The following is a 59,366-nucleotide window of genomic DNA, read 5'->3' as shown; positions in this document are numbered from 1 at the left end:
GCAGAAAGCTATGAAAGATCATTTCAAATCTAACGATTCATTAAACTTTGTATATAGATACTTTGTTACTTAACAATAAGATCAGTAATATCAGATAGGTACTAATATTCTGATTCGCTGTTACTTTCACAAAAATATATTTCTTTGTATCCCATACTTCTTTATAATATAAAAATATACTACGTCACTGTACTAAATTTTAAATAAAGTAAGCCAAGTCCATCTAGTATGCTCTGATTTTGACATTTAATACAGTCTCGGTCTATGAGTTAGTTGTTTGTATTGTGGTGTAACCTTAAAAAATGGAGCTACGAAAACTCGATGCAGATGTAATTACGAAAGTAAGGAGCTCTTCTTCGATAAACACGGTTTGCCAAAGTGTACTAGAGTTGGTAAGTACTAAAAAATATCAATAAAAATAGTTATACAATATTATATTAATGTTGTTCTGAAGCTATTTCCTTGTCGCATTTTTATAATTAACTATTTAGCTAGGAAATAAGCCACTAATAAATTGAAAAAATAATTTTATTAACGTTTCGACGCCCAAATCGGGTGTCGTCAAAATACAAAATACTATTAGATATTAAATTAAACAAAAATTTTGTTACTTAGTAAAAATTCTTCTAACAATTTATTTAATCTGACTCATTTATATTGGCAATTCAGAGATATACATTTTAAAGCAGAAGACTTTAAAATGATATTGCCAGTATTTATGAGTTGCGTTCCTGGGACGACTTTACTGAAAGATAGTTCATTCGATTACATAAAATCAAACCCAACTCAAGAATATCCGCCACAAAAAAATCATAGCATGTGATATGTCTTTAAAAAGACAACCAAATGCAACGGTGAGAGTAAAATTTTCCCTCGTGATTTACTATGGAATCTCTTACGCGAGATTTTTACCGTCACCGTTGCATTTGGTTGTCTTTTTAAAGACAGATCACATGCTATGATTTTTTTGTGGCGGATATTGTTAAGCTAGGGTTGATTTCATGTAATCGAATTAACTATCTTGCAGTAAAGTCGTCCCAGGAACGCAACTCATAAATATTGGCAATATCATTTTAAAATCTTCTACTTTAAAATGTATAATATTTATGTCTGAATTGCCGATATAAATGAGTCAGATGAAATAAATTATTAGAAGAATTTTTACTAAGCAACAACATTTTTGTGTAATTTAGTAGTATTTTGTATTTTGACAACGACACCCGATTTGGGCGTCGAAAAGTTAATATAATTATTTTTTAAGTTATAGGTACTTCTTTAGACACGAGGGTGAAAATTTTGATTTTACTGGGCGCATGCGCACACCGACAGTATGGAATAAACGTTATACGGGATCTGATTGGGTGTTAAAATCATCTGTCAAATTGTTCAATAGGTCATCGATTGTCATTTGTTTCGAGCTTCTGTCATGTGTCACATAATATTAATATATCTACGTCATATGTCTTTGGTTTTTATCATTGTTTATATCAATAACGTATGACGTAGATATATTAATATTATGTGGCACATGACAGAAGCTCGAAACAAATGACTGTGAATGAAAAGCCCTATATGGAGATTTTGGATAAACAAATTAATGTTGTGTATATTCATATTAGTTTTTATTGTTGTGATGGCAGAGAAAAAAGTTTATAATTGTAGTGACTTTTTAAATAGTTTTTAAAAGCGACAGGTACGTAATAATTGTAAATGTGTCAGTATCCTAATAAAAAATTTCATAGGTACCTACCTATTTGGTAGAACCTACCAAAATAGTATGTAATGCTTTGATTTACATAATTTGATTACCATCAAAATTTCTATCAATATTCACCTAATATATTGTTTTCTTACTCTATGTTTTTCAATTCAAAATCAAAATAATTTGATTTAATTCAGAACTGTCAAAAGTTTAATCCGTTTAGTTAGTTGATCTTCGCACATGATGACGCATGGTCTCCGTAGGTAAACATTTAAGGTGAATGAATTGCAATACTAACTGCGCTGATAAGCGGGTTCGAACCCCAATAGAAACTTTTATGTTTTATTTTTTTTATACATTTTATAATGTATATTTATATATTTATATTTTATAAATGTAAGTATATTTATTATATAATTTTTTTTTTCAGAAAATACGTATTTAGTTAAAAAAATTTCCGACAATTATTGTTCAGAAATCATTTGTGGCATTTTTCAATGTGTTTGTGTGTGTTTTATTCTTTTATTATATTAATTTTTGGCACTGTTTTAATAAAAAATTTTGAGAAATAGTAAGTATAAGTTTAATATTTAAATATACTGTTTAAAGTTTATTAATTTCGTTGAAATTATATAATAGAAACTTCTTACGTGCGTACAAAGTACACACACATTCATTTTTTTTTCAATTTAATTGTGGCTTATTTCCCATCTGAATAGTTAATAATTATATTAAGAGGATGGGTACGTATTTTCGGCTGCAATGCTATTCAGAAGTCAAAAACTAAGAGAAAATTTAGTGTGATTTTTAATTTCAAATATCTCATTCGAAATAAACGTTTTATTTATTCTAAGGGACTTTCGGCCCTCGGTAATAATTTAGCCTTTCATTCTGCGTTTAAGTTTTTTAAATCATTCTGTTCAGAACCTTCGAGCTGAACACCTGTAATTAAGAAGCAATTTGTCTAATTATTATCTTATCATATTGTAATTAGTATAAATCCATCGTTATCAAGAAACCGAAAAACAATAGCCAAAAAAATTGTTAGTGTTTAATGCTAAAATAATTATCCAGTAAGTAATTTCTACATATCTAATTACTAAGTTTATCAACATAAATATACCTAAATATAAAGAAAATAGGCCAGTATATTATCAAAATATGTCGGAATGTTTTAAAAATTCCTAGCTATAACTAGGGGAAAACTATGAGTTACCAACACGATAACCAGGAACAATCTACTAGTTATCAATTTAGTGAGGACATAAATCCAGCAATTAGAAGAAACAGCTTAGTACGAACTCCTCCTATAAGCACTCAAAAAGATAGTTCCAATCCGCTAGATGAACAGCAGAAAATAGTCAAAACATACAACAACGATCTACAATCACATTTATCAAATTTTCAAATACTTAGATAAACCGCAAGAACCTCTCCCAGATGCAGATGTAGCAAAAAGTGATGATGAATGGGTAGCAGTCCACCACAATAAACGTCAACGCAGTGACGACAGTCCTGATTTGAAAAAAACCAAACAAGCTACACTCAATGATTATTGGCTGAGTAAAACTGTTCATACATCTAACAGATACGAGTTACTTGAAGATGATACATTTCGTGAAGAAGTTGTAACGTTGGAAGACCGAAGAGAGGATCAGCCACCACCCATATTTATACAAAATGTTGAACGCATCAAACCACTACAGGAATTACTACAGAAGATAACTCCAGGTAAATATACTTTAAAATGTCTTGCTAACAATCAAATTAAAGTTCAAGCTGATTCATCAAAAACCTACTCAATAATCGTAAAATCTCTATCAGAAAAAAATAGTCAGTACCATACATACCAACTAAAACAAAACCGAGGATTCCAAGTTGTTATACGTCATATCCACCCTTCAACAGATCCAGACGACATTAAAAAAGCATTGCTGGATCTCGGGCATACTGCACTGAACATCTCTAATATTAAGCAAAGAGCCACAAAGAAAGATCTGCCGCTATTTAATATAGAACTGGCTATTCACAGCAATAATAAAGATATATATGAGATCACGAAATTACTCAACACTATTGTCACAGTTGACGCACCGCATCCGAAGAGGGAACTACCTCAATGTCAAAGATGTCAACATTTTGGCCACACACACAATTATTGCCACAGGAGTCCGCGCTGCGTAAAATGCGTAGGAGATCACCTATCGTCTAAATGTCCAAAAGAAAAGAATATAAAAGATGTCCAATGTGTAAATTGTCGAGAAAATCATCCTGCAAGCTACAAGGGATTTTCTGTATACAAACAACTGCAAAAGAAAAAAATTTCCATTGCTTCGAGAAAAAAACGCAAGTCAACCACCTCGTGTTGCACATTCGTCAATCACTCAACCAAATATCAGTTATGCGAACATTGCTGCAGGAAAAGATAATAAAAATACAACTAACACAAATGAGACTGCTCATGAAATAGAAACAGCAACTCCCCAACATATACAAAACAATTTAGAACTTGTGGTACATAAACTAATGGAAAGAATGGATAAGATGTTTGATCTAATAATGTCTCTGATATCTAAGCTTCACCTTCAACACTAAACTTAAGATGTGCTGTTGGAATGCCAATGGCTTAACTAATCATTTCCATGAAGTAAAAGCTTTTTTATTCTCGTAATCTAGATGTTATGTTTATTTCCGAAGCACACATGACTATTAAGAGTTATTTTAATATTCCCAAATATTCAACCTATGTAACTCAACATCCATTAGGAAAGGCCCATGGAGGTACGGCAATTATTATAAAAAATCATATTAAGCATCATGAAATAAACAAAATTAGCAGAGTTAACATTCAAGCCACATCAGTGTCGGTAGAAGATTCACAAGGCTCGATTATTTTATCTGCTGTTTACTGTCCACCGAATAAAATAATTAAAGCTGATCATTTTACTGAATACTTTGAGATGCTCGGACACCGTTTCATTGCTGCTGGAGATTACAATGCCAAACATCACAAATGGAGCTCCAGAATCATAACCTCACGAGGGCGAGAATTATTAAAAAGTATTAATGAGAATCATTTAACTTCTCTCTCTACTGGACAGCCTACTTAGTGGCCCACTGATAGACAAAAAATTCCTGATCTTATTGTTTTCGCTATATTAAAAGGAATAACACACACCCATATCCAAATTTCTCCTTCTTTTGACCTCTCATCGGATCATTCCCCTTTCTTCATAGACCTACTAAACCAAATTCACAATTGTCCTAAACTTCTAACACTGTGTAATAAGAGAACAAACTGGGATAGGTATAGAGACGAAATAAAATCATCCATTAACCTAAACTTGCCTCTTAAAAGTGACAGGGACATAGAAAATGCAGTCACTCACTTAACTACAGTTATTCAGCAAGCTGCTTGGTCGTCCACTCCAGAAATTACCTACACACACAACTCCGAGTCGTATCCTGCTCACATAAATACACGTATACTGGAAAAAAGAAAACTAAGAAAGAGGTGGCAGCTCACTAGGCACCCAGAAGGTAAAACAAATTTTAATAGAGCTTGCAGATTACTCAAAAGAAACTTGATCCAACATAAAGACAATGGAATCAACAATTATTTAAAGAACCTCTCACCTTCAGATGATACAAATTCTCTGTGGAAACTAACAAAAAAACTTAAAGACAACGAACAAATGAATATGCCAATCAGGAAACCAAATGGCACATGGGCTAAAACTGACAAAGATAAAGCTTATACTTTCGCAAATCATTTATGCGAGGTATTTCAACCGCATCAGAGGGAAGTCTCGGCTGAAGAAGAAGAAGATATTCATGAAGTCATAAACGCACCATATCAAATGGCTCCGCCTATTAAAATTTTCAAGAAATCTGAAGTAGAAGAAGTGATTGATAATCTGGAGAATAAGAAGTCACCTGGGTATGATATAATATCTAGTTTGGTACTAAAAGATCTACCCAACGAAGGTGTAAGCTTAATTACTTATATATTTAATTCAATATTAAAAACAGGTTACTTTCCACTCCAATGGAAAGTAGCTCAAATTGTTCTAATCCCAAAACCTAATAAGGATCACGCGGAAGTATCTTCATATCGTCTAATAAGCTTGTTGCCTATTATATCCAAAGTGTTCGAGCGGCTTTTCCTGAGAAGACTAGAGCCTAAATTAGACAGCAACAATATTTTACCTAATTATCAGTTTGGCTTTACGAAACAACATGGTACCATCGAGCAAATTCATAGGCTAGTAAAAATTATCAGAAATTCGCTCGAACACAAAAATTACTGTACAGCTGTATTCCTAGATGTCTCACAGGCATTCGACAAAGTTTGGCATGTAGGTCTTATCTCCAAGATTAAATCCATATTTCCTTATCCCGTAAGTTCACTATTAAGATCCTATCTGACAGATAGATTTTTTCAAGTCAAAAGAGGAGGGGAAATTACTAACCTGTTTCTAATATGTTCTGGAGTTCCACAAGGAAGCATATTAGGACCAACACTTTACTTAATATACACATCGGATCTTCCAACCACCATTAATACAACAATTGCTACATATGCGGATGACATAGTTATAATGGCTTCAAATCCGAGAAGTATAATGCAACAGAATTCAAATATAATGCAACAGAAGCATCCGAGGTATTGCAAAATCATCTGACTGAACTAGAGAGCTAGCTTAAATTGTGGCGAGTACAAGTCAACAGTTTAAAATCCACACAAATAACATTTACTTTAAAAAAAGGTGTCGCGCCTCCGGTTTCTTTAAATAACACTCCACTACCAGTCAATACCGCCGTAAAATACCTGGGAATTCATTTAGATAGTAAACTTAATTTGGGGCACCCACATCTGGAAGAAACGTCTTCAACTCGGCCTAATCCACAGGAAAATGTATTGGTACATGAGTAGGAAATAAAATCTTAGCCTGGAGAACAAAATTATGATTTATAAATGTATTTTAAAACCTGTGTGGCTATATGCAGCACAAATATGGGGAACAGCAAGTAATACCCACATTCAAAAACTTCAACGGTTCCAATCAAAAGTGTTGCGCCAGATCTGCAATGCCCCATGATATGTTACGAACCAGAGATTGCACCACGACCTACAGCTACCAACCGTTAGCGAAGCAATATCTGCTGTAAATTCTAGATACAAGACCAGACTATCCTGCCATCCAAATCCACTCGCCACGGACCTGCTCAACATTTCTCATGAAAGACGATTAAAAAGACCTGACCCTTTGGACCTCTAGTACATCTGGACATCAGAGCAACAACAGAGTGCAGTGAAATAATCATGTTTTAGTTTTAGTGATTTTTTAAACTTCTTTCGTATTTTTATTCATGTTCCTTAGACTTTTAATAATCATATTTTTATTGTCTGAACTGTCCACTATACTAAATTTTATCTATGTATTATGTTCCAAGTAATTGTTATGTCTTATTTTAAAATTATAATGTTATATGTCTTACTGGGTGCTCGCCACTGGGCGGCTTCCATCTGTGTTATTTTTCAATAATTATATGTATTGCTTATTGTTTGTGATCAGACAGATTGCAATAAACGTGGGATGTTAAAAAAAAGTTTTTTTAAAAGTATTTATTAGTTTTTTCAGGATTAGAAAAAAATGGACACCATGTTCGTGGTAATATTTTCCAAATCTATCTTTGTCTTACAACGCACTCAATCGAATAGAATATTGTCAGCATATTGTCAGTCATACACTGGCAATCAGTGACAATTTTAAATATTTGACATAGCATCGGGAATATTTTGAGTTGTTGATTAAATAATATTGCTAGTGTATTTGATAAGTAATTGATTTAAGACGTGAACTTAATAAAAAGTTATTTATTGTGTATTATTTGTCGAAGATCCAAGCAGAGAATACAGCAGGATAATATATTCTGTGATCCAAGTATTTTTTTGTTAAAGATGTTCAAAATTGTAAGCGTTCCATAGTAACAATATATTATTAAAAAATCACTTTAACACTTTTCCTCTTTTCTCGATTGAGTATTAGTTTTTGTTGTACATTTAAATTAATACAATCACTAAATACATAGTTAGTGAAAAAATTATCACATTTATTAACTGAATTAATAATTTGCATTTATACAAATAGCAGTTATCCAAGAACATTCAAAAGCCATCTCTTTAAGTTAATGATGACATCAAGTAGAATGACATTCTAGTAATGTTTACATATCCATACCAGTGTGAATTTTACTACACATAATTTGCCGTGTAAAGACAGAAAAAGTAGGGATAGCCGTAAAATATTTGCGAATTATGTACCCATGGCCTTAATAAATTTAATTTTTATACAATTACGACAGATATTACATATCTTCAACACATTAATGTATGTATTTACCATTTTAATGACTTGAACAGGTCAATTTTTGTATTCATTTTAGTTTGTGTTTTTTTTTGTTCTTTACGAACGTTTGTCGTCATTAACATTCAAAGCAAATTATTACATAAACACAGACCACCTACAAGCCAAAGTGCTTTTTCCATGAAATTTTTCCAACACAGTAGTTTTTAATGTTTTATTTATAAAATTAATATAGGGCTTTTCATTGACTCTGATTTGTTTCGAGCTTCTGTCATATATGTTGTATAAAATCTGTATAAGTATATGAATATTATACACAGATTATACAACATATATAACAGAAGCTCGAAACAAACGAGAGTCGATGAAAAAGCGCTATTGTAAATAGGTGTTGGATATACAGCGAGGTTCAAAACTATGGAATAAATTCATTTTTCGGGAATAGGCCACTTTGGAGAAAAATCCCGAGACAGGTCGATTTTTATTTTTCAATTATGATTTTTTGACATCTACCAGTCCAAGAACTCTACCGACAAACGAAGACTGGAGATTCTTCAGATAATTTTAAGTCAATTTAGCTCAATTCACCTAGTCCAAGAATGCTTCCTAAGGGAGCTAGAGCTCTTTTAAGATGGCGTCTTGTAATTAGTTTTTCTTAAAACCTCCAGAACGCTTCTATTGAGAAAAACAAAAATTGGTACACGTATTTATCCTCCAGAGATAAATCGATCCCATTTATTGCGAATTTCTAGTACCGGTCATAGGCGTCCGGTGTGGATAGGGCAACAGTTATTTTATCGCATAACTTTTTATCTTTATAATCAAGTATATTCAAATGGGAAATAAGCCACAATTTTACCTAAAAATGATTTTATTAACGTTTCGACGCCCAAGTCGGGTGTCGTTGTCAAAATACAAAATAATACTAAATAAATAAAAATGTTGTGGTTACCCATATTAAAGGAGGAAGTCAATAGAAAGAAAATACCGCAATTAGTAAATCAGTAATATATCGAGTTAGTACATATTTAAAATTTAAAATATCAAGTCAGAATTTTGTATTAGTTTTGAGAGTAAACTAAATGTAAACCCAAATACTTACGATGTCGGGATAGTATCACGAGGTTTTTCCTGGTTTTCCCTCGTGATTTACTATGGAATCTCTAACGCGAGAATTTCAGTACCACCGTTGCATTTGGTTTTCTTTTTAAAGACAGATCACATGCTATGATTTTTTGTGGCGGATATTCTTGAGTTGGGATTGATTTCATGTAATCGAATGAACTATCTTTTAGTAAAGTCGTCCCAGGAACGCAACTCATCAATATTGGCAATATCATTTTAAAGTCGTCTACTTTAAAATGTATAATACGTGTCTGACTTGCCGATATAAATGAGTCAGATTAAATAAATTATTAGAAGAATTTTTTACTAAGCAACAACATTTTTATTTATTTAGTATTATTTTGTATTTTGACAACGACACCCGACTTGGGCGTCGAAACGTTAATAAAATCATTTTTAGGTAAAATTGTGGCTTATTTCCCATTTGAATATACTTGATTATAAAAATGCCACAAGAAAATAGCTTCAGAACAACATTTTTATCTTTAGTTTTTTAAGCATTTTTGATTCTGCATTATTAAATTGTGAGGTATTTTACAACTAAAACGTACTCTTGTTTTAAGTCGATAGAATACACCGTTTTCTAGAAAAATCGACTTGAAAATTTTTCTTTTTTTAAATTTCCAAAAAAAAATAAAAAAAAAAACTATTTAGAAATCCAAAAACTGGTACCTACGTTTATTTATATTTCAGAGATGATCGATTTCTTTAATTGAGAATTTCTAGTACGGGTCATATGCGTCCGTTTTGGGTAGGTCAACGGTTATTTTATCGCATAACATTTTTGTCTTTAATTTTTAAGCATTTTGATTCTAGATTATTAAAAGTTATTCTAGTACTAAAAGTTACTCTTGCTTTAAATAGGTAAAATACACCGTTTATTTTTGAAAAAAAATTTCAATTTTTTTTCAAATTCAAAAATTGAAAAAATTTTAAATTGATTTTTCTAGAAAACCGTGTGTCTCACCGACTTGAAGCAAGAGTACCTTTTAGTACTAGAATACCTCACAATTTAGTAATTCAGTGTCAAAAATGCTTAAAAGTTAAAGACAAAAAAGTTATGTGATAAAATAACCCTTGCCCTACCCAAAACGGACGCCTATGATCGATACTAGATATTCGGAAGGGTGAAATCGGTGTATCTCTGGAAGATAAATATTCACACCGATTTTCGTTTTTCTAAATCAAAGCGTTCTGGAGGTATTTAAGAAAAACTAATTACAAGACGCCATTTTCAAATAGCTCTAGCTCCCCTAGGAAGCACTTTTTTGGACTAGGCGAATTAAGCTAAATTGTCGTAAAATTATGTGAAGAATCTTATGTCTTCGTTTGTCAGTAGAGTTTCTGGACACCCTGTATAATATACACTCACCGGCACAAAATTCCGCCACCCAAAATTTTTGATTAAGTTTGATAATCTATAACTTTATTATTTGTACTCCGATTTTCACGATTCTTGCATCAGTTTGTAGGTACATGTATTGGTGTCGTTTGTTATTATTCCGACAACAAAAATTTTTTGCTTAGATGGCATTATACGGGGGTGAATGGAATGAAACAAAATCAGATATTCTATTTTCCCACAGAATTTTTTAAAGTTAGGAGAAAATACAACGCTTTCATTCACCCCTGTATAATACCAAACGATATAAATACATGTATCTACAAACTGGTGCAAGAATCTTGAAAATCGAAGCACAAATAATAAAGTTATAAACTGTCAAAGTTATCAAAAATTTTGGGTGGCGGAATTTTGTGCCGGTGAGTGTATACCATACTAGTGACGTTATCCATCTGGGAGTGATGACGTAATCGATGATTTTTTAAATGCAAATAGGGGTCGTGTGTTTAAAATACATTTTACTGTTGTCAGAAAACAGAAAAAAAAAATTTGATAAATAAATCTTGCTTCTCGCTTAACTTAAATGTTTAAACTGTCGTCAATAGGCAGATGGGTGGCAGTTTGAATATTGAATTTAAGCGAAAAGCAATGTTTTTTTGTGAAATAAACATTTTTTCCGTTTTCTGACAGCAGTAAAATGTATTTTGAATTAAATTAATTACATATATGTAGTACATTCTTCTTTTTGTGTAAAATAATTTAATTCAAAATAAATTATTTTAGACACATCCTGTATAAATAATTAGGTTAATGCTTATATTACTTAATAAAGAATTGGATAACCTTTCAAATGAGCTAGCACACGACCCCTATTCTCATTTGAAAAAATCATCGACTACGTCATCACGCCCAGATGGATGACGTCACTAGTATGATATATATCCCAAAAAATCATAATTTCAAAATAAAAATCGACCTGTCTCGGGATTTTCCTCCAAAATGGCCTGTTCTCGAAAAAATGAATTTATTCCATAATTTTGAACCTCTCTTTATAATATTACACTCAAATTCATTCCCAACTGTCTAGTAAATTTAGTACTTAATCAGTGTATTGAAGCCGCAGTAATATTTTAATGAAGTTTTATAAAAATGACAATTATTACAATATTGATGAGTTTTTATGTTTAAGTTTTGGCGAGAGCGCTAGGTTTGTTTTTGAAAATTTCAGATATTCACCCGTGTTGAGCTGCCCCCCACTTGCAAAAATTAAAAAACAAATAGCCCTGATTTATGAGCTATTTATGAGCTTTTATATTCCGCAAATTAAAAATTTTGAGCTCGTTCCACTGAGCAGGAATTTCATATTTTAGTGGTGGGCTAACTTAGCCCCCCCACTATTGAAAAATAGGGATATTGAATCGATTTTTGCGGCAGAATTAGGAGCTATTTATGAGCTCTTGAAATGATATAGTTTCGATATTTGAACTCATCCCCTTCACCCCCAAACAACCCTTTAATTGATTTTACTTAAGAGAAACATGCTGAAAAAAATTAAAATATATCGTATCACGGATATTATTCCAATAGCTTATATATTCTAAGAATAAACTCTTAAATCATGCGCATTTCGATTATTAAGCTACAACCCCTTCGCAAGAAAACCACCCCATTTTCCAGGCTTAAGAAAGAGTTGTACTTAAAATGCATTAAATTGATTATTTGGCGACTAAATATCGTTTAATAATTTATGAGCTCCCAAAATACGCGTAAATAGGTCATTAAATTGCAATTTCTTTTGTATAGTACAGTCACTGAAGGTAAAAATCAACTATTACCTTCAATTTCGGTGAACCTTCATCGATTTTCACGAAAATTGGTGAGTGGTTAGAGGATATCCCAACAAACAAAGGTGACATGGTGCCACCTTGCGCCTTTACCCTGAGGGTGGTTAGCACCCCTTCTCGGGGGTGAAAATTATTTTATTAAAAATAACTCCACAAAACGATAGAAGGGCGCAAATTATAAGCAGAATTTGTTATATAAAGTTATTAAAATAAATCAATACTTTTTGAGTTATTAAAGATAAAATTTTTTTAATTTTTCGTGAAAAAATGCATGCTTTAAAGCGGTTTTTCGCAAATCACTTAAAAATTGTAAGTTTTTATAAAAAAGTTATCATTACCAAAATTAAAGCTTTGAAAAACCATTTATTATTAATTCATAGTGACTTATAGGTATCTTATTAAATGTATTTTTTGTTTCGGCGAGTACTCAAATCTAATTATTCAAGCCTAAGTAACAGGAAAACTATGCATTTTATAAAATATACTGAAATATTTGTCAAAGTACTCAGAAATACCTATTAAATGAGCACCGAAAGAAGTTGATATCATCAAAATTAAGCAAGTGGACATGAAAATAATAGGACAATTTCAAATTTCTAGTAAACAGTGAAAAATAAAACGAACGCCATTTCCACAAAAATTAAAATCTTTAATAATCTCTATAAGAATTTCTTTACTTTAGCATAAGTAATGGCCTTAAACATTTTTACCGATTTAGAATGCATATTTAAAAAAAATATATATGTATGATTTTAAAAAATCAAAATTTTTTAACTTTTCTTAAATTATTGGCTTTTGATAATAACTCCAACAATACTCGCTACACGTAAAAAATTCTAGATAGGTAACGAAAAATGAGTTTTTTTATAAGCAAAGATTTTACTTGTCTTTTGATTTCTGTATGAATCAAAATAACCAAGATAGAAACGTTTAAGCCTAATAGTCGAGGCATTGAAGGATTGAGGTGTCGATTTTTTTGCAGTAAGACGGATTTTAATGCGGATTGGTGCGTTGGATTCGTGAAAATGCCAGGAAACTTTGTGAACTAATTTAATGAATAAGAAATCTCAAATTGCATTTGTACATGAAAAAAATGCATTTCAGAAGTGCATTTTGAAATAGGTAATTATTATAAATTTGTAACTCGGTAAATAGTAGGAAAAATTGACTCAATTTTCTTACTCGGGGCTTTTTGGGGTCGCTGAAAACGAATATGAGGTCGACGAGAGTGTGCAAACTACCTGGTGCCTACAGCGGGTGTAATAAACGTCTTCCTCTGGAGTATTATGGCAATTGATCATATAATTAGTTTAAACCCGTTACTCGGGGGGTTTTTGGGGTCGCTGAAAATGAATATGAGGTCGGCGAGAGTGTGCAAACTACCTGGTGGCTGCAGCGGGTGTAATAAACGTCTTCCTCTGGAGTATTGTGGTAATTTATCATATAATTGGCTTAAACTCGTTACTCGGGGGTTTTTGGGGTCGCTGAAAATGAATATGAGGTCGATGAGAGTGTGCAAACTACCTGGTGCCTGCTGCGGGTGTAATAAACGTCTTCCTCTGGAGTAATGTGGTAATTCATCATATAATTGGCTTAAACTCATTACTCGGGGGTTTTGGGGTCGCTGAAAATGAATATGAGGTCGGCGAGAGTGTGCAAAGTACCTGGTGCTTGCAGCGGGTGTAATAAACGTCTTCCTCTGGAGTATTATGGCAATTTATCATATAATTACTTTTAACCCGTTACTCGGGGGGCTTATGGGGTCGCTGAAAATGAATATGAGGTCGGCGAGAGTGTGCAAACTACCTGGTGCCTGCAGCGGGTGTAATAAACGTCTTCCTCTGGAGTATTGTGGTAATTTATCATATAATTGGCTTAAACTCGTTACTCGGGGGGTTTTTGGGGTCGCTGAAAATGAATATGAGGTCGGTGAGAGTGTGCAAACTACCTGGTGCCTGCAGCGGGTGTAATAAACGTCTTCCTCTGGAGTATTGTGGTAATTTATCATATTATTAGTTTAAACCCGTTACTCGGGGTTTTTGGTTTATTCTATTTTCTTCGATGTAACTATAGTGATCGAAAAGGGTGGTATTTTTATTATAAATAAACATAAATTTTTATTATTATAATATATTTATGGCTAAAAAGTTCATTATACAAAATTTATCGTAATTTATCTTTAAAATTCATTTTCTTCATCATTATCATCTTCTTCTTCATTATTGCCTTCCACTCTCGAGTCCAGTGCAATATTTGTGCAATCAGAGCCTGCACAATTGTTGCAGGCTAAATTGCCGCAGTCTGACTTACAACAAAATAAAGAAGACATCGAGCAGAATCCAAAAATGTAAAAATATACAGGGTGTCCCATTTAAAAAAAACGAAGTTTCAATCAACTTCTGGTATAACCGGAAGTAGCAAAGAGACCAAAATATTTTCATTAAATAGTTCATACCTCAAAACCCCTGTATTCCAATTTTCATGATTCACTTACCTTTAGTTCTCGAGATATTTCTAATAGGCATTTTATCTGCCTCACCCTATCTATCAATCACTTTTACTTGATACGAGCAGTAATGAGATAACTGAAAAAAAATCGTAAGTTTGAATTTCAGATGAAATACGAGTTAGATCATCTATATATAAGCACCATTATTTACCTGAATTATTGATGAAAGACACACTTGAATTTTTTAAACACTATCATAGAAATATATTACTAAAATGATTTGTTCAAAAATATATTAACCAATATTTTTTACGAAAAAATTCGACACGAGTACCTGAGCGAGTAACACCGTTTTTGCTGTTCTCGTAAATTACCGTGTTTATAAATAGTTTTTAAACTTGTTTTACGTGTAGCCGTTTATATTAGTGTATAAAAACGTGTGAGAGAGAAAGGCAATAAATCCTAAATGAAATTAGTCAAGAATGTATCAATACTGCCAACATACTTTTAAGCGCCAAATTAAAAAAAATGAAGATCCTGAACAAAATAATCATGTTTTTTATAATATCCTATGAAATTAGAACTTAGTCGTCGCGATATTTATTTTCAGTGACCCCAAAGACTTCCGAGTAACAAGTGTGGGCCAATTATTTAACAGATTACCATAATAGTCCAGAGGAAGACGTTTATTACACCCGCTGCAGGCACCAGGTAGTTTGCACACTCTCATCGACCTCATATTCATTTTCAGCGACCCCAAAAACCCCCCGAGTAACGAGATTAAGCCAATTATATGATAAATTACCACAATACTCCAGAGGAAGACGTTTATTACACACGCTGCAGGCACCAGGTAGTTTGCACACTCTCGCCGACCTCATATTCATTTTCAGCGACCCCAAAAACCCCCCGAGTAACGAGTTTAAACCAATTATATGATAAATTGCCATAATACTCCAGAGGAAGACGTTTATTACACCCGCTGCAGGCACCAGGTAGTTTGCATACTCTCGCCGATCTCATATTCATTTTCAGCGACCCCAAAAACCCCCGAGTAAGAAAAATAGGTCAATTTTTTCTACTATTTACCGAGTTACAAATTTATAATAATTGCCTATTTCAAAATGCACTTTTGAAATGCATTTTTCTCATGTACAAATAATGCAATTTGAGATTTCTTATTCATTAAATTAGTTCACCAAGTTTCCTGACATTCTCACGAATCCAACGCACCAAACTGCATTAAAATCCGTCTTACTGCGGCAAAAATCGACAGTAAGGCCTTGTTTTGTGCTTCAATGCCTCGACTATAAATTTTACTGCAAGAACAATGTAACTGGAGCCTTTAAACCTATTATCTTAAAAAAAGTATTGATTTATTTTAATAACTTTATATAACAAATTCTGCTTATAATTTGTCCTTCTATCGATTTGTGGAGTTATTTTTAATAAAATAATTTTCACCCCCGAGAAGGAGTGGTATCCACCCCCAGGAGGCGCAAGGTGGCACCATGTCACCTTTGTTTCTTGGGTTATCCTCTAACCACTTACCAATTTTCGTGAAAATCGATGAAGGTTCACCGAAATTGAAGGTAATAGTTGATTTTTATCTTCAGTGACTGTACTATACAAAAGAAATTGTAATTTAATGATCTAATGTATTAAGGCCTACTCATTTAGGTACCCATTTTAAGTACAACTCTTTCTTAAGCCTGGAAAATGGGGTGGTTTTCTTGCGAAGGGGTTGTAGCTCAATAATCGAAATGCGCATGATTTAAGAGTTTATTCTTAGAATATATAAGCTATTGGAATAATATCCGTGATACGATATATTTTAATTTTTTTCAGCCTGTTTCTCTTAAGTAAAATCAATTAAAGGGTTGTTTGGGGGTGAAGCGGATGAGCTCAAAAATCTAAACTAAATCATTTCAAGAGCTCATAAATAGCTCGTAATTCTGCCGCAAAAATCGATTCAATATCCCTATTTTTCAGTAGTGGGGGGGACTGAGTCAGCCCCCCACTAAAATATTAAATTCCTTCTCAGTGGAACGAGCTCAAAATTTTTAATTTGCGGAATATGAAAGTTCATAAATCAGGGCTATTGGTTTTTTAATTTTGGCAAGTGGGGGGGGGGCAGCTCAACACGGCATGCTCAACAGGGCATGCTCAACACTGTCTAGATGCCACCACTACGCTTAGGGCCGGTTGTTCGAACGCTAATCAACAATGATCACTATCAAATATTTAATTACTGTCACCAAAACTGTCAATGTCAACTTTTATTGGGTTGCTGAAAACATAATTGATTATAATTATGAGATTAGTTAATCAATTAACATAACAATTATTAACATAATTGATTAAGTAATTTCATAATTGTAATCAATTACGTTTTTAGCAACCCAAACAAAGTAGACATTGACAGTTGTGACAGTAATTAAATATTTGATAGTGATCATTGTTGATTAGCGTTCGAACAACCGGCCCTTAGTGTATTAGTAATTGATTAACTACTATGTCCGTTCCACCTTAACTTTACAGTATATGGAACATAGGCAATGCAGTCCTTATGAGAGTTTTTAGCGCGGTGATGCTGATTTTATCAAAAAGAATTTGTAATTGAACATTAGAGAGATTAAATTAAAACTTTTTTAGAAAGACAATCTACAATTTTAGGATTCGTATGCGTTTAAGTTTATTTTATATACAATAGTTATTACGCTTAGGAATCCTAAAATCGTAGATTGCCTTTCTAAAACAGTTTTAATTTAATCTCTAATGTTCGATTACAAATTCTTTTTGATAAAATCGGCATCACCGCGCTAAAAATTCTCATAAGAACTGCATTGCCTATGTTCCCTATACTGTAAAATCAAGGTGGGACGGACATTGGAGCTGGGATACTGAGGACTCTTATAATAATATTGGAACACTTTCTATATGTGGAAAAAGTTTCAAAAAGCAATGTTTTTTATTATCAACGACTACTTATGTTTTATAGTTGGTACGTTCGTGCAGTATAAATCCCAATGCACGTCATCCTCGTCATAGCAAGTGACGTCACATGATACCTACTAACACAATAACACAAAATATTTAAGTCATAGGTCTGCTCCTTTGGTTGGTTTCTTAACGAATGTGGTCCGAATTTATTGAATTCAGATAGAGAATTCGCCAAAATTTAGACTGTCGACAGCGCCCTCGCCAAAATTGTAACTGTCTTTTTTTATAAAATGAATTTTTTTTTATTATCTCCCTTTATTGACAATCAGATATAAAACAAACATCTATAAGTCAATTTGTTGGTCTTACATTAAATTAATTATTGTAAATGTGGTGACGTGGAGAGGTAAACATCCAGCGATGTTTCCTCAGTTACCTCTTAGGTCGGATGGCCAGCTTCTTCTGAGTCTTCTATTGTGGACAGGTTGCGGTAGTGGATGAAGTAATGGATTAGGATAGTCTTCTAGTTTGTTGTGGTGTTTTCTGTTGTTTTCTCGGATAACTTCGGTTACATATGGAATTTTTAGATCAGTGTGTAGAGTTTGGTTTGATACATACCATGGTGCATTAACTATTGCTCGAAGTATCTTGGATTGCGCTATCTGGATAATCACGGTATTGGATTTGCTAGCACATCCCCACAGTTCAATGCCATAAGTCCAGATTGGCTTTATCACTGCTTTATATATTAGCAATTTGTTTTCTATTGAAAGGTGGGATTTTCTTCCGATGAGCCAGTAAAGTTCTTTGGTTTTTAGGTCAAGTTGCATTCTTTTCTTTGTTATATGGTTTTTCCAGTTGAGTTTACTGTCAAAGTGTAGCCCTAGATATTTGACTTGATAACTTTGTGGTATTTTTATTTGATTGATGGTTACCGGTGGGCAGGTTCCAGTCCGGAGAGTGAATGTTATATGGGATTATTTTGTTTCGTTTACCTTAAACTTCCACTTCTTCAGTCATATTTCAAGTGAGTTTAGATGCTCTTGGAGATTTTGTGTTGCTGCAATAGGATCGTCATGCTTGACAAAAATAGCAGTGTCATCTGCAAATGTCCCGATGGTTGTTTTATCATTTGTAGGCAAGTCATATGTATATAGTATGTACAATAATGGCCCTAGTATGCTCCCTTGTTGTACGTCAGAGTGAATAGGCTTGTATTTCGAGACTTCATTAACTTTTACTTTAAACTGCCGTTCGTGTAGGTAGGCTTTCAGTAGGTTGTATTAACTTGCTGGGAGAATACTTTTTATTTTGCATAACAAGCCTGGATGCCAGACTTTGTCAAAAGCCTGACTGATGTTTATAAAGGCTGCTGTGCAGTACTGCTGGTTTTCAAGTGACTAGTTGATGGCGGTGACTATGCGATGGCATTGTTGTATTGTTGAATGGCTTTGTCGAAATCCGAACTGATGATCTGGGGATCCAATTTTGTGGATTTATTTCTGCATTTATTCTGTTTGGGATAAGTCTTTCAAGCAACTTGGAGATTGTTGGTAATAAGCTGATAGGCCTATATGATGAGACATCTAGAGGGTTTTTGCCAGGCTTTGGTATCATAATTATTTGTCCAATTTTGAGTGCTTTGGGCCAGTAGTCACATCTGAGTATTGCATTGAACATGTGCAGTAGTTTAACTATGCCCTTTTTGGGTATATCTTTTAACATTTTTGCGGTTATCAGATCTTCACCTGGTGCCTTCTTTGGGTTTAGGGTGGCAATTACGTCTCTAATTTCTTTTGGAGTAAATGGTTTTATTCGGTCCTGTATCTGTAGTGGTTCTTCTAATATTTGGTTCGCTTCTGGTACTTGGTCGTCATTTAGTGGAGTAAAAACTTCTGCTAAATACTCGGCAAATAGGTCAGCCTTTTCTTTATCACTTTTTGCCCATGGTCCTGGTGGTGTTGAATTTTTACGTATTGGAGGTAATGCTGTTATTGGCTTTCTCTTACTTTTTACGGGCTTCCATATAGAGTTGTCTTATAAAATGAATAAAATTTACTTTGTACCATAATTTGAAAGTTGTAATTATTCGCATAGAGACTGTTATAATTATTCAGAGAGTATATTGTAGGAGTGTAATAAAAGAGAGTAATAAGAGATCGATCATCGTTGTGTCTTTATACTTTAAATTATCATGTAAAACTCGACACCTCACGGTAGAAGAGAACCGGATTATATATAAAGGAATAAATTCGTTATTTCGCAAACCTGCGACTTCAAGGAAAAATCCCGAAACCGGTCAATTTTTATTTTTAAATTATGACGTTTTGGCATATTATATGTCATACTAGTGACGTCATCTATCTGGGCGTGATGATGTAATCGATGATTTTTTTAAATGAGAATAGGGGTCGTGTGCTATTCAATTCTCTATTCAGTAATGTAAATATTTAGATAATTATTCGTATAGAATGTCCAAAAAGATATTTAAAATTAAATTATTTGACAAAAAAAGAAGAATTTATGTAATTTGTTAACTTAAAATACATTTTATTGCTGTCAGAAATCAGAAAAAAATGTATATATCACAAATAAACATTGCTTTTCGCTTAAATTAAATGTTCAAACTTCCAAGATGCAGGTGGTTGGTGGGAGCTGGCTTGCACATTGAATTTAATCGAAAAGCAATGTTTATTTGTGAAATAAACATTTTTTTTGTTTTTGGGCAACAGTAAAATGTATTTTGAATTAAATAAATTACGTACATTCTTATTTTTTTTTGTCAAATACTTTAATTAAAATTTTTTTTGGACACCCTGTACAAATAATCATATAAATGTTTATATTACTAAGTAGAGAATTGAATGACCTTTCAAATGAGTTAGCACACGACCCCTATTCCTATTTAAAAAAATTATCGATTACGTCATCACACCCAGATGGATGACGTCACTAATATGACATAAATGCCAAAATATCATAATTTAAAAATAAAAATCAACTTGTTTCGAGATTTTTCTCTAAAATCGCCGGTTTACGAAATATCGAATTTATTCCTTTCATTTGCACCATACTGTATATTATATATCATGTAAAAATTAATTAAATCATGATTTTTAGCTTTTTTATAGTAGATAACACATTTTTGGTTTCCAAGTTTCATCACCTTGTCTATTACGCTTTCCTGAAATTGTAAAATGCTTATTACAAATAAAATATATGCTGCATGACCAGTGGTAGTTAATGTTACATCATACTATTAGAATTATTGGATATATTCTTGTCCGATAACCTATCCCTTTTCAACTTTTGACACATTTGTTTTGGTATTCCTTTCCTATTGATCTTCAAAAAAGTTCCATAATAAATAGTTTTTTTCTTACTTATATAATCTTTAACCAGGGTGTGCTTGAATAAAATTATCTCCATAACTAGTGCTCCCTTCTTTTGGTTCAACTAAGCTAATAATTTTTTCGCTCAACCTTCCATGGCAAAGAGTAAAGCACTTTCACAACTGTGAAATGTATTTCAAATATATTTATTGTTCATTTTAATAATTATAAACAACTAAAAAAATGCTTACTTTCGGGTTTAATTTGCAATAACTTTTTTGTTTATACACATTTTTCAATTTAGAAAATCTCATGTTAAAGAGCAAGTATTTTTAGGAAAGTCGTCTGTTTATCGTTTTCCTCTATAATGCGTAGTTTTTTCACAACATTGAAATGAATGAAAAAAATCGTTCTTTGCTTAAATGTTAACAAAAAACCATGACTTAGTATAGATTTCGATACGAAATGGTACTCGTTTTCTATTGATTTAACCCATGTTGAAAAATAGCACTCAGTACTAATTGTTAAATGCTTCGTTTCATAGGGTAATTGTTTATTATGCGTCTTAACATAAACATATTCAATTTTTTCTTGTTATACTTTGTATTTAATATTTTGATACGCACTGGTGTTGACTTTCGGCTTTTCCGAATTTTTGAAGTTATACTTCTTTGGGCGCGATTGAGAGTGAATTTTTATTATTCTGCGCGCATGCGCACACAAACAGTATGGAGTTCGTTGCTAAACCTTTTAAGCTATGTAGCGCAAATAAGTTGTCCGTGAAAAGAATATATTAGTGTTTTTAGTAAATATATTTATTATAATTTTTGTGTCTTTGGATTTGTCTTCCTCGGGAGTAAGATAATACGTATTATTGAAAATGTTTATTCACTTGATCTATTTATCACCGTGATTGTATTGTGTATTGTGTATTGTGTTTCAATTTATCAAAGATAGAATAAAAATTTAATTTTTTTAAAATAACGCGGGCACATAAATTTGATACGCCCTATATATTGATTTGTAAATATTTATTAGAAGTTAGCTTTCACGCAAAGTGGGTTTCTCTTTTAATGAGTTTTCCATGAAGAATTAAAAACATTTTTGTAAATAAAAGTGAAGGGAAAGTTATTTAGGATTATAATTTTAAACCGATTGTTTATTACGGAAAAGGGAAATCCACAGGTAGATGTAATTATTAGTTTTTAGAAAAATAGAGGTAAAGAGAATTGGAATTTTAAATATGTTTGTTTAATGACAGGAATATTTAGATAATTTCCGAAAAGTCATTAGTTTTGAGTAGAAATATTGTTTGAAAGAATGACTGGGTTTTTCGATTGAAACAGAGGGAGGTGGAGAGAGAAATGTTTCTGATTGGCTTGGCAATTTGGAAGGGAGAAAGTTTTGTTTGAATGTTGAGACATTTTGGAAAAGAAGATATCATTGTGTTACCGGCATCCGAAAGGGGCAGTCAAAAGTTTTCGTGAGTAGTTCAGCAGCAAGTACTAGTGTTTTGTTTTGATAGTGGGAGTAGCCGAAAAGTGGTACGAGAGACAAATCAAATCGAGAAGAAATACCTCTTTGATTCTGTAAAGTCCAAGAGAGTAAGTTACAAGAATTATCATTATTAAAATTATTTGTGACACCAAGTAAAAAAGATACTTGGGTCTCAGGAGATTATTGTTGAGAGAAAGAGAGGAGAGAGATTTGGAGTTTATTGAACGAGTACTGGTCAAAAGGAGCCTGGCTTGTGTTTTGGGAGAAATAGTTGCTGGTTTGCTGCTGGATGTTTGCTGAGAACGGAGAGGGCTTTGATTGGTAGCCTAACATAATCAACAAGGAGGAGCTGTTTGGGTCAAGAGGAGACATCATTGTGTGTGAATCAAAAAGGTCAGTCAATAACCTATGTGATAGATTTTCTTTATAATCAGAAGTTAATTTTTTTTACGTAAAAGCATATGCATTTAAGATTCCAACATTTCAATAATTTAATAGGAAGTATAAGTAATTTTGCGAATACCAAATTTGTTTATTTAGCTTGTTTTATTAATGGTATCAAGAACAAAGCGATAAATATTTTTTTGAATTAGATTAATTTATATGATAAATATTTTCATTTGGACAATTATGCCCACAGAATTTAATTGATAAATTTACAGAGCATTGCTATTGATAATAAAGGTATTTGTATGTGTTTATTTATGGTATTTCTATTTATTTCCTTTTCCTATTTTTATCCCGATAAGGATCAACTAAGAGATACTGAAACCACGAGAGAAGATAAGTATAACATAAGATAATTTAGACATTTTTTTTATATTATAAAAAGGCACCCTGAGATTCTTTCTTAATTTTTATGTATGATTTGCGTTAATTAAATAATTGATCAGATAAATAATAATTAATATAAAAGTAATAGAAAGCAGATCATAACAACATGGCGCCCAACGTGGGACATAAAAGTATCTCTGGTTGTGAATTTGAAGGGATAGGAAACGGAAAAACAGGTGAAGGAAAATTTATTTGCCCGTCGGAAAAAGTTGATATATTTCAAATTTTTGAAATATTTTGTTTGACTTATTTTTTTATCTAGGTACAATTTTACATGTTTATTTTATTTTTGATTGATTTGAATTTTGATAAATTTAAAAATGTGTATGATAAATTTGATACTTGGGGAGAGAAAAATTTTCGTCTCTACAGCATACAAGGTGTTTTCGAATTTCGTATCAGGCGGGGATAAATTTTAACTACATGTCGATCACCAGAAGCAAAAGCAAAGAAAACAAAAAACAAGAGGAACATTTGGAACAAGAAGAACATATAGAACAAGAAGACATTTTCGAAACAACAATCATGGCATCAGAACAACAGGAATTATCAGGAGTAGATAAATTATTACAACTGATGCAACTCCAGTTACAAAAAATGGATGAAATATTAAATAAAATGGATAAAATGGATGAATCACAACAAAAAATGGATCAAAAAATGGATGAAACATCAAAGAAAATAGATGAATCACTACAAAAAATGGATCAAAAAATGGATGAAAATCAACGCGAAACGAAACAAGCCATGGAAGAAGCATCAAAGAAAATGGATAAAATGCAAGAAAATCAGGAAGAAACAAAACGAGTCATGAAGGAAACACAACAAAAAATGGATAACAATCAACAGGAAACAAAACAAGCAAAGGAAAAAACAGGACATTATGGAAATGGACAAGGAACATGAGAAACGGAAAAAGGATAATTTAGACAAAAAACAAACGGTGGAAATGAATTTGGCAATGAAGCAAGGACAGAAAAGAAAGAGGAGAAAGCTGCAGAAGATAAGTAAAGAAAATGAAGCCTGGGATTCCTCGAAAAAAAGAGATGAGCCCAGAAGAAGAAAAAGAAAAAAAAGATTGATACAAGAAAATGAAGCTTGGGATTCCTCAAAAGAAGAGATGATCCCAGAAGAAGAAGAGATAAGAATAGAAAAAGAAGGCGAAAGAGATACCATTGAAACTGGGTATTTGAAGAAGTACGCAAAATGGAGGAGGCAGAATACACAATAAACATGTGTAAAGAATCGGAAGAAAAAGAAATAAAACTGATATGTGGAGAAGAAAAGTAGAAGGAACTGCGTGAAATATTGAGGGAGTATGAAAATCTAATAAATGAAGAAAACAGAGTAGCAAAAAAGTATGAACATTCATTTGAGGTTAAAGATGTAGGAAATTTTCGATCGAAAACGTGCCCAATCCCATATAAGTACAGACACTGGGACAAAGGAAGCAATTGTTTTTCAGGCGGGAATAAAGATTTTGACATAAGAGAAAACTGTTGTTGTCGAGAGAAAATCATTTTTTCGTTGCACTTATTAAAAACGATTTTATCTCAAAACAAGGCGGGGATGTTATTGTGTTTCAATTTATCAAAGATAGAATAAAAATTTAATTTTTTTAAAATAAAGCGGGCACATAAATTTGATACACCCTGTATATTTATTTGTAAATATTTATTAGAAATTAGCTTTCACGCAAAGTGGGTTTCTCTTTTAATGAGTTTTCCATGAAGAATTAAAAACATTTTTGTAAATAAAAGTGAAGTGAAAGGTATTTAGGATTATAATTTTAAACCGATTGTTTATTACGGAAAAGGGAAATCCACAGGTAGATGTAATTATTAGTTTTTAGAAAAATAGAGATAAAGAGAATTGGAATTTTAAATATGTTTGTTTAATGACAGGAATATTTAGATAATTTCTGAAAAGTCATTAGTTTTGAGTAGAAATATTGTTTGAAAGAATGACTGGATTTTTCGATTGAAACAGAGGGAGGTGGAGAGAGAAATGTTTCTGATTGGCTTGGCAATTTGGAAGGGAGAAAGTTTTGTTTGAATGTTGAGACATTTTGGAAAAGAAGATATCATTGTGTTACCGGCATCCGAAAGGGGCAGTCAAAAGTTTTCGTGAGTAGTTCAGCAGCAAGTACTAGTGTTTTGTTTTGATAGTGGGAGTAGCCGAAAAGTGGTACGAGAGACAAATCAAATCGAGAAGAAATACCTCTTTGATTCTGTAAAGTCCAAGAGAGTAAGTTACAAGAATTATCATTATTAAAATTATTTGTGACACCAAGTAAAAAAGATACTTGGGTCTCAGGAGATTATTGTTGAGAGAAAGAGAGGAGAGAGATTTGGAGTTTATTGAACGAGTACTGGTCAAAAGGAGCCTGGCTTGTGTTTTGGGATAAATAGTTGCTGGTTTGCTGCTGGATGTTTGCTGAGAACGGAGAGGGCTTTGATTGGTAGCCTAACATAATCAACAAGGAGGAGCTGTTTGGGTCAAGAGGAGACATCATTGTGTGTGAATCAAAAAGGTCAGTCAATAACCTATGTGATAGATTTTCTTTATAATCAGAAGTTAATTTTTTTTACGTAAAAGCATATGCATTTAAGATTCCAACATTTCAAAAATTTAATAGGAAGTATAAGTAATTTTGCGAATACCAAATTTGTTTGTTTAGCTTGTTTTATTAATGGTATCAAGAACAAAGCGATAAATATTTTTTTGAATAAGATTAATTTATATGATAAAGGTTTTCATTTGGACAATTATGTCCACAGAATTTAATTGATAAATTTACAGAGCATTGCTATTGATAATAAAGGTATTTGTATGTGGTTATTTATGGTATTTCTATTTATTTCCTTTTCCTATTTTTATCCCGATAAGGATCAACTAATAACAATAATATCGTATGGCATTTTTGCCGGGGAGATCCTTTCGGATAGTTCCGGCGCCATTTACATCTTTAACCCTGTTTTAAGTAACTAGTGCCGATGTACACTAGCCCAGGGGGACCGACGGCTTTACGTGCTCTCCGAGGCACGGTGAGACGGCTCGTGTCATTATTGGAAATGAAAATGGTTTGTCTTTGGCAGGGCTCGAACCCACGTCTATTGGCGTATGAGGCCAGCTTTTATGCCGTTACTCCACGGCCGCTCACATAAGGATCAACTAAGAGATACTGAAACCACGAGAGAAGATAAGTATAACATAAGATAATTTAGGCATTTTTTTATATTGTAAAAGGGCACCCTGAGATTCTTTCTTAATTTTTATGTATGATTTGCGTTAATTAAATAATTGATCAGATAAATAATAATTAATATAAAAGTAATAGAAAGCAGATCATAACAGTATACACAACGGTGGTAGCTCATCGGTAGAGCATTCGCCTACAGATCGAGAGGTCCCGCGTTCATATCCGGACAATTCATTTTTTTGGTATTCTTTTAGTTCTTTCTAAAATTAGTTTAATATTTAAATACTCGTACAATACAAAAAAACTGTTCAAAGTAAATATATTGATTTCGTTGAAATCATAAAATAGAAGTATAACTTTTTACGTGCGTACAAAGGTACACACACATTCTTTTTTTTTTAATTGTATTTTGGTAACGTCTCGCCAAGTAAAATACCTGCACGGTAGGTACCAAAATAAAATTCAGATAATGTGGAAAAACCGAACGTCAACAACAGTGCGCATCCAAATCTCAAATAAAAAATGAATTTGGTCGTGCTGTACGTATATTTATTTATACAATTATTATTGTTATTATATTTATTTATACAATTTTATTGCAGGTACTAAATAGTTTAGATGCAAAGGCCAAATCAATAGCCGTAAGACTCAATTTGGTTACCTTACGAATTCAGGTTGTAGACAATGGAGAAGGTATCTCGAAAGCAAATATGGAACTTGTTGGACGTCGATATTTCACAAATAAATGCAATAGCTTACAAGATTTAGAAATGAATATAAAACTCTACGGATTTCGCGGAGAAGCTTTAGCCAATATTTTGGAACTTTCAAGGGCTGTTACTGTTAGTTCTAAACACGAACAAGCTTCTACTACATATATGAAGACTTTGACAAGAGACTCTGGTGATGTAATAATGACCAAGCAACGACCAAGTGTAGGTACTACAGTAACAGTAGAAGAATTCTTTTATAACTGTCCTGTAAGAAAAAAACGAATTATTAATGAATTAGAGTTGGAAGATATTATAAAAACCATTACCTCCCTTATTATTATACATCCAGAAGTCAATTTTTCCATTAGAAATGATATTACTGGCGAATTAATTTTAAGCAGTATCAAAAGAGATGATATAGCCTCTTCGTTCAAATATGTACACCCTGATGTTAAAGAAGATGCTACTATTCTCAAGGTAACCAAAGGGAAAATGGGTATTTTTGCTTTGTTGTTTAGAGGCTATTACGAAAATAGACGAATACAGTATATCTACGTAAATAAAAGACCTATTTTTTCAGTAAAAATTCGTAGATGCATTGAAAAATTGTTCTATATCAATGAAAAAAGAAATAATTCAAAGGTTTACCCAATATTCTTGCTAAACATAAAATGCCCATATACTGAAGTAGATATACTATTAAATTCTACGAAAACAATGGTTGAATTTAAAAACTGGGACTTGGTTGAAAAATGCGTTAAAAAATTAATCAGTTCGTTTCTTGGAAATGGTCAATGTTTGAAATCACTGAAAACGATACCTGAAGAGCAAAATAAAGGACCTTTAAATTGCGGAATTTCGCAAATACGAGGAGCGGTCAAAGCAGTAGGTTACAAAAGAAAAAATTCAGATACACATGTAGATGCTACAGAGAAACTGAAAAAACCAGAAACTCCTTTTCCAATTACTAGCTTGGAGACAAACGAACATTCGTCAGAAGACATATATGACATAATTGAGGCAACTCCTACTCTTGATAAGAAAAAATCGTGCTTTAAACAGCCTTTACCAATTAATGTAATTCCACAACGTAATGTATTAGTACCAAAGGAGCTACCTGTTCAACAAGACACCGAATATGAACCTATTAATGAAATTCCAAAACGTAATATATTACTACCAAAGGAGTTACCTATCCAACAAGACATCGAATGTGACAAATCTCTATCCCAGTTTACCAATGACGAAAGCAAAGGTAAAGGTTTGATAATGGATATGTTCCTAAAATCGACACAAGTATACAAAAGCGACGAAAACGTCCTCGAATCGAGCCAAGACAGCCAGGAAACTATATTTGAAGAAGAGTCCAACTTTGTTGTCGAAAATAACTTTAAAACCACGTGTGATGGTGTAAGTAAAGCCATGTCCATGTCTCTGAATGTTAAGAGCACCAAGAAGATTAGAAAGCATAAAAAAACCAAAAGTACTAAAGGAATTCAGACTACCCTGAGAGAGGAAATGGATTCTAAAGCTATGCAGACTACCTTTAGGTTCCAAAAGGAGACTGCCCTCAGAGAAGAAATGGATTCTAAATCTTTGCAGACTACCTTCAGGTTCCAAAAGGAGATAAACGAGGAAAAGGGGAGTACAATTCCAGATAATTATACTTTAGTTGTATCAAGGGATAGAAAATCCCCACATTTTGAATTTATGTATCGGAAACCAGAACAGTCCAAAACTTTTGAGTTTAATTTTGATAAAAAATGCAATTGCCATTGTCATGAAAATCACAAAGCTGTGATGAATTTGGAAAAAACTTCGGATCCGAGATTTCGGGTTCCAAAAGAAACAATGGAACTTTTTGCGAATCCTTTTTGTTTAGAACGTGGGGACATGAATACGTTTCAAAATTGTTTTAAAAATGTAGTAGGTAGAGATGTCATTAAAATAGATAAACATGTTAAGGAACTATCGGTTTATAATTGGAAAATTAATAAAAAAGTACTAACAAATCGCAGACCCGAAATGTATAACGAAAGTCCATATTTCTCCAAACGCCAAGCAGAAAATTATGATCTAAATATCGGAAAATTACCAAATGTATATAATAACTTTATTAAACCTACTACTTTTGAGAAAGGTCATAATAATGGTCCACTAATGTACAATATTATAGATAATATACACCCACAACCCGAATATGCTAATAATATACCGAATATGCTAAATAATATGCCGGATATGCTAAATAATATACACCCACAATCCGAATATGCTAATAATATACCGAATATGCTAAATAATATACACCCACAAACCCACAATTCCGTAAAACCACAAGACAACCACTTCTACAAATGGAATAACCAAAATATTGTCCCCAATGATTGGTTTAGAAAACCTGAGCAAAATGGTTACAATATCGAACACCATCAGCAAGAACTAAGACAGGATCAACGAAATGTTTCTTTGTCTAACGAAAGCGATGATGAACCAGACAATGTCACCATTAATTCGTTTTTCAAATTTAATCCAAATTTTGTAAGCACGCAGAAAAATTATGAACCAGTAAAATTTGACTTTCAGAAGAAAATTATTAGACAAAACGAAACTAGACCGAATGGACCCAATGTCCCCAATGTTTCGACTAAACCACAAAGTTTTCGTTTACAAAATTACCAGGGAAATCTTGACGAAATTTTATCTGTAGAAACATTTAATTCACATCACATACAGGAATGGACTAATCATTATCTAACGACTAAACAAAAATCTGATAATCATCACGTAACGGCTAAACAACAACCTGAAGTATTGGTTGATAATCTAAACAGCAACCAGTCTCAGTTGGTGGTAACATTGTCTGAGAAGGAAAAGCTGAATCTATTGGAAAAGGAATTAGGAGCTGAAAAAAGTATTTTAATGAAGCAATTTCTAGAATGGAATAGTCAGTTTACCCCGGATCAAAATGAAAAATGCGAAAACTTGTTAGATTGGACCAGAAAGTTGCATTTAGGAAAACACTGTTACATCAATAAGAGAACAGGTAGGTACTATTTCACATTTATGTATTTTATTATTATATACCTTTTTAAATAGTGTATTTATATGAGATTCGGTCCCTGTCCTCTTTTGGGATGGGCTGGAGAGAGATGAGTAGCTCCCGCAGGTACCTATCCCATTGCCTCTCTGGTCTTCCTCCTTCTTTTTACCTCGGAACCACAAACTCTGTGGCCCTTTGGCCGATTTCCCTGAGGTGATCCTTGTCCAGCCTCCGCTTGGGCCGAAGTTTGAGGTGAATATTGCTGTCCATCCTCAACTGCAGCTTCAGGCTGAGGTGAACATTTTCGTCCAGCCCCGGGATTTTGTTTTTGGTTGAAAAATGTGTTAAAAATTAATCAGTTCGTTTCTTGGAAATGGCCAATGTTTGAAACCACCGAAAACGATATTCGAAGAAAAGACCTTTAAATTGTGGAATTTCCCAAATACGTGGAGCAGTAAAAGCCGTTGGCTACAAAAGAAAAAATTCAGATGCACATGTAGATGTTACAGAGAAACTGAAAAAACCTGAAACTCCTTTTGCTGTCACTGGCTTGAAGACAAACGAAAATTCGTCAAAAGACATAAATATACGACATGTTCGAGGTAACTCCTACTGCCCACATAACAATGATGTTCGTATCATGTTCTAAGCATATACTACCAACATTCGTCGGAGTATATTCTTTTTAGTACAAGCATAGCATGTACCTTAAAAAACATTTTAAATTTCATGTTCTTTGCATATACTTTAAAGTATATTCTCATATCGAATATACTGAGTACATTCGTGTACGTAGTAACTCGGAATATTCGTAAAAGTTTATTCTTAGAATATACCTTTATCGAATATTCTTAGCACATACTTAAAAGTACATTCTTAACACATACTTATAAGTAGATATTTTAAAATATCTTAAAAATAATATGTATGTATAGGAAGTATAATAATAGATTATATTATCAACTTCGTTATATTTTAGAATAATTAATAAAATTTATGTATGTATGTAGTATTGGACGAATTTCATTTCAAAATTGTTGTATGGTAAAAAAGTTTAAACATTAATTGTATTAACGTTTATTATTAAAAATTCGTTTTCATAATTGAAATAACTTTACCATTTCGAGTTTATCACGAGTATTTTTACATCGTTGGAATTTGAATTTAGGTACATTCAATTCAATACGGGAGGCTGTGATACGAGCCATTCCAGAACCAAAGCATGCCAAAACTCACAAAAAAAGGCTTTGGTGTTGCCAACCATCGAGTAAGCTTTTTCCGTCAACCTTAAAAATTCCCACTTTAAAAAAAATCCCTCCTTTTTACACAATCTGAGAAGATATGTTTAATTATTTTCAAATATTTTGATTTTTTTTAATATGTAATAATTTGAACTGGAACAAAAATTCCCTTTTGAGTTAACTTTTCCCTTTTATCACCTTTTATGTTAAAAATTCCCGCAAAAAGTGAAATTTCCCTCCGTTTGGCATCACTCACCGGTGCACCGTTATTCCACTTCCACAATACATATCCCCCTAACCCCGTCTTGTCTTATTCTGACCATTTCTTACCTGACCTGAATGGATCAGGGTAGGAAACAACGGTAAAATATGAAATCGAGTATCTATGCAGTGTGGCAGTGTTAAGGATGAAGACGAATGATAATAAAGTACTAGTAATAATCTATTTTGGTAACTCAATATTATTTAATAAATACATATAAGTAAGTACATATAAGTAGGTATATAAATTTTAGTTACTCATACATAGTTTAGTTTAGCTAAATATTATAATATAATAGTTTATATAGATAACTAAAATTTATAAATATGTACTTATTTTTTAAGTAATATTGCAGAATGTAGGTACTAACTACATTCTCATTTGCCATTAAAATATGTAAATATAATAAGTATTTGGTAGAACCAATAGAACCTAAGATGAGATTAGGTGATGCTGAAAACATACTTCTGAGCAATATAGCACTTGATAGCACTTTCTTAGAATATCCTTAAAAATATATTTTCTTCTAATACAAAGATGTGCAGTAGTACGTTCTAAGTATATAAATAGAAGGTTTATAGCACGTCCTTGGAATGTTCTAAAAAGTATACTCTTAGTATATACTGAAAAGAAGTGCGGTAGTACATTCTAAGTATATACATAGAACGTTTAAGCACTGTAATGTAGTATATACTCAGTATGTGCTCTGCACATTCGCCATGGTAATTACGCATATTCCTAGTATATACTTTTTCTGAAAAGTATGTTCTATGAATCTACTAAGAACATGAAATTGTTATGTGGGTGTTGATAAGGCAAAGTCGTGTTTTAAACAGGATTTACCAATTAATATAATTCCAAAACAAAATGACAATGACAGAAACAGAAGCACAGGTATGTATTCAAGGACAGATCACTGATGCGTTTACGATAACGCAAGGACTGAAACAAGGCGACGGACTGGCTCCAACGCTCTTTAATCTTGTTCTTGAATATGTAATTAGACGGTTAACGGTGAGCGGAAATAACATACTTACAAACAAATCTACCCAATTAGCAGCATACGCAGATGATATAAACATAATGATCAGAACAATGAATGCAGCGGAAGAAACCTACGTTGAGTTGAAACAGAGTGCAGAACCAGTAGGGCTAGCAATAAATACCAATAAAACAAAGCTACTCATACAAACCAGATCAAAAAATGTTTGTTAAAACAAAACAAACATGTTTGTTTTGTTGTTATTTTGTTTTAAATCCTGTAGATTTAAGTAATTATTGTATATTATAATTGAAAAAAGAAAAGAACAAAAAAAAAAGAGAAAAAGAAAAGAAAAAAAAAATAAATAAAAAATGCAAAAAAAAACAAAAAAAATAAAAAATGCAAAAAAAAAACTAAGAAGATGTAAACCTCCGCGAGGATGAATCGGGTTTACGTCTTAGCGTAGTAAAAAAAACAATTTATAAAAAATAACAATAAAAAAAATTAATAAAAAAAAACAAATTAACAATATAAAAAAATGCAAAAAAAATACAAAAAAAAATAAAAATTTACAAAAAAAATGAACAACCAAAACAGAGTATTATTTAGATAATAATTGTAGATAATAATGTTAGTTTGTTATGTATTTAGAGTTAGAAATACAGAAAAAATTCCTCTGATTGAAAAATCAAATTTGTTTGTTTTTAAAAATAACAAAATGTCTGGCTAATTGGCTCGGCCAAGGCCATCAAATTCACTCAAAAAAAAAACAGATCAAATAGACCGGCGCAACAACACTTTATTGACGATATAGAACATATGAATAGATTTACGTACCTAGGAATGGATCTGGTTGCAAGCAATGAAGAAGAACCGGAAATAAATAGAAGGCTTGTGCTGGCAAATAAAGCCTATTTCGCGATGGACCACATATTCAAATCGCGAGACGTACACCAGAAAACAAAACTCCGGGTATATAAAACAATAATCAGGCCAGGCCCATAGTAAGTTATGGCTGCGAAACATGGGTGGTGACACAGAAATCTGCCAATGCATTAGATGTGTTTGAAAGAAAAATATTACGTAGGATACTGAACCCAATAAGTGAAAATAACAACTGGCGAATTAGGTATAATAGAGAAATATACGAGCAATATAGCGAACCAACTCTAGCACAATACACTAAACTGCAGAGATTACGGTGGGCAGGGCACGTGGTCCGCATCCATGAGAATAGAATCCCCAGAAAATTGCTAAATGCAAGAATGCAGGGAAAAAGACCTATTGGAAGACCTAAAAAGAGATGGGAAGACGAAGTCGATGAGGATGCCAGGAACTTCCTGGGAACGCGTTCATGGAAAAGAACAGCGGTAGATCGAAATGATTATAGAAGCTTGTTGAAGGAGGCCAAGGCTCGATTTGGGCTGTAGTGCCATTGGATGGATGGAAAACATAATGTATTAGCACCAAAGGGCAAAGGAGTTACCTGTTCAACATGACATCGAATATGACCAATCTCTATTCCAGTTTACCAATGACGAATGCAAAGGTAAAGGTTTGATAATGTATATGTTCCTAAAATCGACACAAGTATACAAAAGCGACGAAAACGTCCTCGAATCGAGCCAAAATAGCAAGGAAACCATATTTGAAGAAGAGTCCAACTTTTTTGTCGAAAATAACTTTAAAATCACGTGTGATGGTGTAAGTAAAGCCATGTCCATGTCTCTGAATGTTAAGAGCACCAAAAAGATCAGAAAGCATAAAAAAGCCAAAAGTACTAAAGGAATTCAGACTACCCTGAGAGAAGAAATGGATTCTAAAGCTATGCAGACTACCTTCAGATTCCAAAAGGAGATCAACGAGGAAAAGGGGAGTACAATTCCAGATAATTAAACTTTAGTTGTATCAAGGGATAGAAAATCACCACATTTTGAATTTATGTATCGGAAACCAGAACAGTCCTTGAATTTAATTTTGATAAAAAATGCAATTGCAATTGCCATGAAAATCACAAAGCTGTGATGAATTTGGAAAAAACTTCGGATCCGATATTTCGGGTTCCAAAAGAAACAATGGAACTTTTTGCAAATCGTTTTTGTTTAGAACGCGGTGACATGAATACGTTTCAAAATCATTTTAAAAATGTAGTAGGTAGAGATGTCAATAAAAAGGATACACATGTTAACGAACTATCGGTTTATAATTGGAAAATTAATAAAAAAGTACTAACAAATCGTAGGCCCGAAATGTATAACGAAAGTCCATATTTCTCCAAACGCCAAGCAGAAAATTATGACCTAAACATCGGAAAATTACCAAATTTGTATAATAACTTTATTAAACCTACTACTTTTGAGAAATTTCATAACAATGGTCCACTAATGTACAATATGATAAATAATATACACCCACAACGCGAATATGCTAATAATATACCGAATATGCTAAATAATATGCCGAATATGCTAAATAATATACACCCACAATCCGAATATGCTAATAATATACCGAATATGCTAAATAATAAACACCCACAAACCCACAATCCCGTAAAACCACAAGACAACCGCTTCTACAAACGCAATAACCAAAATATTGGCCCCAATGATTGGTTTAGAAAACCTGAGGAAAATGGTTACAATATCGAACACCATCCGCAAGAACTAAGACAGGGTCAACGAAATGTTTTTTTGCCTAATGAAAGCGATGATGAATCAAACAATGTCACCATTAATTCGTTTTTCAAATTTAATCCAAATTTTGTAAGCACGCAGTAAAATTATGAACCAGTAAAATTTGACTTTCAGAAGAAAATTATTAGACAAAACGAAGCTAGACTGAATGGACCCAATGTTGATATTTCGACAAAACCGCAAAATTTTCGTTTACAAAATTACCAGGGAAATCTTGACGAAATTTTATCTGTAGAAACATTTAATTCACATCACATAAAGGAATGGACTAATCATTATCTAACGACTAAACAAAAATCTGATGATCATCACGTAACGACTAAACAACAATCTGAAGGATTGGTTGATAATTTAAACACCAATCAGTCTCAGTTGGTGGTAACATTGTCGGAAAAGGAAAAGCTGAATTTATTAGAAAAGGAATTAGGAGATGAAAAAAGTATTTTAATGAAGCAATTTCTAGAATGGAATAATCAGTTTACCCCGGATAAAAACGAAAAATGCGAAAATTTGTTGGATTTGACCAGAAAGGTGCACTTAGGAAAACACTGTTACGTCAATAAAATAACAGGTATGTAGTACTATTTTATTATTATATACCTTTTTAAATATTGTTTTTATATGGGATTCGTTGCCTGTTCTATTTTGGAGGTCGAACCGTTGTCATCCTCTGATGCGGGCACTTTCACCTTTGTTTTGGGAGGGGCTGGAGAGGGATAGGTAGCTCCTGCAGGTGCCTACCCTAGCGCCTCTCTGACCTTACTCCTTTTTTAGCTCGGCGCCACAAACTCTGAGGTGCTTTGGCGGATTTCCCCGAGGTGATCCTTGTCTAGCTTCCACTTTGGCCGAAGTTTGAGGTGAATATTGCTGTCTATCCTCCACTACGGCTTCAAGCTGAGGTGAACGTTTTGTTCCAGCCTCGGGATTTAGTTTTGGTTTTTGCTTTGGCTTTTGTTTCTGTTTCTTGTGCGTTCATGGTGTTCTCAAGAGTAGCTAGGGAAAGGTTGGTCACCTCTGGTAGAGCCCCGCATTACCAGAGGAAAGGGATTGTTCACGACCAGATCTACAATGTCGCCATACAGCCATCGGCACAATTACCGTCCACCTTAGCTCGGTTAGGCTGTTGCTTAGTCGCTGAGATAGTTCGTCAATTCCTAGTCTCTAGACTACCTAGAAGAGATTCCCAATACTCTAGAACTCTAGATAACTAAGTGGTAACAGAAACTGGTCTAGCAAGGTCGTTTCACATCCTTTCATACTTCCCATTCTTCAGGCCTAGCCCGTTTATAGATGGTACCTTCATTCAGCGGAGAAATCCTTATTAGGGAGATCCTATTCATTCACATATGTATACTTGTTCCACTTCCTACGCCAGACTAGAGCCCTATCTAAACATAACATCACATAAAGGAATTGACTAATCATGATCATCACTTAACGACTAAACAAAAATCTGACGGATTGGTTGATAATTTAAAAAATACCAACCAGTCTCAGTTGGTGGTAACATTGTCTGAAAAGGAAAAGCTGAATAATTTTCAAAATTCATTCATTTCAAATAAAAAAATAATGTTATGTTTTTTTATAGGATACGCAACATACGCTACACCCAAAAACAACAATTTATTTGTTATCAGTGAACGAAATGAATTTTTGCCGAAGGGAATGTCCCCCATTATTAAAAATATTAAGCCCGTTGATAACTCTTTAAGTCAAAATGGGAAAGACACTTTACTGGAATATATAATGGACACATATAAAACAGAATTGGAGTATGTTAAGTGGCAGCATTATATGAAGGATATGGGTATGTAACTAATTTTTTTCAGATTGTTGGGTATGATGGATATGTAACTAATTTTTATTTTACCATTTAAGCATTGTGTCTACCATTAATACGGAACGTAAGTGGTATGTTAGCTTTTGTTGACCTTGCCTATTTTGTTTCACCAGTAGTTCTTGTTCCTTTGCCAACTGTTGCTAATTTGATTAATCTTGTTCCTGATGCATACGTCATTATTGGTATTATACTGGTCTTATAGATTCTTAATTTCATCTCACAGTTAATGCGTCGGTTACGCCATATAGTGTTATTAAGGCATCCTGCTAATCTATTTGCTCTTTGTATATGTAGTCGTAGTAACTTATTTTGTAGAATGGCCTTAAATGCGGTGAAATTTGATCCCTTCTTGTTTACAATTGACCGACATCTTTTAATCGTTTTAGTAAGATAACCATTTTAGTTGGTACGCAAGTCGTTAATAGAGTCTAGCGTATTGTTTTGCATTCAGATTACACACTTTTTGTTTAACATGATGTTATGAAAATAGAAGGGTTCCTGTAAGGTGAAATGTAAATAAAAATGGTCAACATTAATTTTAGTACATAGGACATGTTCTGTTTTAACGGTGTATACTTAAGTAAAAATAAATATTTTTAAGTACATATTTAATTACCAGAAAAAACCAGCCGCCGGACTATAGCCTAAAGCTGAACTACCAAAACCTACAAATCTGACCCGTTTCACTATATTGGTTTCTTGGACTATACCTAGTTGATCCCTTACTTCTTTTTCAACGTCTCCATAGTTGGGCAGGGTAATCCCTAGGTAATTTATTTCCATTATTTGTTCAATGCTAACTCCATCGACTTCAAGTTTGCATGTTATTGGTTTACTGGTTACTATTATTGCTCTCGTTTCCTAAATTGAAATCGTCATGTTAATTTTTTTTGCTCTTGTATTAAATTTGTGAATTAGTCTTTGAAGTTATCGTCATTTCCCAATCCCCCTGTCTTATTCCATTGACTGTATCCATAGATTCCGTAACTACGTAATCCATATACCTATTCTGCCTTTTTCTGGACGTTTATATTTGATTTTATAATATCCAGGTGATCTCTTTATTATTCAAGAGGTGTTCCATCTTTAAGTCTTACTTTGTCAAATTCACTGTTCAAGCCAATCAAACCATATATTGAATGTAGCTGAAGTGAAAATCTAAACGTCACAATAAACGTATTTTAAACCTGTCTTTTAAATCTTAAATCTGTTTTCTAGATCCTAAAACATTTTTCAAAAATATTTACAAGGCCAAATTGGTCATGTACGAAGGCTGTGTGCCAAATATCAATATAGCCAATCTAAAGAACAGAAAGCAGGAAACCGATGGTATAAAATTAAATAAGGATATTTTCAATCACCTAGAAATAATAGGTCAAATGGACAAAAAGTTTATAATTGCAAAAGAAATAAATGGCAATACCCTTTTTGTTTTCGACCAGCATGCTGTGCATGAAAGAATACGTTTAGAACACTTGTGTAAAAGTAAGTATAACTTTTGACTTTTAGCCCGATCAAAGAACAATCTGACTAAAAAAAATAAAGGAAGGATAAAAATTTGGGAATAGGTAGTTGAAATTGTCTATTATTATATAAGAAATGTTTAAAATTCTACCCCTTCTCGGGAGTGAAAAAATATACATTCAAAATAAGTCCGGAATTGGATAAAATGACTAATTCTAAGCAACTTTTGTTCTATAGAAATTTTTCACTAAGTCAATAGTTTTCGAGTTATTTGCGAGTGAATATGTTCATTTTTAACAAAAAAAATATGTTTTTGGACGGCTTTTCGCAAATAACTCAAAAAGTAAGTATTTTATCGAAAAAAATATTCTTAGTAAAAATATAGATTATAAAAAAGTAAAAAAAAGGCGTATGTATGAAGTCTGTATACCTAGTAGAAGCGGAGTTATAGCTAATAAAAAGTAGGTTCTTATTCGTTCAATTCCAAATCGAATATCTCAACGTGAAATAACCAAAAAACGGAGCACTTTCCGGGGAAACTCATTATAACTTTTTTAAAGTGTTTAAAAAAAGGTTTATTTTTGTTTTTTAAAAAAACTTTTAACATTAAAAGTAATTGAGTTACGTTTAAAATATTGTTGGTCGCTTTTATTTTTTCATCAGCCTGTAATTAGCATCCCAAATAAAATTAATCGTTACCGCTTCACAAGTTACTTTGCTTATGTATTCTTTATATGATCTGTAAGTTTCATTGGTTCAAAGTGTTCGTTATTGAAAAAAAATTGGTTACAAAATAAAACATTTTTCTAATTTTGAAAAAAAAAATTCATTTTTTTTTTGAAATAACTTAAAAATTATTAGTAATACCAAAAATCTCAAGGAGTAATAAAACGTACGTGTTGCTTTTCTGAATATTTTGGATTTTTGTTTTACTGGTAGACAAAAATTGGTTATGTTACGACTGTTCAAAATTTGCATACACTCGTGATTAGTGACTCGTTCAAGCCATTTTAACTACAGCTTTTTCAAAAACAAGCACTTTGAACCGATGAAACTTACAGATCATATAAAGAATACATAAGCAAAGTAACTTGTGAGGCGGTAACGATTAATTTTATTTGGGATGCTAATTAGAGGGCGATTTTCGCGATTTTTTTAGCAAAAAATAAAAACGACCAACAATGTTTTGAGCGTAACTCACTTGAATTTGACTTGCCATTGGACACTGCACGTGTGCCACGTGCAATGACCACGTGTGGCACGTGAATAGCACATAAAATAATACTAAAAATATTACTCTACATCCCACCAGATTGAAAACAATGGGAACCTTCTCTGGTTACACCTCCGAGGCTTCTTAAATGTGCAAGCCATAACGAATGCTGAGACTAAAGAAGATAAGGGAATTTTACAATTTATAATTCACGTCCCATCTGCTCAGCTCGGTAAAGTTCCAACTTTAGAAGTTTATTTTTAGAATTTTTAGAAGAGAAGGTCCCCATTGTTTTCAATCTGATAGGATGTAGAATAATATTTTTAGTATTCTTTTATGTGCTGTTAGATTGAAAACTTAGTCTTTTGCTAGCAGTTGCCGCTAGGGCATCCCTGCCATTTCGTTCGTTGCAATTCTTAACTGCACGCCGGAGTTTGTCCTGGTTGGGTCCGAGAGAGCAGCATATGTGCCTCCTGATGAGAGACTAACAAGTTTTTCGAAACCGGTAGAGGTGCTTGCTGCACTCTCTGATTGAACTAGAATATGATGCGGCTGTAGTTTCGTGTTGCAACGAAATTGAAAATGGTTATTCATTTTTGATTTACTTGTTTACTCTGATTGAAGTACGAAGGGAACCATTCTCGTTGAAACTTTACCGCGCTGAGCAGCTGGGACGTGAATTATAAATTGTGAAATTCCCTCATCTTCTTTAGTCTCAGCATCCGTTATGGCTTGCAAATTTTAGAAGCCTCGGAGGTGTAACCAGAGAAGGTTCCCATTGTTTTCAATCTGGTGGGATGTAAAGTAATATTTTCAATGTTATTTTATGTGCTATTAGATTGAAAGCTTAGTCCAATAACTTTGTCCCTTTTTATAAGTCGGGATATATTTAACAAACTTTTTTTTAGTTTATAAGAACTCTAAGGTATCGTGTGAAGAAGAAACAATAATGTTGTTATCTCAGAACGAACTGTCTTTACTTAGGAGATGCGATTCATATTTAGATTTTGTTGGGATCAGTCTGGAATTTTTTTCAAATGGTGTTTGTATCAAAGAAGTTCCACTTTGCTTATATTATAAATTTAAAGGACAGGTAAATATGTTATATTACCAAAATCAATTTATAAATATTTCAGGTTAAATCTAATAGACCAAGAGGCAGCGCTGACAATTTTTTTGAATTTACTAAAGCTAGATTTTTCACAGTTGATTACTGTGAGTGTGTAGAGAAACATACTGCGGTCGGTCAAGCGAAACGTAGAATAGGGGTTACTAAGGGGTATCAAAGTTGCTTTCCTACGAAGGTAATTAAATCCATTTACTAAGGCTGAAAATCAGTACATACATTCTAAATTAAATATAAATTAAAGGTATTATAGTCGGTCAGCGGTATGACGGGACAAAGCCGGTCGGTCGGCCCCAATAGTCGATTGAGGAAATAAAGCATTTTGGCTCGCAATTTTTTCGTCCACCCTGGATTTACTTGAAATTTTCACAGAAGATAGGGAATAGTCCAAGGATCATTTTCCATATCGTGCCGCTATCATACGGTAAAACCTTGGGGGTGGTTGCCACACCATCTCGGGGGTAGGGTGATTGTAAGAAAAAAATGTGTTTTACATTTTTTTCGTAAAACTAATATTTTTCGAGTTATTTGCGCTTGAAAATAAAGTTTTTCGACGAAAAATCGACTTTTTTAGAGGGTTTTTTTGAGAATACCTTGAAAAATATTCTATAAATTTATGACGATAAAAAGTTTCTTCAAAAAAGATTTTGTAAGATTTTTAAAGAGCTATAAGATTGTGTAAATTAAATTCCGTAAGATCCCTTAGTTTTTAATTGGGGCGGGTTTAAAGGGCTCGAATAAGGGGGTGTTTGCTGGTAAATAGAGGTTTTAAACAGCTATATCTGGCTATATATTCACTGTAATGAAAATCTATGCACAGGGTAGTTTTAGTCATCAAAAAAGCTACAATTTAGTAGTTTATAATTTTTTCGCATCTTCAGTATTTTCGGAGATATTTTAAAGTAAAACGTGAAAAATACCAAATTGCAAAATATCAATTTTTCTTTAAACTCCAATTTTTCAAAAATTAGGCATTTTAAATAGGTCAAGCTCTTTGAGTGTATTGATAATATAAATATAAAGGGAACTACAGAAAGTTGAAGACCAATTTTGAATTAGGAAGGTAGTTAGGGGGTTGTTTTCACTGATTTTTTCGTAGAGAAAAGCAGGTACCGACATTTTTTTGATTATAAGTCGCTTAATTTTTATGCTAGAAACTTTTTATTATTTTTTTTGAAAGGTCTGTTTAGGTCTTTATGAAAGTTTTCCTCGAAAAATGCAAATTTTTCCCATTATTTGGCTTTGGATATTTCAGATTGTGCATTTGACGAAAAAAGCTAACTTTAACATGCCGTATCTTTGTTTGTATTTGTTCTTAAAGATATTATTGGGAAAGAATTTGGTTTGTGTTACTAAAAGATACAATTATGATATCTACAGTTTTTTTGATTAAATGCATATTTTTCGAGGTATTCTCAAAAAACCCTCTAAAAAAGTCGATTTTTTCGTCGAAAAACTGTTATTTTCAAGCGCGAATAACTCGACAAATATTAGTTTTACGAAGAAAATGTAAAAAACATTTTTTCTTAGAATCACTTTTTCCATCGAATTAAAAGGTTCAAATGTAATAAAAAAATTCCCACCCCCGAGATGGGGTGGCAACCACCCCCAAGGTTTTAGCGTATGATAGCGGCATGATATAGAAAATATCCTTGGACTATTCCCTACCTTCTGTGACAATTTCAAGTAAATCCATGCTGGACGAAAAAATTGCGAGCCAAAATGCTTCATTTCCTCAATCGACTATTGGGGCCAACCGACCGGCTCTGTCCCGTCATACAGCTGACCGACTATAATAACTTTTATTTATATTTAATTTAGAATGTGTGTACTGATTTTCAGCCTTAGTAAATGGATTTAATTACCTTCGTAGGAAAGCAACTTTGATACCCTAGCAGTAACCTGTTCTACGTTTCGCTTGACCAACCGCAGTATGTTTTTCTACACATTCACAGTAATCAACTGTGAAAAATCTAGCTTTAGTAAATTCAAAGAGATTTTTCAGCGCTGCCTCTCCGTCTATAATAATTTATATAATTTCTTAATTTAATTTTCTTTAAAACATTAATTTCCTGATTGGAAATTGAAACATCAAAAAAAGAATGTGTGTGTACCTACTTTGTACGGTCGTAAGAAGTTATACTTCTATTATATGATTTCAACGAAATTAACATACTTTAAACAGTTTATTTATATTTTATTTAATTTTAATACTTACTACTTTTCAAAAATTTTTATTAAAACAATACCAAAAATTAAAAAAATAAAAGAATAAAACACACACAAACACATTGAAAAATGCCACAAACAAATGATTTCTGAACAATAATTATTGGCAAAAATTTTAACTAAATACGTATTTTCTGAAAAAAAAAATTATATAATAAATATACATACTTACAATCATAAAATGTATAAAAAAAATAAAAAATTGCATTGGAGATCGAACCCGCGTATATTAGGGTGGTTAGATTTGAAATCAAAGCTCCTTAGACTTTAGCCACTTACACATACCCGTCATGTGGGAAGATAGACCAACTGAACGTTTTAAACTGTTTGACAGTTCTGAATTTAATCAAATTAGTTTGATTTTGTGGAATTTAAATATTGAAATACAACAAAACATAGAGTAAGAAAACAATATATTAGATGTAGATTGGTAGAAATTTTGTTGGTAATCAAATTATGTAAATCAAGACATTACCTACTGGGTAGGTACATTATACAATAGGTACCAATGTAATTTTTTATTACAATCCTGGAACATTTACAATTACGTACCTGTTACTTTTAAAAACTATTTAAAAAGTTACTACAATTATAAACTTGCTTTTGTCTCTATCCTCAAAACAATAAAAACTAATATTCGCAACATTTGTTTACCCATAACCGACATATTGAACAATTATTGACAGGTCATTGTAATTAACCAATCAGAGCACGTATATCGTTTCAGCTGCGCCCAGGGCCAAGACTTTTGATGAATTCGCGCACATATACATTTACTCCCAAAGGCACCTAAAGAAGTATGACTTCAAAAATGCAAGATGTAATTTAGTAGCTTATTATAATAATAATAATATACAGGGTATCCCAGAATAATTTATCCAGGCTATATCTCTTAAACGAATAGAGATTTTCGAATAGGACAAAAACTGATCTATTCAAATTGTAATACACTTTAATATGGCGTAGAAAAAAAATCATCCCCTAAATATTTACCCGTTAGTTATAACCCTTAATTTTAATTTTTTTAATAGCACCCTGTAAATTTTTTATAGTTTTGGATGTGGTCTTCTGTCGCCTATTCAACACATTTTTTAAAAATAAAATCGGTTCATAAGTAATCAAGAAAATATCAGTTTATTTTTGTCAATTATGTGTCCCAGATTAATTTATCCAGGCTGTATATTTTAAATGAATATAGTGTAGGAAACAGAGGTTGAACCTTGCAAAATGGACACAAGTCCGGTTTTATTTTTTTCTGGTATATCAAGGGGTGCTTATTATGAGACTAACTTTTTCTTAAAAAATTTCGCCCCGGAACCCCCCTTTTCACTCCTTTAAAGGGGGTAATTTGTGGTTTTTGCGGAACGTAGTCCTTCCTGTACCTTTTGCAAAAAAATTCTTTTATAGAAATATGAAGAGGACTATATTTTCTACGATTTATTTCCTAACCGCATATGTCTATCACCTACCGTTTAGTGGCTGTGGGGTCCCAAAGTTGACAAGTTTTTAAAAAAGATGTTTTAAAAAAAATTATTTTTCCCTAACTGTAATGGAAATTAAGAAGAAATCCTGCGGCAATTATTCACAAATAAGTGACTGATTTTTTGGTATAGGCTTCACTTAAGGGTAATTGCCCTTTTTTTAATTACAGGGTGTTATATTTTAAAAAACCCCTTTTTATACCATCTGAACCGTTTATGCTAGAGTAAAAAGCCTTTCAGCGATTACCCATGTACTGGTGCTATTTACAAATTTGTATAAGGCACCCCTATTTTTTCCCCGGAACTACGCAAAAAAAAGAAGAATTAATAAAGTGATTTTCTTGGAATCCTTCACACACAATGCCCTTTATATATATATATATATACTTCATATATCATTTTGCGCACGTTGTTATTACCCATGCATGGACATCAAAAACGATTTCCTAGTGCAACCACTGTAGCCAAAAAAAAAAATAAATAAATAAATAAATAAAACGGGGGTTGAAAAAAATTTTTTTTTCATCAATAGTGTTTTTCAAAAATATATATGGTTATTGCAACATCCCTGCGGAAACCACTCCTATCCTTGAAAATATACTAAATGAATATTTTTATAATCTTTAAATATATTATCACTTGGTTTGAGAGGAAGGGGGTGATCGCCCCCATCACCCCTCCTTGGATCCGCCACTGCTTAGCGACCACTTAAGGGTGAATATTGTGCTATTAAGGTAGCATGAATGCAATAAAATGCGTGTAGGTGGCGAAAACATGCAAAAATTGATTTTGGGCCACCACTGTGGCTTTGGTGCGCAAAGAATGTAAAATGTGCATAGGTCATAATTTGTAGGTTACACTGTGTTGTTTTATTTTACATAAGTACTTTATTAATAAAACGAACAGGTGACGAAAAAAAAACAAAAACTGGAGCCCGCCAAAGCATATCTGAGGTTTACGGCGCCACTGTGCCGTAACGGTTGCTTATACGAAAAAAATGAATAGGACCTAATTTTTAGAGTAAATAGTGGTCTTTAACTTTGTATAAGTTTTGTTTAAAAAGAATGCATAGGTAATGATAAAATCGTAAAAACATGCTCGCCAAGGGATAGGGGTAGTTTCTGCAGTATATTTTCAAGGATAGGGCTGGTTTCCGCAGGGATGTTGCAATAACCATATGTATTTTTGAAAAACACTATTGATGAAGCCTATGCCCATATGGATCAAAAAGCAAAAATCAATTTTTTTTCAACCCCCAATTTTATTTATTTTTTTGGCTACAGGGGTTGCACTAGGAAATCGCTTTTGGGTCCATCCATGGGTGCACAAAATGATATATGAAGTATATTAATAAAGGGCATTGTGTGTGAAGGATTCCAATAAAATCACTTTCTTTATTAATTCTTCTTTTTTTTGGGTGGTTCCGGGGAAAAATTATACAAATTTGTAAATAGCACCAGTACATGGGTAATCGCTGAAAGTCTTTTTACTCTAGCATAAACGGTTCAGATGGTATAAAAAGGGGTTTTTTAAAATATAACACCCTGTAATTAAAAAAGGGCAATTACCCTTAAGTGAAGCCTATACCAAAAAATCAGTCACTTATTTGTGAATAATTGCCGCAGGATTTCTTGTTAATTTCCATTACAGTTAGGCAAAAATAATTTTTTTTTAAAACATCTTTTTTAAAAACTTTTGGGGCCCCACCCCCACTAAACGGTGGGTGATAGACATATGCTGTTGGGAAATAAATCGTAGAAAATATAGTCCTCTTCATATGTCTATAAAAGAAATTTTTTGCAAAAGGTACAGGAAGGGCTATGATCCGCAAAAACCAAAATTACCCCCTTTAAAGGGGTGAAAAGGGGGGTTCTCATAATAAGCACCCCTTGATATACCAGAAAAAAATAAAACCGGACTTGTGTCCATTTTGCAAGGTTCAACCTCTGTTTCCTACACTAATAGAGATTTTCGAATGGGACAAAAACTGATCTATTCTATTTGTAATACACTTAAATATGGCGTAGAAAAATCATTCCATCCTTTAAATATTCATCCGTTAGTTACAACCCCTAACTTTAATTTTTTTAATAGCAGCCTGTACATTTTTTTATAGTTTTGTAAAATAAAACCATTTATTTAAAAAAAATCTGCTGAATAGACGATAGAAAACCACACACAAAACTATAGTATAGAGTGCTATTAAAAAAATTAAAGTTAGTGGTTGTAACTAAGGGATGAATATTTAGGGGATGGGATAATTTTTTCTACGCCAAATATAAGTGTACCTATTACAAATGAAATAGATCAGTTTTTGTCCCATTCGAAAATCTCTATTCGTTTAAGAAATATAGCCTGAATAAATTAGTCGGGGACACAGAATTGACAAAAATAAACTGATATTTTCTTGATTACTTACGAACCGATTTCATTGTTAAAAAATGTGTTGAATAGACGACAGAAGACCACATCAAAAACTATAATAAAATGTACAGGGTGCTATTAAAAAAAATTAAAGTTAGGGGTTGTAACTAAGGGATGAATATTTAGGGGATGATTTTTTTACGACATATTAAAGTGTATTACAAATAAAATTAATCAGTTTTTGTCCCATTCGTGAATCTCTATTAGACAGCCTGGATAAATTAGTCTGGGACTAATTTGTCCAGTACATACATACATAAATGTACATACGATAGAAGGTCAAAGATTCACTATTATTTAATCCATTTAAGGAATCTACTGAGTCAATTCAGAAAATCATTCAGACACTAATAACCGAAGTAATTGAACTGTTGAGATCTACTAGAGGAGCTAATTTAAAAATTTTACCACGATTACTCCACAATATCATCAGCTTAGAAGCTTGCAGAGGTAATACATACAATTAGATAATCATGTAATCACGTAATCTTCTGTGTTTTTGGAAGCCGATGAGAATTGGTGGTACTTCTAATCTTTACATTTTTTGGATACAAACTTTACAACACTAGACACTACAGATAAGATGTTGGGATACAGACAACTAAAGCAAGCAACACAAGTAGTCAATGTAGTAATAAAGAGACGCAAACTGGGATACTTCGGTCACAATATGAGACTCTGAAAAATATGAATTCTTGCATCTGATCATTCAGGGAAAGCTCCAAGGTAGACGTGGTCCTGGTGGAAGAACAACATATTGGCTGGAAAATCTAAGACAATGGTACGGAAAATCGACTACATCATTATTCAGAGCTGATGTCAATAAAGTCACGATAACGAATACGGTAGTCAACATGATATCCAACGGCTATAATGGTCATGGAACTAGAAGACACTACAGTACAACACTACAGACAAAAAATATCTTTCATTAACAGTAACCTACACTAAAGAGTTACAATATGTTGTCGTAGGTCGCGTCATTGATCGGCATGTACCGGGTGTCCCAATAAGAATGGCTCTCGGCCATATCTCAGCAACCGTTTATAGTACAGCTTTGAGAAAAAAATATTTATAACAAAAGTTGCCTCGGGAAAAGCCTGGAAATTATTTTCATAATTGTAGGCCCACCGCTAGAGGGCGTAATTGAATATCAAAAATAAAAAAAAATCAAAATTTTACAAAATTTACTTAATGAAAGGTCACTGGAAATCCAATCATCGTATTCTTAATAAAATGCTGCGCATATTTGATTTCACAAGTGTTCCTTTGCAAATAAGAGGCGGGGGTGAGTGGGAGCCTTCTTATGAAAAAATGGCTGTAAGTCCGGTTCTGCTAAATCGAATTTTGCATACTTGGTCTTGTTGAAAACAGCTCTTTTTCTTCAATGTAAGTGTCTTATTTTCGAAATAGCCTAATAAGTAATATGCAAGCTAGGAGGCGTTATTTAATTATTTTCAGAAATCTAGTTTTTTTGGAAAATATTAAATACAAGTATGCATTTTTAATCCTATATTACAAAATTAGACCAAATTAGCAACATAATACCGAAAACCGCATGTCGATACCTTTTTTCTATCTCGAGATATCTTAATAGTCCATGTGGTGAGACCGCTCCCGTCTGAAAAAAATTTCTGATTCGGTCTCTTTGTGGATTCCTATTCAAAAATGTCCCCTTTAAACAAATCTGAAGGGTGCCGGGCGGAATTTTTGGGCAGAAATGTTTTAAACAATTTTTTTAAACAAATACAAAAGATCATGTTTTTTGCTCTGGAACATATATTTTTAGATTTTTTGGGTTAATCTGAACAATAAAGGTATCTTGAAATGTTTGTCAGAAATTGATAGTTTTGGAGTTACAGGCGATTTAAAATCTGAAAAATGCGAAAATAGGCATTTTCGAGCTTAAAAACTCATATTCAAATTAGTATTTTTGAGGTTGCTAGATACTTAGATTGAAGACTGAACATTCAGCTTCAAGATTTTAAAGAGTGATCGCGTCTAACTTTAATTTGTACCATTGTTTTTTAATTGTTAAATATGCGTGTTTATCCGATTTTTTGCCGGTGCGGTGCGCTCCATTTCAAAAATCTCCTATTTTCCTCCGAAAAATATTTTTTCTAGATTCTCTAGGACATTCTAAACAAGATAAGTTTTCTGACATTTTTCTCAAAAGTTAATAGCTTTTAAGTTATAAGCGATTTAAAATCCGAAAAATGACAAAAAAACGCATTTTCGGATTTTAAATCGCTTATAACTTTAAAACTATTAACTTTGAGAAAAATGTTAAGACACTTATTTTATTTGAATGTCCTAGAGAATCTAGAAAAAATATTTTTCGGAGGAAAATAGAAGATTTTTGAAATGGAGCGCGCCGCACCGGCAAAAAAATCGGATAAACACGCATATTTAACACTTAAAAAACAACGGTATAAATTAAAGTTAGACGCGATCACTCTTCAGAATCTTGAAGCTGAATATTTAGTCTTCAATTTAAGTATCTGGCAACCTCAAAAATACTAATTTGAATATGAGTTTTTAAGCCTCGAAAATTCGAATTTTCGCATTTTTCAGATTTTAAATTGCCTTTAACTCGAAAACTATCAATTTCTGAGAAAATTTTCAAGATACCTTTCTTCTTCAGACTGACCCACAAAACTCAAAAATATATGTTCCGGAGCAAAAAAACGTGATATTTTGTATTTGTTTAAAAACACTGTTTAAACAATTTCTGTCCAAAAATTCCACCCGGCACCCTTCGGATTTATTTAAAGGGGACATTTTTAAATAGGAATCCACAAAGAAACCGAATCAGAAATTTTTCTCACTCACCCCACCTCTAACTTGCAAATGTAGACTTAAACATGTGAAATCAAATATGCGCAGAATTTTATGAAGAATGCGATAATTGGATTTCCAGTGCCCTTTCATTAGGTACATTTTGTAAAATTTTGATTTTTAATTTTTGATATTCAATTACGCCCTCTTACGGTGGACCTACAATTATGAAAATAATTTCCAGGCTTTTCCCGTGTCAACTTTTGTTATAAATATTTTTTTCTCAAAGCTGTACTATAAACGGTTCCTGAGATATGACCGAGAGCCATTCCTATTGGGACACCCGGTACATTTCGTTCTTTTTTTTTGAAAAATGCATAAAGTTTATCTTTAAGAAACGTAAAGAAATACCAATAACTCACATCGGTTCCTAACATCACTGGCGTTCCTGCCAGGAGCGCCATGTAATATCCCTGGAGGTAGGTTCTTTTCAATGTTCCTTTCATTCTAATGGGAAAATAAACTGGGAATACAGTATTTTATTTTTTATGTCAAGGTGCTATAAAATTTGGCGACGAACTAAATAATCAGCAATGCATAGAGCTTCTTCAAAAATTGTCAACTACCGATCTGCCTTTTCAGTGTGCTCATGGAAGACCAACCGTAACACCTTTGATGAGATTGAATTTAAAATCAAATAACGCAACGGTAAGAAAAACAACTTTATTAAAATTTTTTTACAAAAAAACAAAATATTCAGTACCTATATTAATGTGATATGTGATACTATAAGGGCCGGTTTCACCAACGACAAATAGTAGTTTATTCTATGAATAAATTTATTCGACCAATAAACTGACATTTCTCCATTTTACTAACGTCAAATAAGACTTATTTTACTAATTTATCAAATAAATACTTACTCTTCGAACAAATTGGCAAGTTAATCACGCTGTAAATATTTATATAATAATAATAGTCTCCCGTTTTATACCACTCACGTGGCTTTGGGAGTATAGCAGGGTAGTCTGCTATATCTAGGGCCTACGGTATACAAGGAAGGTAACAGGGCCAGTGCTACGCTTCAACCGCCTATTATTACCCCTGGTTTTACCCAAGGTACTCATTTTATTCAGGCTGAGTCGACCTAGGGCCTATAAACATTTTTAAAAATGTCTAGTTCTTGCCGGCGCGGCGGTAGGATTTGAACTCCGGACCACCGGCACGCGAGCCAAGCACACTACCGCTTAGCTACGCCGGTCCTGTAAATATTTATAAGAAAGTAAATTCGCCAGTTTAACTTTAAATTATCAAAATTATATTGAAACAAAATAAAAATATAAACGTCTAATAAATTTTATTCGATGAATTCTATTCGCTATTCATTGATTTATTTGTTGTTGATGAAACCGCACCTAAATGGTTTAGGAATCTATTAACTAAAGTGTCTTCTTCGTTTAATGCAGGGGTGGCCAAACCACGGCACGCGTGCCACGGTGTGGCACGGCGGTGTCTTAGAAGTGGAACGCGAGGACTTTTTGGAAAAATAAAAAAAAATAAAAAAAAATAACTTAGTAAAAAATTAAAAATTGGTCTTTTATTCTACGCCACTCTTTTATTGTACGCCACTGCCTCGAGCTAGACACGTTCACGTTATTCTCTACTCTACTCAGTTTATTCTCAACCTTTGTGCGAGACGCTTCAAGTCTGTTTGCCTTGTGAGATAGTGTTTTTACAGTTTATTTCCTTTTAAAACAATTGTTTTCGAAATGACCACGAGTAAGCCATCAACTTCAAAACGTAAATATGAGGACGATATCGCGATTCGTGAATTTAAAACTGAGTGGGAAGAACAATACAATTTGCAAAGTAATATTTTGTTGAAAAATAAACATAACGAGCTTGTTTCAAGTACAAGTAATTCAAATTATATTGAATTTTGGAAATACGTTTCTATAGCTGATTTTCCATATCTTCACAATTTTGTTTTGCGGTATTGTTGTCGTTTTGGTATGTTTGTGAAGAAATGTTTTCAATTATTAATGTTATTAAATCACAATATATCGTTCAAAATTAACCAATAATCATTTGAAAAATCTAATTTTATTAGCTGTAACAAAAATTTACCCCAACATTCAAGATTTAATTAAGAAAATTCAGATTCACAAACCACATTAACCACATCAACCATAAACATGTACTGTACTACTAGTAATAAATTAATAAACAATCTCGAGTAGTTGATAATTATATTTTTTTACTATTTAAAATAAAAAAGGTCGTAGAAAAAGTATAGTATTCTACTTGCATGTCATGGCTATTACTCACTCTGATGAATTACGACACTCGCTTTCGCTCGTGTCGCAAACTTCATCATCGTGAGTAATAGCCATCATTACATGCTCGTGGAATAATATACTATTGTAGCTACATATATTTTTTGTTATTTCATACAAATTGCACCTACCTATTGAATTTTTTGTTAGAAAATTTTTGGTGGCACGACTAACTTTTCATAAACAAATAGTGGCACACTGTTAAGATAGTGGCTCACTGTTAAGAAAGTTTGGCCACTCCTGGTTTAATGGTTCATTCTTTTTTTGTTGTTTTTTTTTTCTTGTGTTGAGTGGAAATCGTCTAAAGACCGTAGCAGGTGAATCGTAACTAGCGTGAGTTGGATTTAAAGCGGATGGAGTACATCCGAACGTATTTCCACTTTTGGTGGTCTTGCTTCTGGATGCATTCATGGTATTCTGTCTACCAACTAAAGCCACTTTCGTATTATCAAAAATTTTTATTTACATTAATGTGCAAACATACGTAAAATTGGTCATAACACGACGAAAGCAGTGGAAATACGATGTGGAGTGAGAGAAGGATGTATTTTATCGCCTTTAATTTTTAATGTATACTCTGAATTTATTTTCAAAGAAACCTTAGATGAAGAGGTATTAAAATCAACGGAATTAATGTCAATAATCTCAGATACGCAGACGACATAGTACTGATTGTTTCTAATGAAAAATAGTTGCCACGACTTATAAACAGGGTGGCCGAAACATGTATTGAATATGGGCTAAAACTTAATACTTCTAAGACAAAACACGGTTGTCAGCAAAATGAAGTTACAACAAAAGAACATCAGAGCGTATGGAATAGAGTTGAAAGGATTCCATATCACCTATTTGGGCGCCAACGTTCACGATAATTTGGATATAAACAAATAAATAAGAATAGGCATTGAAAAAGCTAAAGCCACCTTCTATAATCTAAAGAAAATTCTCATTAACAGAGATATTACATTAAACCTTTAAATCAGATTAATACCCTGCTAATATTCTCTACATTGCTGTAGAGCATGGAGAGACAGAGCCGCTCATGAAAAAATTGCCTAGGCGAGCGGCAGGCAACCCCAAAATGACCAGGTACTGACCACGGAGAGGTGAATGGCCAATTTTAGACATACTGTATGTTTTTGATGGTGCTGAAAACGAAAATGAGGTTTATTTTTAATTTCATGTGGGGGAACATTGTCAAAATCGCAATTTTACCCTAAAAATTAAAAAAAATTACGTTTTTTTGCGGTTACCTCGCTACAACTCTGTTCCATTTTAATATTTTTTCTGAAATGTTTACAGTATATCGCTCTAATATTTCTGAAGACAACGGTACCTGTTTCAAGCTTTAATTCCGATTCTGATAAAAGTTATGAATTTTTCAAAGGAAAAGGTGCGGATTTGTGCATTGCAAAGTTTAATCGCAAAAGTGACGAAATTTAAAATTTAGCCTTTTAATCACGTTTATGTAAAAACAGAGAATACAAAGAAGTGTTCTGGAAAATTTTAAAATCAAAATGTTTTACAGAAAAAAAATAGTGCCTTTTATTATCGACATTAGAACTCCCCAATATAACGGTTATTTTTCGAGATACTGACTATGGGTGGTGAATGGCTAATTTTGGTCTTAGATTATGTTTTTGACGGTGCTGTAAACGAAAATGAAATTTATTTTAAATTTTAGGTGGGGGAATATTGTCAAAATCGCAGTTTTGCCCTAAAAATAAAAAAAAATGAAATCACGTTTTTTTTGCGTTTAACTCGCTACAACTCTGGTCCATTTTAATATTCTAAGGTTTGTACACTATATGTTGCTCACTTTTTTGAAGACAATGGTATCTAAGCTTTTAGTCTTATCCTAGTAAAAGTTATTAATTTTTTAAAGTACAAGGTGCAGATTCGTGAATTGCAAAGTTTAATCACAAAAGTTGAGTGGCAAAATTTGAAATTTGTCTTATTAATCACGTTTATAAAGCATATAGTACAAAGAAGTTTTCTGAAAAGTTTTAGTTTCAAATGTTTTATAGAACAAAAATGGCGCAACTTTTAATATAGACGTTATACATCCCCAAAATAACGCTTATTTTTCGAGATACTAACCATGGACGGTGAGTGGCTAATTTTTGTCTTATTATTTTGTTTTCGATGGTGCTGACAATGAAAAAGAGGTTAATTTTGAATTTTATGTGAGGGAACATTGTCAAAATCGCAATTTTAACCTAAAAATGAAAAAAAAACAAATGATGTCACGAATTATTACGTTTAAGTCGCTACAACTCTGTTCCATTTCAATATTTTTTTCTGAAATTTCTGCAGCATACCTATATTTCTCACCTTTGTGAAGACTATGAAAGCAACTGTTGTCTTTCAGTCTTTTCTTCATAAAAGTTAATGAATTTAAAAAAATCAAAGGTGCAGATTCGTGAATTGCAAAGTTAAATCGCAAAAATTAAGTGACAAAATTTAAAATTTATCTATTTGATTACGTTTATGTTAAACCATAGAGTTTAAAGAAGTTTTATGAGGAGTTTTAGATCTAGATGTGTTATAGAAAAAATATGGTGCAACTTTTAATTTTAAGAAAAACGTTGTTTAATTTTTTTTTATTTTTAGGGCAAAATTGCGATTTTGACCATGTTCTCCCACCTAAAATTCAAAATAAACTAAACCATACACTTCAAAGAAGTTTTTTGGGGAGTTTTAGATCTAGATGTGTTATAGAAAAAATGTGGTGCAACTTTTAATTTTAAGTAAAACGTGGTTTAATTTTTTTTATTTTTAGGGCAAAATTGCGATTTTGACCATGTTCTCCCACCTAAAATTCAAAATAAACTTGATTTTCGCTTTCAGAACCATGAAAAACATAAAGTAAGACCAAAATTAGGCATTTACCACCAATGATTAGTATCTCGAAAAATTAGCGTTATTTTGGGAATTTATAACGTCGATGTGAAAAGTTGCACCATTTGCTTTCTATAAAACAGTTTGATGCAAAACTTTCCAGAAAACTTCTTTGTACTCATGTTTTAAAAAGAATTCAATTTAAAATCTATATTTCAAATTTTGTCAGCCAAATTTTGCGATTAAATTTTGCAATTCACGAATCTGCACCTTGTACTTTAAAAGATTCATAACTTTTACTAGAATAAGACTAATAGCTTAAAGCAGAAACCATTGTCTTCAAAAAAGTGAGCGATATATAGTGTACAAACTTTAGAAAAAGATATTAAAACGGACCATATTAAAACGCAAAAAACGTGATTTTATTTTTTTATTTTTAGGGTACAATTGCAATTTTGACAATATTCCCCCACCTAAAATTTAAAATAAATTTCATTTTCGTTTTCATCACGGTCAAAAACATAATCTAAGACCAAAATTAGTCATTCACCACCCATGGTCAATATCTCGAAAAATAAGCGTTATATTGGGAATTTCTAATGTCGACATTAAAAGTTGCACTATTTTTTTTCTATAATATAAAACATGTTGATCTAAAACTTACCAGAAAACTTCTTTGTACTCTCTATTTTAACATAAATGTGATTAAGAAGCTAAATTTTAAACTTCGTCACACAACTTTTGCGATTAAACTTTGCAATGCACAAATTCGCACCTTTTCCTTTGAAAAATTCGTAACCTTTATCCGAATAAGAATTATAAAGCCTAAAGGAGGTACCGTTATCTGCAGAAATGTTAGTGCTATATACTGTAAAAATTTCAGAAAAAAATATTAAAATGGAACAGAGTTGTAGCGAGGTAAACGGAAAAAACGTGATTTTATTTTTTTTATTTTTGGGGTAAAATTGCGATTTTGACAATGTTCCCCCACATGAAATTGAAAATAAACCTCATTTTCGTTTTCACCACCATCAAAAACATACAGTGTGACTAAAATTGGCCATTCACCTCTCCGTGGTCAGTATCTCGAGAAATAAGCGTTTTTTTTTGGGTGTTCCGCTCGTCTATTTCAGATGTGGATCTACCGACGTATATTGCGGATAAGTCGGGTCGATCGAAAAAAAAAATGAAATAGTTTTACACCGAATCAAAAAGAGCAAATAAATAACAAAAACAATAAAAAATTAGAAAGTTACAATATTTTGACCATGTAATGAGACACCCTGGGATATATTTATATCCTTCTATACTTTATAATACAGGACAAGATCGCCGGAAGAAGTAGTCCAGGCCGAAGAACATCCTGGATTATTAAACTGTTTTAATTTTCAAATCTTTGTCCGATCTACTCGTACATATTTAATTATCTCACACTTTCTTGTTTTAAGCTGTTTAGGTTGTCTTTTTTCCCTATTATTTTTTTCACATTATCAAGAAATATCAAGATTATTTCATAATTTTTCACCAGATGTCACCACCATTTCTACGCGTAACTACGATACATTACCATTTCTACTATACATTATACATAATAGCATGACATCATTAATTCAATTTCTAAATATATTTTTCCATATACAGTGAACCAAAGAAAACAGTCCACCTCGATATTTATCAGTATTTATTAGATTTTAAGGAAATGAAGAAACGGTCGGTTTTTGATCTAAGGGGACACATTTTTACGGTACATATATCTGTCATTTGTCAACCCCCTCCTTTCCATTTCCCCACCCATTATTTTTAAATAGGGAATAGGGGTCGTGTGCTACCTCATTTGAAAGGTTATTCAATTCTCTATTTAGTATTATATTAACATTGACATAATTATTTATACAGGGTGTCCAAGAAAAATTATTTTGAATTAAATTAACTGACACAAAAAGAAGAATGTATGCAATTTAATTAACTCAAAATACATTCTACTACTGACAGAAAACAGAGAAATATGTTTATTTGACAAATGAATATTGTTTTTAGCTTAAATTCAATATTCAACCTACCAAGAGGCAGATGGGTGGCAGCTTGAACATTGAAATTAAGCGAAAAGCAATGTTTATGTATCAAAAAACATTTTTTATGTTTTGTGACAGCAGTAGAATGTATTTTAAATTAAATAAATTACATACGTTCTTCTGTTTGTGTCAATTAATTTAATTAAAATATTTTTTCTTGGACACCCTGTATAACCAATTATGTCTTCTTCTTCTTCCTTCTTGTATGCAGGCTTTAAAGCCTGTTTCTTCTTCAATATTAGTCTCCTAAATTGTTTAAATTATCGCACCATCTTTTTCTTGGTCTGCCAATACTTCTTCGTCCATTTGGTGACTTATCTCATGCTATTCGTACTATCCTATCCTCTGCCATTTTACTAATGTGTTCGTTCCACTCCTGTTTCCGTTTTGTCACCCATCTATTTATGTATTCTACATTGCATGATCTTCTTATGTTTTTGCTTCTCTCTCTAACTCTCTCGCACTCTTTCTCCCTATCTAACAGACTTTTTATCTCTGTTGTTTCTAGTTGTCGTCTCGTTTTAGATGTGTTAGGTCTTGTCTCCGCCGTGTATGTCAATACACGTCTAATTGCTGCTTTATAGATTCTTGCTTTTGTGTCTTGTCTTAGGTGTTTGTTCTTCCAGATTATGTCATTAAGAGATCCCGCTACTTTACTTGCTTTTAAGCTTTGTTGTCGTACTTCCTCTTCAACATCTCCGTAACTGGTTATATCTATTCCCAGATATCTAAACCTTGCTTCTTGCTATATTATTTTCCCATCAATTTCGATTTTACATCGTAGTGGGTATTTAGATGTTGTCTTACATTTGTTTTTTTTTTCTGCTGATATTATCATATTGTATTTCTTAGCTGTTGTATTGAACATGTGTGTTAATCTTTGGAGATCGTCTTCTGTCTCGGCGATTAATGCGGCGTCGTCTGCATAACATAATATTTGGATTTCTTTCTTACCCATTCTGTAACCATGACCTTTACGTACTGCTTCTATTATAATATAATAATTGTTAATGTCTATATTACTGAATAGAGAATTGAATAACCTTTTAAATGAGCTAGCACACGACCCCTATTCCCTATTTAAAAATAAGGGGTGGGGGAAGTGGAAGGGAGGGGGTTGACAAATGTATGTACCGTAAAATCGTGTCCCCCTTAGATCAAAAATCGACCTGTTTCGTCATTTCCTTAAAATCTAATAAATATTGCCAAAAATATCGAGGTTTGCTGTTTTCTTTAGCCCACTCTGTATTTATTTTTCTTAATATGTACGCGAGTTGGTGTGTTATGAATAGGATCGTATCCAACTTGGTGTCTAAGCATTTTGGATTTATCATAGTTACGCGTGACGTTGCGACCCTGACAGAAATGATGGTGACATCTGGTGACTGTCTCAATTAGAATTAAACAAATTTATTCCTTGCGTTGAACAACCATTCTTTTTTAAACAATGCTTATGGTAAGCATACAGTGTCTAATTTAAATGTTTATTCCAGAAACGTGCAATCAACTTTCAAAGATTACGTCTTCAATAACCAGTTTTACTTCGAATTATAATACAAAAATTTTTGGAACTTGTTGAATTTGTTAAGATACGTTTAAAAAGTAAAATTATATTATAAGCAAAAAAAAATGAAGTGTTTTTTGTTTCAGTTATCATTAAAATTATTCTATTTACTAGATGTGTATTTTTTTTAATCCTCTCATTCCTTGAGCTCTTGTCAGGGACAAGTGATAGCTTTTTGTCTTCGTTGACTGCGATCTTGGGTCAGATGGAGTGCTTCATCTACGGAGTTTCCCAAGTGTTAAGAAAAAATGTAGGCAATGTGGCAATGTATAACCACGTGATAAAGAAAACATACAATTTTTTTTTTAAATAGGATACCCTGTATATTTTTTTTCACGTTTAGATTTCTCTCATTATCTCTGTTCTTACAATATAGCATTACTATACAGGGTATCTAACGACTTACGACTATTTTTATTT

At 32.7% G+C, this 59,366-nt stretch overlaps 1 protein-coding gene across 1 annotated transcript; it reads left to right on the top strand.

Annotated features, from left to right (window-relative positions):
- The first annotated feature begins 258 nt into the window (after positions 1 to 258).
- On the top strand, positions 259 to 59,026 carry LOC114326397 (uncharacterized). The gene is made up of 8 exons (XM_028274757.2): positions 259 to 392; positions 27,244 to 30,400; positions 37,167 to 37,385; positions 38,637 to 38,903; positions 41,004 to 41,188; positions 47,667 to 47,805; positions 50,690 to 50,841; positions 58,876 to 59,026. Exons 1-8 carry the CDS (start codon positions 303 to 305, stop codon positions 58,912 to 58,914), a joined length of 4,248 nt encoding a protein of 1,415 aa, XP_028130558.2. The 5' UTR covers positions 259 to 302; the 3' UTR covers positions 58,915 to 59,026.
- The last annotated feature ends 340 nt before the right edge of the window (positions 59,027 to 59,366 follow it).

This window comes from Diabrotica virgifera, chromosome 4 (genome assembly GCF_917563875.1).
Source record: "Diabrotica virgifera virgifera chromosome 4, PGI_DIABVI_V3a".
Taxonomy (NCBI): domain Eukaryota; kingdom Metazoa; phylum Arthropoda; class Insecta; order Coleoptera; family Chrysomelidae; genus Diabrotica; species Diabrotica virgifera.
The sequence above is the reverse complement of the archived record's forward strand: the minus strand, read 5'-3'. Positions and strand labels throughout refer to the sequence as shown.

Excerpts from the sequence above, each read along its gene's own strand:
- LOC114326397 (XM_028274757.2), top strand. The coding sequence starts at position 303 with ATGGAGCTACGAAAACTCGATGCAGATGTAATTACGAAAGTAAGGAGC. Across the intron at positions 30,401-37,166 it reads TTACATCAATAAGAGAACAG|GATACGCAACATACGCTACA; the intron begins GTAGGTACTATT and ends GTTTTTTTATAG. Across the intron at positions 47,806-50,689 it reads CAGCTTAGAAGCTTGCAGAG|GTGCTATAAAATTTGGCGAC; the intron begins GTAATACATACA and ends TTTTATGTCAAG.